Below are 71592 nucleotides of genomic sequence, written 5' to 3'. Positions count from 1 at the left end.
GTTTAAGAAAGATGGAACCCTGTTGGGAAACTTGGTGGTGAGCGCAACGCCACCCCGCGCGATGACACAAAATCAGGGTGTCTGGACTGCGTCCCCTCCGCCACAGCAGGGAGTGCCGGAGTGGATGTGGCAACAGCAATAGATTTTACCATTACTGATACTTCTGTCCATTGCATTCCATCTACATTAAGTGGGCCCCTTGGTCATGGGTTATGTGCTTTGCTATTAGGGTGCTCATCAACATCCAGGACAGGAGTCTTTGTATTACCAGGTGTAGTTGATGCTGATTATACCGGAAACATTGGGATCATGGTGCAGACACATGCACCCCCAGTACACATCCCCAAGGATTCTAAAATAGCTCAATTAGTTCCATTTGAAGCAAAAGTTCCCCAGATGGGGCAAAAAATCAGAGGAAATCAGGCATGGGGATCCACAGGAATCCCACACATTTTGTTTGTGTTGGATATTGCAAAGCACAAACCCGAGGACCAGGTCTCTATACGGGGCCGTGATAATCAAATAATTAAACTGCCTATGCTAATCGACATGGGGGCTGATGTTACTATCATACCATATCGTCAGTGGCCAAAAGCTTGGCCCCTACAAACGGTTGCCACAGGAGTTGTTGGAATCGGAGGAATGCAATCGACAAAAATTAGTGCAGAATTGGTGGATGCCTTTCTATGTGATGGCAGTCATACACGCATCAGACCATATGTCATGCACTCTCCAATTGCATTGCTCGGACGGGATGCTCTTAGTCAAATGGGAATGAAATTGACTACAAAAAAATTTTAATGGCGGCCATTGATGGACGGCCAACCTATAAATTACGATGGCTTACTGAAACACCTGTATGGGTTGATCAATGGCCGCTGACAAAAGAAAAGCTGTCCCATATTCATGAATTGGTCGCTGAACAATTAGAAGCAGGCCATATTGTGTCTTCCACCAGCCCATGGAATACTCCTATATTTACCATCCCCAAGAAAAGCAGAAAATGGCGATTGTTACATGACTTGCAGGCTATAAATGCCGTCATGCAAGACATGGGTGCCTTGCAAGCTGGTTTACCTAGTCCCACTATGATACCTGAAGGATGTGATTTAATAATAATTGATTTAAAAGACTGCTTTTTCACAATTCCTCTGCATCCGAGTGATTGGGAAAAATTTGCTTTCTCTGTCCCAGCAATTAACAAAGGAGAACCAGTAAAAAGATATGAATGGGTTGTGCTGCCTCAAGGTATGAAAAATTCTCCTACTATTTGTCAGCTTTATGTTTCCTGGGCATTACAGCCGATTCGTCAATACTTACAGCACTGTTTAATTTATCACTATATGGATGATATTCTGATTGCAGGGTGGGATTTAAATAAGGACCACCTACTTGGACTATTACAATCAGAGTTGGCAAAGGCAGGTTTGGTCATTGCATCTGAGAAAATCCAGCGCAAAGCCCCGTGGAGATATTTGGGGTGGATTATTTCTGGAACTGAAGCCAGGCCCCAAAAGATTGAGATGACCTCAGATATAAGAACCTTATCTGATGTTCAGAAATTGATGGGAGATATTCAGTGTATCCGTCCCTTATGTGGCATTACTAATGATGATTTGGCTGAACTGATGCCCCTATTGAAGGGCAAGCCGCATGCGGAGGATAAAAGAGCTCTGTCAAAAATCCAGCAGGAAGCATTGGCCCATATAATGGCCAAGGTATATAACTCTTATGCCTCCCGATGGAATCCAGATTTGCCTATAACCTTGTTCGTTATAAACAATGAATATAATCCATTTAGCCTGTTAACACAATGGAACTTGCAGAAGACTGATCCCTTGTGTATATTAGAGTGGATCTTTTTACCTTATCATTTGCGCACTACTGTCACTATGCGATTGGAAGCATTTGCCCTTTTAATCACACGAGGCAGTGCACGTTGCTGGGAAATCCTAGGCAGTGATCCATCACAACTTTGTTTACCTCTTACCAAAATATGGTTGGATTGGGCACGGCAATCTTGCACTGCCTTTCAAATTGCCTTAATTGATTTCTTTGGCCAAATTAGCGTACATTTTCCACCTCACAAATTGTTCACGGTACTAAAGAACAACCGATATGCAGATGCTACCTTTTATACCAGCAAGCCTGTTTCAGGTATAACTGTGTTTACAGATGCTAGTAAAAGCAATCACATGGCTGGATAAGTTCGGCAAGTGGAGGATGGATGGAAGGAACAGAAAATACCGGGCCAATCCACCGATTCACTACAAACGTTGGAACTAAGTGCCGTCGGTGCGGTGTTCCAACGATGGCCTGATACACCACTTAATATCGTCTGCGACTCCTTATATGTTGTAGGAATTGTTCAGCGTCTAGAAAGGGCAATTTTACAAGAGGTTACTAACCGCAGATTATGGACCCTGTTGAAAACTCTGTTACATCTTGTAAATAGTCGTAAATGTGAATATTTTATTATGCATATTCGCAGCCACTCAGGCCTTTCCGGAAGCCTTTGCGACGGGAATGATAAGGCAGATAAATTAGTTGCTCCGGCATGGGCAGGGCCACCAGTAGATATTTTTCAACAAGCCTGGACATCTCATGCCTTCTTCCACCAATCAGCAAAACTGGCGGTTCGACAGTTCGGCCTGTCCTTGACAGATGCCCGAGGCATTGTACAGTCTTGTCCTGACTGTCAGGGCCAAGCAGTGGGCATAGGCCTTGGGGTTAATCCTCAAGGCCTTCAACCTCTTCAGCTTTGGCAGATCATAGAATCATAGAATAGTTAGAGTTGCAAAGGACCTCAAGATCATCTAGTTCCAACCCCCCTGCCATGGGCACGGACACCTCACACTAAACAATATCACCCAAGGCTTCATCCAACCTGGTCCTGAACACTGCCAGGGATGGAGCATTCACAACCTCCCTGGGCAACCCATTCCAGTACCTCACCACCCTAACAGTAAAGAATTTTCTTCCTTATATCAAGTCTAAACCTCTGCTGTTTAAGTTTCAACCCATTACCCCTTGTCCTATCACTACAGTCCCTAATGAATAGTCCCTCTCCAGCATCCCTGTAGGCCCCCTTCAGATACTGGAAGGCTGCTAAGAGGTCTCCACGAAGCCTTCTCTTCTCCAGGCTGAACAGCCCCAACTTTCTCAGCCTGTCTTCATATGGGAGGTGCTCCAGTCCCCTGATCATCCTCATGGCCCTCCTCTGGACTTGTTCTAACAGTACCATGTCCTTTTTATGTTGAGGACACCAGAACTGAACACAATACTCTAAGTGAGGTCTCATGAGAGCAGAGTAGAGGGGCAGGATCACCTCCTTTGACCTGCTGGTCACACTCCTCTTGATGCAGCCCAGGATACGGTTGGCTTTCTGGGCTGGGAGTGCACACTGCTGGCTCATGTTCATTTTCTCATTGACTAATACCCCCAAGTCCTTCTCCGCAGAACTACCATGAATTTCCTTTTTGCCCAACCTGTAGCTGTGCCTGGGATTGCTCCGACCCAGGTGTAGGACCTTGCACTTGGCATGGTTAAACTTCGTGAGGTTGACATCAGCCCACCTCACAAGTGTGTCAAGGTCCCTCTGAATGGCACTCCTTCCCTCTAGCGTATCAACAGAACCACACAGCTTGGTGTCATCAGCAAACTTGCTGAGGGCACACTCAATTCCATTGTCCATGTCAGCGACAAAAATATTAAACAAGACCGGTCCCAACACCGATCCCTGAGGGACACCATTCGTTACTGGTCTCCAGCCAGACATTGAACCGTTGACCACAACTCTTTGAGTGCGACCATACAGCCAGTTCTTTATCCACCGAGTGGTCCACCTATCAAATTGATGACACTCCAATTTAGAGACAAGGATGTCATGTGGGACAGTGTCGAACACTTTGCACAAGTCCAGGTAGATGATGTCAACTGCTCCACCCCTGTCCATCACTTTTGTAGCCCCGTCATAGAAGGCCACCAAATTGGTCAGGCAGGATTTTCCCCTAGTAAAGCCATGCTGGCTGTCACCAAGCACATTTCTCTTTTTCATGTGCCCTAGCATGCCTTCCAAAAGAATCTGCTCCCAGATATTGCCAGGCACAGAGGTGAGACTGACTGGTCTGTAATTGCCCAGGTCATCCATTTTCCCCTTCTTGAAAATGGGGGTTATATTTCCCTTTTTCCAGTCATCAGGAACTTCACCTGTCTGCCATGATTTTTCAAATATGATGGCCAGTGGCTTTGCAACTTCATTCGCCAGCTCCTTCAGGACCCACGGATGGATTTCATCAGGTCCCATGGACTTGTGTACATTCAGGTTCTTAAGATGGTCTCAAACCAGATCCTCATGTACAGTGGGCCCAAGGTCTAGGTTTTCACAGTCCCTGCGTCTGCCTTCCAAGACTCGGGTGCTGCAGTCAGTCTTTGCCAGTGAAGACCGAGGCAAAGAAGCCATTCAGAACCTCAGCCTTCTCCAAGTCCTGTGTAGCCAGTTCTCCCGAAAGTTTCCGGAGGGAGCCTATATTGTCCTTAGTCTGTTTTTTAGCTGCTACATACCTATAAAATCCCTTTCTATTATCTTTAACATCCCTTGCCAAGTTCAGCTCCAATTGGGCCTTAGCTTTCCTAACTTGGTCCTTAACTACCCTGACAACATCCCTGTATTCATCCCAGGCCACCTGTCCTTGTTTCCACCTTTTATAAGCCTCTTTTTTCTTGTGAATTTTTCTCAGCAGCTCCTTATCCATCCAAGGCGGTCTCCTGGCCCTCCTGCTGCACTTTTTTCTGGTTGGGATGCAACACTCCTGAGCTTGTAGCAGGTGATCCTTGAATGTTAACCAAGAGTCTTGGGCCCCCTTGCCCTCTAGGGCTATATCCCATGGAACCTTGCTAAGCAGGTTCCTGAAGAGCCCAAAGTCTGCTCTCTTGAAGTCCAGGGCAGTGAGCTTACTACACACTCTTCTCACTGTCTTGAGGACCTCAAATTCGACCATCTCATGATCACTGCATCCAAGACTTCCCTGAAGTCACATTTCCAACGAGCCCTTCCTTGTTGGTGAGCACGAGGTCAAGCAGGGCACCTCTCCTCGTCGGCTCCTTTATTGCTTGCAGAAAGAAGTTGTCTTCCACACAATCGAGAAACCTCCTGGATTGCTTGTGTCAAACCATACCGTTGCCCCAACAGATGTCAGGGTGGTTGAAGTCCCCCATGAGAACAAGGGCCTGTGAGCGTGAGGCTTTTCCTATTTGTCTGTAGAGTTCTTCATCCACAGGTTCCTCTTGATCAGGCGGTCTGTAACATATCCCCACAGTAATGTGTCCCATCACCGATTTCCCCTTAACCCTGACCCACAAACTTTCTGTTAACTGATCACCTGTCCCCAGGGAGAGTTCCATACTCTCCAGCCTATCCCTAACATAAAGGGCAACTCCCCCTCCCCTCCTACCAGGCCTGTCTTTTCTAAAAAGCCTATAACCCTCCATTCCAACACTCCAGTCAAAGGAGCCATCCCACCATGTTTCTGTGATGCCTATTATATCATAGCCCCATAGATGTGCCCACATCTCTAATTCCTCGTTTATTCCCCATGCTACGGGCATTTGTATAGGGGCATCTGATCCGAGCTCCAAATGAAGCCGGCTCAGTGGCTGGAGCGGCTAGAATATTACTACACTGCTCAGAGTATTTATTACAGGTGCTGGCAACTGACTGGGTGTGTTGAGATGGAATGATGCTCCCCTCCCCCAACACAACTAGTTTAAAGCATCCTTGACAAGTCTGGCAAGCCTCCCAGCAAAGCCACTCTTCCCTTTCTTTATCAGAGCAGTTCCACCAGCCCCCAGTAGGCCTAGCCTACAAATGTGGGCCCCATGTCCAAGACACGCAAACCCTTGACTATGACACCACCTTTTTAACCATTTATTAACCTGTCCAATCCTCCTTGCCTTTGGAAGGTCCTCCCCTGTGTCTTGGAGAATTGTCAAAAAGACTATCTGAGCTCCAGAACCCCTGACCACCTCTCCCAGAGCTCTGTAGTCCTTCTTTATACTCCTCAGGCTACTACTATCTATATCCCTAGCACCCACATGTATCACTAGAAGCAGGTAATAGTTCGTGGGACTTACTAGAGCAGGCAGCCTCTCCGCAACATCCCTGATCCGTGCCCCAGGTAGGCAACACACCTCCCTTGCGACCGGTTCAGGCCAACAGATGAGCGCTTCTGTCCCTTTCAAGGCAGAGTCCCCTACTACTACAACCCGCCGCTTTTTCCTGGCAGCACCAGTAGAGATCTTCTGTATCAGTGCACCAGCCGACTGTTTCTGATGCAAGTACATTTCCTCATCAGCCCCCTGCAGGACAGCAAAGTGGTTCTGGGTGGGTACAGCAGATTTAGGAGGAAGCCCCTTGCTTTTAATTGCTCCCTTCCTCCTTTTGTTGTTTTGTTTTTTGTTTTTTTTTTGTATTAGTTCCCAGCTTCCCTGATCAACAGCCTCCTTCTCTCCTCCATGAGTTAGAGGGGAATCTTGAGGCCCCTGTGCTGTTTGGTCCTGGAGCAAGCAGTCCTGCTTCCTCTCAGCTTCCCTAACATCTTGAAGCTTACTGACAGCATCCCGTAGCTCAGCCACCTGCTGGAGGAGGACCTCCATCAGGGAGCAGCGAGCGCAACCCTGCCCATTCTGCACCTTTCCCTCACAAGACCAGTGCAGGCACTCTCTACACTCCAAGCTCTGCACCGCAACCTCCCCACTTACCGGCTCTGTCTGGGTGCCTACGCTGGCCACACCGGGGCGGCCGGGGCAGAGCTCCCAGACCGGACCCTGGTCGTACGGCGAGGGCTCACCATCCCGTTCGCCTGCCCGCGTGAACTGCCGCGGAAACTGCCTCGACCTGCTCTGTTTACCTCACTCCTAGTTGCCGCGCTCCCTGGGTAGATTTTTAACCACTCACAGTTGGTGCCACTCCTCCTGTCTCCGCCCCCGGTGAGTCACCTCTTCGCAGTAGCTGAGCTCTTTGCAAGCCTGTCAAGGACTTGAGGCTTCCTCCTCAGTGGCTCTTGTCGCTCTGTGGTGAGGTTTCTGGACGCTGATCTCCCCCGGCTCCGCTCCGGTGCCACAGGCGTCCTTTCTCAAGCCACCCCCCTCAGCAAGTCAAATGTGACTTCTTTTGGAAAACTGAAGTATGTCCATGTTACTATTGACAACTTTTCTCACTTTGTGTGGGCCACTCCCCTGGCTGGCGAAACAGCACGCCATGTAATTGTGCATCTACGTGGCTGCTTCGTAGCTATGGGAGTACCTTTACAGCTCAAAACAGACAATGCACCTAGCTATTCTTCTTCAACACTTTCTAAATTTTTGAGCAATTGGGGCGTTTCTCATATTACTGGTATTCCTCATTCTCCTACAGGACAAGCTATCATTGAACGAAGACATCAAACACTGAAACAGTTATTGGAAAAACAAAAAAAAGGGGGAAGAAGGGCTTACGCCAGTAGCAAGAATACAGAAAGCTGTATATGTTATGAATTTCTTGCGACTAACAGGAAACTTTAACGACCCTCCTGCTGTAATACATGGCCAGGCGTTAGGCTCAGGTTATATGAATAAGACTCAGGGTATCCTGGTCCAATACAAGGAAATGGAAACTGGCGTTTGGAAGGGTCCTGTGCAAGTAAAATTAAGTGGTCGAGGATATATGTGTGTAATTACAGACTCCGGCCTGCGGTGGGTGCCAGCTCGGTGGGTGAAGCCCTGGAAAGAGCCAGCAGCACCAAAGGAGAACCAGGATATCCCCCTTGTCAACAGCTGAATGAGTTAACTGGATGGACTCTGAACTTCTTTACTGTAAGAGTGACAGAGCACTGGAACAGGTTGCCCAGGGGGGTTGTGGAGTCTCCTACGTTGGAGATATTCAAGGTCCGCCTGGACAAGTTCCTGTGTGACGTACTCTGGGTTACCCTGCTCTTGCAGGGGGGTTGGACTGAATCTTTCAAGGTCCCTTCCAACCCTTGGGATTCTGTGATTCTGTAATTTGTCCAATACATGGGCCTTGTGAACTGTGGGTCTCTCATGAGTGTTTAAAATATAAATGACGATTATGGGTTAGGTTACGCTTTTGCACAAAGTCGGTCTGTGATGCTTATGAGCTAGAAGTTAGTGAATATAAGTACATCCATGTTTCCAGCGACCTTTGGAGACCTTTATAGATATGGCTGACCACTTCTTCCGACATAGGTTGGCCACCTGTGTCGGAATGAGTGTGCATTTTGGTCAATATAAAAACCCAAGCCTCATGCGATGTGAGGGAGGCAGAGCCTCTGTGGGGACGCCCGCTAAGGTTGAGCCTGCCACCTCGCATTACAATGATGCTTCTCGGAGCTGATTTCCTGATAGTATTCACAAGGTCCTTGTGCCATGCTCTGCATGTGGGACTGTGTAGAGGGAGTAATGATTGTCTGGATTTTGTGTTTCAAATATTGTAGTTGGGTGAAGTGTGCTTGTGGGATCCCAAGCATGTGTGTGTGTGTGATGAGGGCAGACAGTGTTCTGTGTATTTTTTTGTTTTGTTTTGATTTGTTGTTGGGTTCATGTAAAAGTTTTTACACCTATTGAGTAAGAATTTTATGCATGCTAAATAATTAACTCACTCTAGCTGTTATTAATGACTGTAGTTTTGATGTATATTGCTTCAAGCTTGTTTTCCAGACAATATGGTCTGAACCATAGGGGTTAGAAAGTATTGCTTTTGATTCTGCATGTGTGATCAAAAAAAAAAAAAACTGTACAGTTTACTTCTGCAGCTGCTTCACATCCCCTTTGCATCAGAATGCTTCTGCTTTAGGGAATCACTTTAACCTGTCTATTTCTCAAGAACTGATAACCCAGAGGAAGGGGTATATTTCTGTCCTCCTACCTAGAGGTCCACAGCGGCTGCCTGAAAGTTTGTCAAGCCTTGCCATAAGCGGGACAGATGAGTGGAAGAACTCGATGCATCAGCTACAGGAGCTGACCGTGAAAACCCCAAGCAGAATAAGATAGAAATGAATGATTGCAAAACATCACTTGAGGGCAACTGAAAAGTAACAGCTTAAATATGCATGCTTGTAAAGTAGCTATTATTAGAGGTTGTGATTTTGCATATAAAACCACCTGTATTTACTAGCCAGTTGCTAATAAGAAACTATACCTTGTATGGATTTGTCACTTGTAAAAGAGATGTTAGAACATAAAAATTTGCAGCAGCTGCTAGAAAATGCAAGCACATTGGAACAAACTAAGCCCATTGGAACAAACTAAGAGGGTGGGAGAACTCCACTGGTAGGAAGTTTCTTTGGTTAGTCATCCACTGCCATCAGCATCTTCAACATGCTGATGCACTCTGTAATAGTTACTCTGCTAATGTAAATCTGTGTGTGCTTTGCTGTAGTAGTGACTTGTTACTGGATGAAGCAGGTGAAACTCTGCATTGACAACAAGGTGCAAGGACAGAGATTGACCAAATGCCTGCTACCACAGTCAAGAGCAAGACTGGGTTGGCCTCTGTGTCTGCCACCAAGAAGAACCTTTAGCTCCGCTGTTTGCTGCAACCCATCAGGCATAGAGCGGTGGAGACACATGCCATGCCAGACCTTGATGTGAGGGATGGCCTCCGCTGTTATCAGAGAGCCATCCAGGGGAAAAAGGGCAGGCCCAGCTGTGTACAGCTATCAACAGGACCATACTGACTGCCAGCAAAACATATAAAGCCCCAGAACTCAACAACATAAAGAAAAAGCAATGACTGAAATCTTTGTACTATCTCTTTTATTATGTGTGACCATGGGTAATGGACAAGTATACTGAGCACATCTGTTAAATCCCCATTAGTCCATCCTGTTACATGGTGTGTAGGATTCACTGGTATGCCACATGTTACAAAGGTGACTTCAAGTGACTTCAAATCAGACCAATCTTACTGAAATAATGCTACCTAGAGTGGTGGGTTGTTCTGTTACACAAGTCAAGCAGTGACAGAGCAGACATACCAAATTGTAAAAAACTTTTAGTAAAACTAAAAAGGGGAAGATGTGGAGACAGTGTTCTCACAGGAGAATGGATATTTGGTACATGAGCTCTGAATAACTCCGAGGGATACAGCAAGGCCGTGAGAGGCCCGAGGAAGCTTAAGCAAGCAAGATAAGAATAAGCTGTAATTCACTGAGTTATGAGAACTGTGGACTGTTGGCAAGCATTCCAGGTCAAGTTCTCACACCTGTGCTTAACCAATTATATGTTAGTCACTAAGGGTCCTCAAGACAAGTATCCAATCATGATATGCCAAATTGCTGTAGGTGTGTGTAAGCAATAGTATATAAGGTGTTAATGCTTTGCAAAAAATGGCTTTTTGTCTGATCATATTGGTCTCTGACTGAGTACTTTCCGCGGCAGTAATCTTACCTCATCTGCACAGCCTGGCCTAAGGAATCCCATTGTCACAGGATGCCCTCGCTGTCTATAAGGGTTCTTCTCACTGCTATTCCACCCCTCCATTCAAGATGCCACTATTTAATACAGACTGTCTGCCGTGTCCTATTGGAAATGTACTTGGAGATATTTACTCCTAAACTGAGTAAATATAAACAGAGCTTGACAAAGGATGCATTCCAGTTAGAGGCTGACTGAGAAGGCCTCTCCTCCTTACTTCTACTCTCTTCTCCACTCCTCTATTCCTTACTACTCCTCTCCTCTCTTCTGTTCCTTACTTCTCCTCTCCTCACGTCTCCTGTTCTCTCCTCTATTCCTTACTTCACCTCTCCTCTCCTCTATTACAGTACTTCTGTACTTATTTCTCTTCTCCGCTCCTCTCTTCCTTACTTCTGCTCTCCTCTCCTCTATGCATTACTTTTCCTATCGTCTCCTATCTTTTTTACTTCTCCTCTCCACTCTTTCTTGCTACTCCTCTCCTCTCTTCTCCTCTCTTCTGTTCCTTACTTCTGCTGTCCTCTCTTCTAGTCCTTACTTCTCCTCTCTTATCCACTCCTCTCTTCCTTACTTCTCCTCTCCTATCCTTTCCTCCTTACTTCTTCTCCCCTCTCCTCTTCTTTTCTGCTCTCTTCCTTAGTTCTCTCATCTCCTCTCATCTCTTCTCCTATCATCTCTTCCTTATTTCTCCTCTCTTATCTTCTCCTCTCTTCTCTTCATTTCTTCTCCTCTCCTCTCCTCACTTCCTTACTTCTCCTCACCTCTCCTTTCATCTCTTCTGCTCTCTTCTGTTACTTGCTTCTCCTCTCCACTCTTTTAGTCCTTACTTCTCTCTTCTCTGCTCCTCTCTTCCTTAATTGTCCTCTTCACTCTTCTCTTCCTTGTTTTCCCATCCTGTACTCTCTTCTCCTCTCGTCTTTTCCTTACTTTTCCTCTCCTCATCTCTCCTCTCTTCCCTTCCTTGCTTCTCCTCTCCTCTTCTAATCCTTACTACTCCTCTCTTCTCCGCTGCTCTCTTCCTTACAACTCATCTCCTCTCTTCTCTTCCTTACTTCTCCTCTCCTCTCGTCTCCAGCCCCCTCCTCTCTTCTGTTCCTTCCTTCTAGTCTCATCTCCTCTCTTCCTTACTTTTACACTCCTCCTCTATTCCTTATTTCTCCTCTCCTCTCGTCTCCTCTCTTCCTTATTTCTACTCTCGTCTCCTCTCTTTTCTTCATTATTTCTCTTCCACTCTCTTCCTTACTTCTGATCTCCTCTTCTCTAATCTCCTTTCTTACTTGCTTCTCCTCTCCTCTCTTCTCTTTCCTACTTCTCCTCTCCTCTCTTGTCTTCCTTACTTCTCCTCTACTTTCCTCACCTCTCCTCTCTTCTCCCCTCTATTCCTTACTTCTCTCTTATCCTCTCCTCTTTTCCAGTCCTTATTTCTCCTCTCCTCTCGTCTCCTCTCTTCCTTATTTCTACTCTCGTCTCCTCTCTTTTCTTCGTTATTTCTCTTCCACTCTCTTCCTTACTTCTGATCTCCTCTTCTCTAATCTCCTTTCTTACTTGCTTCTCCTCTCCTCTCTTCTCTTTCCTACTTCTCCTCTCCTCTCTTGTCTTCCTTACTTCTCCTCTACTTTCCTCACCTCTCCTCTCTTCTCCCCTCTATTCCTTACTTCTTCTCTCTTATCCTCTCCTCTTTTCCAGTCCTTATTTCTCCTCTCCTCTCTTTCTTGCTTCTCCCATCCTCTCCTCACCTCTCTTCTCCTCTCGTCTTTTCCTTAATTCTCCTGTCCTCATATCTCCTCTCTTCTCTTGCTTGCTTCTCTCCTCGCCTCTCCTGTCTTCTCTTTCATGCTTCTCCTCTCTTCTCTTCCTTACTTCTACTCTCCTCACCTCTCCTTTCTTCTCTTCTCTTCCTTACTTCACCTCTCCTCTTCTCTCCTCTCTTATACTCCTTAACTTTCCTCTCTTCCGTGCTCCTCTCTTCCTTACTTCTATTCACCTCTCCTCTACTCATTACTTCTCTCCTCATTACTTCTCCTCTCCACTCTTTTTTGCTTCTCCACTCCTCTCCTCTTCCTTCGTTCGCCTCTCCTCTCTTCTCTATTCCATTCCTTAATTCTGCTCTCCTCTCCTCTCTTCTAGTCCTTACTTCTCCTCTCTTATCCGCTCCTCTCTTCCTTACTTCTCTCCTCCTTACTTCTCCTCTCCTCCACACTCTTCTTCTCTACTCTGTTCCTTATTTCATCTCTCCTCTCTTCCTTACTTCTCCTCTCCTTTCTGCCATGCTTCTCCTCTCCTCTCTTCTCCTTCTTACTTCTCGTCTCCTCACCTCTCCTCTATTCTCCTCTCTTCTATTCTTTACTTGTCCTCTCCTCTCTTATAGTTCTTCCTTCTCCTTTCTTCTCTGCTCCTCTCTTCCTTACTTCTCCTCTCCTCTCCTGTATTCATTCCTTCTCTTCTCCTCTCCTGTATTCATTCCTTCTCTTCTCCTCTCCTTTCTCCTCTATTCATTACTTCTCCTCTCCTCTCTTCTCTTCCTTACTTCTTCTCCCCTCTCTTATTCTCTTTTTTACGTCTCCTGTCCTCTCCACTCTTCACTTCCTTGCTTCTCGTCTCCTCTCGTCTATTCCTGACTTCTCCTCTCCTTTCCTCTCTTCTAGACCTTACTTCTCTTTTTTTATCCGCTCCACTCTTACTTTCTTCTCTTCTCCTCTCCTCTATTCCTTAGTTCTCCTCTTTTCTCCTATGCTTTCTTCTAGTCCTAACTTCTTTCTTCTCTCCTCCTCTCTTCCTTACTTCTCCTCTCTTCTCCTCAATTCTCTTCCTCATTTCTCCTCTCCTCTCTCCTCTTCCTTGCTTCTCTCCTCTCTATTCATTACTTCCCTTTCATCTCTTCTTTACTTCTCCTGTCCTCTCCACTCTTCTCTTCCTTGCTTCTCCTCTTCCTTGCTTCTCCTCTTCCTTGTTTCTCTCCTCTCTTCTTTTCCTGACTTCTTTCTTCTATTCTTTACTTCTCCTCTCTTCTAGTTCTTCCTTCTCGTCTCTTCTCCCCTCCTCTCTTCCTTACTTCTCCTCTCCTCTCCTCTCCTGTCTTCATTACTTCTCCTCTCCTCTCTTCCTTGCTTCTCCTGTCCTCTACACTCTTCCATGCTTCTTCTCTCCTCTCTTTTTTATTTCTCCTTTCCTCTCCACTCTTCCTTGCTTCCCCTCTCTTCTCTTCCATTCCTGACTTCTCCTCTCCCCTCTTCTTCTCCTTACTTCTCCTCTCTTACTTTCTTCTCCTCCGCTCTCTTTACTACTCCTCTCCTCTCTTCTCCTCTACTCTCTTCCTTAGTTCTCCTTCCTTTTCTCTCCTCTACTCTCTTCTAGTCCTTACTTTTCCTCTCTTCTCTGCTCCTCTCTTCCTTACTTCTCCTCTCATCTCTTCCTTATTTCTCCTCTCCTATTCTCTCTTTTCTTCCTTGCTTCTCCTCTCCTCTCTTCTCTTCCTTACTTCTACTCTCCTCACCTCTCCTCTCTTCTCCTCTCTTCCCTTCCTTACTTCTCCTCTCGTCTCTTCCTTACCTCTCCTCTCATCTTCTCTCCTTTCTTCCTTGCTTCTCCTCTCCTCTCTTCTCTTCCCCACCTCTCCTCTCTTCTCCTCTCTTCTTTTCCTTACTTCTCCTCTCATATCTTTTCTTCTACTCTCTTCCTTATTTCTCCTCTCATCTACTCTCCTATATTCTCTACCTTAGTTCTCCTCTCGTCTCCTCTCTTCTCTTCCTCACCTCTCCTCTCTTCTCCTCTCTTCCTTACTTCACCTCTCCTCTCTTATACTCCTTACTTCTCTATTCTCCGCTACTGTCTTCCTTACTTCTCTCCTCTACTCATTACTTCTCCACTCCTCTCTTCCTTTCTTCTCCTGTCCTCTCCACTCTTCCTTGCCTCTCCTCTCTTGTCTTCCTGACCACTCCTCTCTTCTCCTCTCTTCCTTATTTCTCCTCTCGCCTCCTCTCTTCTCTTCCTTGCTTCTCCTCCCCTCGCTTCCTTATTCTCCTCTCCTCTTCTCTCCTTTCTTCCTTGCTTCTCCTCTCTTCTGTTCCTCACCTCTCCTCTTCTCTCCTTTCTTCCTTGCTTCTCCTCTCCTCTCTTCTCTTCCACACCTCTCCTCTCTTCTCTTCCACACCTCTCCTCTCTTCTCCTCCCTTGCTTCACCTCTCCTCTTCTCTCCTCTCTTATAGCTCTTAATTATCCTCTCTTCTCCACTCCTCACTTCCTTACTTCTCCTCTCCTCTACTCAATACTTGTCCTCTCCTCTCTTTTTTACTTCTCCTCTCCTCTCCACTCTTTCTAGCTTGTCCGCTCCTCTTGTTAGAAAAAGGGTGAAATTTTATGTTAGAAATAATTATATTTGAAAGTTTGCAAATCAATAGTATGCCTTTGATTTTGCTCTTCTGTACCATAGTTAATGGTTTTGTACCTTAGTTGTAACTTTGCTGTTCTGTACCTTAGTTGTAATTTAGGCATGAGTGGATTTAAGAAAGTATTGTAAAACCTTATCCAATCAGAATATGAAGACCAGAGTCAGCCAAGTGAAAAGAATACTGGCATCCACATAATGGTTGGGACCTGTCCAAAGAATGGACGGGTGAAAAGGACAAAGCGAGGAAGACTTCTTACTTCATCTGAGGATGACGCATTACTTCATCAGGACGACCACCAGAGGGGGACTACGCAAGGGCAGAAGAGGCTGATGTCGTAATAGACTGATGAGGCAATCCCTGATGCATATGCATTAGTTAAGGTAGCAATTTAGGTTTAATATGCATTAATTGCAAAACTTGATGTATAAATTGCGAGCGCGATGTGACGGGGTCGAAGCCAGATTTGGGCGAGTGCCCCTGGTTTCCCAGCACTGCAATAAAGCACCTCATATAACCATTCCAGTGCTTATGTGTCTATTATGCTAACACTCTCCTCCCTTTTCTTCCTTTCTTCTCCTCTCCACTCTTCTCCTCTCTTCTATTCCTTAATTCTGCTCTCCTCTCCTCTCTTCTAGTCCTTACTTCTCCTCTCTTATCCGCTTCTCTCTTCCTTATGATTCAGAGAAAACTCCGGGAACAAACTTGCCAACAAAGTTTTCAAGCTGACAAGCAGTTATTCTTTATTGCGGCGCCGGGAGACACGGGGGATAACTCCTCCTAACGTGTGTCTCTCTATTGCTACACAAGCCATCCTTATATAGTCCCTGGGCATACATACATATTCATGAGTCTACGTATGGATTACATCATTTTCCAGAAAGCTCCCCGCATGCGTACAGAATTGTGGTGGTGGTCTCTGAGGGTCGTTTACTTCTTCCAACAATCTTCATCACTTCTGGCAGCCTTTGAAGCATGCGCAGTAGATGCTTATACCAGTTTAATTGGTTCGCTAGCACCAGAGACATAATAATCCCTCTATCCTCCTACTTATCAGTTAGTTTACCCGCAGCCTATCCCGGACACCTGCTATTCCCAGATACTCCTTATCCCTGTGTCCTGTTTTTCTAGACTTTTTTTCTTAAGACCACATCAACTATAACGATTTATCTTGTGCCAGTATGTTCTCTAGCTGTACTCTATTTTTTCTATGTATTATGCACCTCAGTAATTCTCCACTGCTACTGTTACAAAGCCATTGAACTTAACATTGCTTAAAACTAATTCTAAAGGTTTATAAATTCCATTTTGTGATTTTGTGTTCCCCTTGTTTCACTTAGTTCTCCTCTTCTGTAATGTCCTTTCTTTCTTGCTTCTCCTCTCCTCTCTTCTCTTCCTTACTTCTCCTCTCCTCTCTTCTCTTCCTTACTTCTCCTCTCCTCTCTTCTCTTCCTTACTTCTCTCCTCACTGTGAAATATACAGGAATGATTTGTGTCAGGAATTTAGGCGTCCTTGTCGCCATTGCACTTTGTGTGAAACCAGCCCTCTTTTGTGACCGTGATTATCATAAGTGCTCCTGTCAATAAGGAGAAACAAAGGGGATAATCTCTCCTAATCAATCGCATTGTTTTTCAAAGGGGGCTTCCGGTTCACGGTTTGACTGGCCTAAGGAGGTTAGATAACCAAGAGATACATTTTGTTACAGGATGTTGCAAACTTGGGTACTAGGCAAATAACCATATAAGGTATAAAACAAAATGTTAAGACTACGGTTAAGCTTGTAAGCATTTTTCTGTTAATACATTACTAAGAAAATTCAGCAACGTCTTCACCGGAGAAAGACCCCAGCAAACAGAAAAGAACAAAGGAAAGGGGCCACGTCGACATTCGGGTAAAGAGGACAACAGGATTGGCTAAAACCCAAGACTGAGAAGTATAAGAGACTGTACTCCAAAGATCCCGGTGTGCGTTGCTGGTGGAGCGGAGACTCCCCTGCGCACCCAGCGCTGTTTGCTTATTGCCTCTCTTAAATTTCTAATCAATTGTGAATAAAATCAATTGGGACAAAACCCGGTTTGTGGTAAATTTTTTTATAACATCACCTCTCCTCACCTCTGCTCCCTTCTATTCCTTACTTCTCCTCTCCTGTACTCTCCTCGCTTCTATTCCTTACTTCTCTCTTCTCCGCTCCTGTCTTCCTTACTTCTCCTCTCCTGTCTTCTCCTCCCCTCTGTTCCTTACTTCTCCTCTCTTCTAGTCCTTACTTCTCCTCTCTTATCCGCTTCCTTCTTGCCGTGCCAAAGGTGAAAAGTACACTGTGAGGAAGACTGTTTACTTCATCTTGAAGACCCCACTCACATGAGGAAGACTGCTTACTTCATCCTCAAGCCCCCTGCCCACAATTATTGAAGAGCAGTGGGCAGACGCCAAGAGGAGGAGACTTCTGATAATAAATTACTGGACTTAATTATAATGTTCCCTGCCTATATGCAGGGATTATGAATACGTATGTGACTAATGGAATTGTGAAAGTATATAAAGCTGTAGCAAATACTAATAATTTGCGCCTCTGGCTACGGTCATGCACCCAGCGCTATTTGCTTTTGCTTTATTGACTTTGTTCCTTAATAAAACCTTGTTATCTTGTTTAGAGAAGTGAATTCGTATTTCACACGGGGGAGAAAGCGGCTGGGGGCCACTTTCCGGTACTACCGTGGGGACGAAGCCAACCGAAACTGGAGCGGGACTAGGAATGATTGACAGCAGCCGCAGCTAATCAGGGGAGTGGGGGGCGATGTTAAAGCCGACCGGAAGCTGGGCGGGACTAAGAGTGATTGACAAGCGTCGCAGCCAATCAGAGAAGCGGGGGGGCGCCGCCGAAGCAGAGCGTGACCGTACAATGCCGAGTCGAGCCGAGCCGAATAATGGGGGGTAACGGGACTCAGCGGAGGCTAATAGAGGGCAATGGCAGCTGTCAGCTCCACTCGGACCCCATCGAAGTGTTATAAATTGAGACCACAACGGATCATAATCCAATTAGGATTTTATTAATTATAGCAAGTAGAATATGAGCAAAGACAGCGCTGGACGGCAGGGGAGTCTGCGCTCCGCCTACTGCCGTACTAAGCAGTTCAAAAAGCCCTCCCTTATACATCTTTTACTTCCGTGTTCATGACGTAGTTGAGGTACTCTGCGCATGCTTCAGCTGTTGCTAGGGGGTCGACCTCTGCCTCCCGGTGGTCGGTGAGGCCGAAGTAAGAAGTCTTCCTCCTTTGTTCCATAGTTGACCCTTCATTTATGTCCTTATATGGAGTGGTTTGTCTTATTTCTGCCAGTTCCAGGAACATCTTGCAAGCCAGTTTCTGTAACACCTTGTGGTCATCTTATGTTTGCATAAACGGTTTCTGGTTTAATTGGTGTAAGCGATTGTGGTTTATCTTATCTTGCATAAACTGTGTCCGTTAACTGTGTGCATAAGCAATTTCATATCTTTTGTTGTCTAACCTTTATATTGGGCTTAACATATATATATACCTAACATATCTCTTAATAAACAATACCTTATTCTTTAGTTTTTCACAATCCCCCCTTTTCCTTTTTATCCTATTATTGTTTATTAGATGCTGCTTTCATTCTCAGCACTGCAAATAAACCTTTTTCTACAATCCCAACATTTATCAGAACACTCACAGGGTAATACCTCACAATTACAATCAGTGTAGCCCCTACGTGACATAATATATTCACAACAATCTTCATCCTTATCAATAGATACACTCTTATAATTTGCCCCAGACCTCATAGTTAAAATAAGCAGTTTAGCTATGTCAAATCGTTCCCTAATAAAGTGTAAAATATAGCATAATATACAAGGCCCAAATATAAGTCCCAAAATCAACATGATAAGCGGTCCTGCTAAAGTGGACAACAAAGTGGTTAGCCAAGGTGAAACATTAAACCAGTTTTCATACCATGACCTGCCCGCCTCACGATCTTTCTTACGTTGATCTAACCTTTTCCGGAGTTCAGACATGGTGTCCTGGACTACTCCAGTATGGTCAGCAAAAGAACAACATTCTTCATTGAGAGCTACACATAACCCTCCTTCTTTTAAGAACAATAGATCTAATCCTAAACAGCAATCACCAAGATTAAATTTTCCACAGACCACTCCTTCTTGAGCCAACAGGCACTCTAAAACCACACGATTCTGATATATTGCAGTTTTCATTTTAGTATTTTGCTTTGCAATTAATCCTAATACATTTTCTGTTTTATTTACTACTATTTCTACCACAGTTTGTGACCTTATAATTCTATTCAACATACATATAGGAGTTCTGTATCCCCAGGATGCATCTTCTGTCCAAGTTGTCAAATCATTATAGATTATTCATTCAGATGGCCACTCATTGTCTTTCCATTTTTGTAGCTCTCTTTTATATTGTTTTCTCCTTAATAAGAAGAAACTAGATCTGATCATTCCTAATATACATGAACCTGTCCAATTTTGGGGTAAAAATGCAAAGGTTTTTTTTATCACAGATTCAATAATATCCATTTGGAGTAGGCCAACTGTTTGGTATGTTAGTTCCATTAGTTCAGTTACTGAATTGGTGATTTATTTCTATGGGATTTCCCCATCTTCCCCAGTCTTTCTTTGCTCTCCTCCACATATAACCCCCTTCACAAAATAAATTTCCTATTGGTTTTACACCATTTTCTAAATTTTGCCAACAACTTTTTCAGATTATACTAGTTTGCAAGATCCATTTTTGTCTCCTTTTGTTTCCTTTTCGATTTTTCCAGATTGTAGGGTCGCTTATATCACTGTCCATTGCCTCCTAGGCCCATCTCTTTCCCTGGTTAGTTCCCCTACAAACATAGCAGTTAGTTACATTCAATGCTTTAGATATATTTTCAGCAAGATTTACAAGGAGATTTTTAGCAACTGTGAGAATTTCATATTGGACTCCAGTTTTTTTTTTTTGATCTTAATACTAATAATCACAGCTGGGTCTTCCCCAGTTCCATATATTTTAAGTCCAATTTTAGTTACTTGCTTCTGTTTCCAATTTTTTTCAAATCTATGAGAGTTAAATTTATTGGATTGCAGGCACGGGTTGTACAGTTATTGTTTGTTTGCATTCTTGCTATTGAAGCTTGTAAAGTCTTACATTGATAATCACATCCCTAGCCTGCAGTATCCCAGCATACACAAGACCATCCTTTTCTTCCACAGAGGTGTGATGACTGATACCTAGCTGTTTGATTAGGTACATAATCAGGATTTATATGACATTGGTATCCACCTGGGCAAATATATTTTGGTTGGCTACTGTAGTACTGCCTCCACTCTGAACTTCCACTATTAGTATCTAAATCATCATCTATAATATCACATGCATCAAAAATTATTGACAGTGAGGTACTCAAATTGGTTATAACTTCAGAAGGAAGATTAATTGGAATAAGTTATAATGAATTTGTTCTCACTGAGTTTGATTGTATATGCAACTGCCTGTCTTTGTTCCTTTGCATTCATAAAAGGTGTGGTAGACCAGCATTTGAGTGGTTACTCTCCCTTGTCTAGTTGTGGTAATGCATTCACTACAGTTGTTGTGAATGATTTTAGAAGCCACGGCATCTTCCCATATGGTTCCTATCAGAACCGACACCAAAAGAGGTCCGGTCAGGATCATAGTGCTCAGCGGTCACAGCCCCAGGGGTTGCAGCCCTCGGCAGACCTTTTCAGCTGCAGCACCGATTCCCTCCGGTCTTGCCCTCTCTGGTAGGTTAAAGGTATATTCCCCGTCGGCTACTATGGCAGTAGTATTTGACCCACAACAACTGTTCCAACGAAGTGGTAATTTCACACTGAATGCAAAAAGAACTGTAATAGATTTCTCAAAAATTGTTCATGGTCTCTCCTATGAGTAATAATATGCTTCAAACAATTGGGACACTTGGCTCTAATATACAAATTGCAGTGTTTGCATATAGGAGGACATGGACTAATACTGGCCCTTATCCTATGGTTTCTTAAAATAATTTCAACTATATCTTCATTTCTCATATCAGATTTACAGGAGTCAATATGAATTCTCTCAGTTACTTATCCAAGTCCTCTAGAGGGTCAGCTTGGCGTCTCTGGGTTCAGTCACAACTTTCCATTTTTTTTATGGGTCCTTTTACTCGAGACGCGTGTGTCCACCTTTTTTCAGCAGCTCTTATCGCCGTTTCTGTAGTTAAAAGAACAAGAAATGGTCCCTCCCAACGAGGGGATAAACTCTCTTCTTTTCAGCTTTTATGTAATTCTAGTTCTAATTCATTCACTGCAGCCGCCCCATGGCACTCCCCTCGAGGGCAGTCTCACTTCCAGGGTCCAGATTCCTCATAGCACACACACAGATCCGGTTCCACAGAAGAGCCTACTCCCCCACCTCTGTTCAACATTCCTTCTCCACCAGTTTTAAAGCAACCGCTTTCTTTTTATCCACTTTCCATGTTTCCTCCTTTACTCCCAGTCCACATTTATCCAACAACCCTTCAGTCCCATCTATCAACATGTCTGTTTCCATTTGTTTGCCTATCCCGGCACCCATTCCATGCTCAAACACAGGAGCTGCTCGAGCTCTCTCCTTCTAACATCTTAACTTCTTAACATCTTTCCCCAATATCACAATCTGAACAACATTTCTTTAGCTTTTAGTTTTTCCTGTCCTTTTCCAAAGTCAAAATTAAGGCATCAGGAAGAGGTATATTAATTTTGCACTCTGTCACATCTGCATACATTACTTCATTCCATTTTCCTTATCACCTCAAAAACAACATTAATTATAACAATGTATAATAATTCAAAGTTCCATTTTAGGTCATTTTTCCTGATCTTCTAAAGTGTATGAAGGTCAGCATTGGTTACAATATTTTACCAACGTTTTCTTGTTTACAGAGGCCCCAGAAGACCCTCTCAGTTCTTTCCAATGTGCCAAAATGTAACCCAATGGGCTTTTCTTCAGAATTTCCTTGTCTTGACCGGCTCCCATTTCAGCCAATCTTTTCTAGATCTCTATAGCTTCTCATCCCCAGTGCTCTGCAAATGCACTTATAAAAATGAGAGCACCTACACACAAGTTGTATGATATTCTTAAGGGGGTCAGTACAATAATATCTCTGGGTTCTGAAGATCAGCTCCCCTGTTGTTAGATCATAGTTTCGGTTACAGCAAAATTTCCTTTACAATCATGCCTCTTCAAATTTTCTGATACTTTTTTTTTTTTTACAAATATTTTCCCAGTTTTCCTTTTTTACCCTCCCAGAGGATCCTCCAGAACTTTTGTGGCTTTTTCCACAAAATAATCATTTTATTTCTGTTCTCAGAGAATTACCGATTGGGTATCTATAATTTAATGGCTGTACACACACAAGAAGATGCACAGGATAAAAAAAAAGCAGCGAGAGGGGCAGCCGGACACTCCCCCTCCGCCCTTTTCTAAGCTGCTCACAGACAGGACACACACAGGGTTACACAGACAGGATAGCGGGAGGGGCAGCCAGGCCCCCCGCTCACAGACAAGACACACAGGTGCAAAAAAATATAGACGCTTCGTCCGTCTCCGGCCGCTCTCCTCGCGGAGACACGGAACCGCGGATTGGGACTCCACACTCGCTTCGTAGCTATGCTACGTCTCAGTCACACAGAAACACAAAGTTACACATGGGATCCCCCACTCACACTATGGTTCTGCTTACCCTCCTCACGGTTCTCAGAATTTGAGATACAGCAGAAACCTGGTGGGTTCGCTTACTCTTCACCTGCCCCCCTAGCAGGTCGGTCCTGGCTCCCAAAACTTGGGATATAGCGAAAACCTGGGCTCACCCGATCCGCCTATACATATTTATTATCTATCCCCGCTTCGTATTATAATGAGCCAGAAGGTCCTTTGCACTTGCGCAGTGCCCCTTCTAATCACGGGCAGGGGTTTCAGGATGAAGTAAATGAGTCTCCCTCTTCTTAACCTTTACACCTTTTAATCTTCAGACATGGACTCAGGGTTAGTCGGCGCCCAGTCTGCTTCTCCTGCCGCTTATTAATAGGACCAAACATTTGTGCTTTTGTCATGGTCTTAAGGCTTGATCGCCCAGTCTGCCTCTCCCTGGCTTATCAGCAGGACCTTTCATCTGCTTTTGTCAGTAGAATTAGCATCTGCTTCTTCCCCTCCAGCAGTAATCAATGCCTTGGCAAGATGGCAATGGCAGGTATTTAGGACAGACAATACTTTTGTTTAAGCATAGGAATTCTTTTAACTCCCTTATACAATTTCTCTGTATTAACTCCCTGTACATTGGTTACCCGTGTATCAGTTCCCCCTTTTTCTATAAAGTGAGTAAATTCTTTTATTCTATTATTTATGACAGACCTATCCATGTTACCTGGAGAAGGCCTTGGTTAAGTATATCTCTGAACCATCCAGTAACTCCTTATCCAATCCACTTCCAACAATTTTAAGCTTTTGCATATTCTCCTGCAGTTTTCCCAGCTTAGTATGGATTGATTCAGAATGGTCAGATTACTTTCATGCAGCACATACCTTTGAAATCCTCAAAACCTTTTCTGCAGGACACCCACTGTATCTTGCAGGATTCAGACCATCAGATGTCTGCTGCCTAAAAACCAAAACTTTTTCTACGAGACACCCACTGTGTCTTGCAGGATCCTAACTACAAGATGCCCACTGCCTCCTGTGATTGTAAACCATAGGACGCCCGCTGCCTCTTGTGCATAAAACCTTTTTGTACAAGACACCCACTGTGTCTTGCGGACCCAAATATCGGGTCGAATTTTTTTCTTTTGCCCATACAGTAATGGACCATTTTTTTCCTTACTCTTTTTTCCTTCCTGGGACGGCTGAATGTCCCAGTACTTTATCATTAACCCCAGGGGACCGTCCGGTGGTGCATCCGGTGGGCTGCTCCCTGCTTTATTCTTAGGATCTCTCCTTGGATCCTTTCCTGGGTTATAATTACGACTCTTACTCTGACCCATTGTCTTATTCCGGGGACCTCTGCCTGGGCCCCCGGGACTGGGAACTCTACTGGGACCCGTCTTCCCTCCCCATATCTTAGTACAATATTCTATCATTTTTTTGCTTATCTTTCCCTAGGGTTCCAGGGAAATCTCTCCAATTATCTAAGGGGTATTCATGTGAGTCGAAGGCTTGCTGCCCTTCGCCCCCCATCTTCTGGAATATCCACAAATATACGCTCACTCGCTCCCCCTTGTTCCTGGCCCAGTCCCTCGCGGGAGATGGAAAACGCAGTACTTAAGGGTCCACACTCGCTTGGTTCAGTATATCGAACCTCTCATTCGTTATATTCCAGGAAACCCAATCCCGCCCGAACGGTAAACCCGCGAACAATTTCGCCGCGAACAATTCCGCTCTGCGAATTTCGCAATATACTTACGCGTCCTGCGTCTTCGTCCGGACTCCCGTGCACAGAATTTTTATGGGATTTTACCGGTTTTTCCTTTGCTCATTATTCTAGAATTTAGGTTCGTCGGTAAGGTTGAGGTACGCTGTTGGTCAAGGGGCCGCGAAATGTCGCGGGGCGCCTCCCCGGAGGACCAAAGCTCACCGTTCCTTATCCGAGTCACGGCACCAGAAATTGTTATAAATTGAGACCATAACGGATCATAATCCAATTAGCATTTTATTAATTATAGCAAGTAGAATATGAGCAAAGACAGCGCTGGACGACAGGGGAGTCTGCGCTCCGCCTACTGCCGTACTAAGCAGTTCAAAAAGCCCTCCCTTATACATCTTTTACTTCCGTGTTCATGACGTAGTTGAGGTACTCTGCGCATGCTTCAGCTGTTGCTAGGGGGTCGACCTCTGCCTCCCGGTGGTCGGTGAGGCCGAAGTAAGAAGTCTTCCTCCTTTGTTCCATAGTTGACCCTTCATTTATGTCCTTATATGGAGTGGTTTGTCTTATTTCTGCCAGTTCCTGGAACATCTTGCAAGCCAGTTTCTGTAACACCTTGTGGTCATCTTATGTTTGCATAAACGGTTTCTGGTTTAATTGGTGTAAGCGATTGTGGTTTATCTTATCTTGCATAAACTGTGTCCGTTAACTGTGTGCATAAGCAATTTCATATCTTTTGTTGTCTAACCTTTATATTGGGCTTAACATATATATATACCTAACATATATCTTAATAAACAATACCTTATTCTTTAGTTTTTCACAGAAGCCACTCCGGTCCCTTCGGGAGGCTGCCACCACCGTTCGGGCGGCTTCAGCTCCTTTCGGTTGCCTTCGGGCGGCTCCGCCCCTTACGGAGGGTTCGGCTTCGCCTCAGCCAATCAGGAGAGTGGGGTGGTGCTGTAGAAGATGGCCGGGACTGTGAGTGAGTGACGTGCTCCATAGCCAATCAGAGGAACGGTGGGGTGGTGGTGTCCGAGCAGGGCGGGACTAAGAGTGATTGACAGGCCCCGCAGCCAATCATACGGGTGGGTGGTGTTGTCGACGAAGACCGGAAGTGGGGTGGGACGAGGCGTAAGTGAAAGGTGCCTCAGCCAATCAGGGATGTGGGGGGGATGCTGCCGAAGCGGGGCATGACGATACCGTGCCGAGCCGGATAATGGGGGGTAAGGGGACTCAGCCGAGGCTCATTGGGGGGCAATGGCAGCTGTCGGCTCCCCTCGGACACCAAACCATGGTTTCACCATCGTGCTCTAGCCAGCAGCTTCTCTCCTCTCACAGCTCACAAAGCCAGGAGAACACCCATCCTGTTGTTCTATGAGCAGCCAACCGCCATCAGCATCACTGCCATGAAGTGTTTCAGCTAAACAGGTACGAAGAGTGAACAGGCAGTGAGACAATTCCCCACCAGCTGTGTTGTCTGCTGACCATCAACACCAATTATATAGCCCACCACGGAGCCCTTCAGGGCCTAGAGCTCTCTCTTAACACCTCCGTTTCCGTCAATGCAGGGTAAAAGAAGCGAGGCTTTCTTGCCACCAATGTGAGATACCAAGGCCTCAGTTCAGTTGCCTGCCTGAAGCCTGTGCTCAAACAGGAGTGGAGGCTGCAGCCCTGCCACTGGCCCCACTGTGGCCATGTCCAGCTCCATCCCTGCCCCGGGCACCCAACCCATCTTAAGAGGCTATCTCGGAGCACCAGCCTCCACCTGAGGAGGGTTGGGGAGACTCTCTTCAGCCTAGAGAGAGGCTACACTCTGCGCCAAGGTGCTTGGTGCGCCCACCTCCCTGCCCAGAGCTGTGCAAGCACAACTCAATCCAGCACTCGGCTGGAGGGCCCTGCACAGGATGGTCTAATACCAGCTATCACATCTTCCATCTTGCTTAGCTTAGGTTTCAGCACAGCTGCTGAGCACCAGTGCTAGGCACCAAACACACCCGTTTAGGAAGTGCTGAGTGATGAGGTGCTAGACCTCAGTGGAAAGTTCGGCCACCATTTCTTTACCCAGCAGATTGACACTGAAGACCAAATGGGGATAAGATCTCCTAGGCAGGAGGAGGAGGTGCTCGGTACAGGAGTCAGCTCAGTGCCTGTGAGTGCCTAAGACACTTACATATCCTCCAGCAATTGAGTTATTTGTGTGTTTATTGGTCACTGAAGTCTGGTTTTGCATCAAGTGCTCTCACCAACTGACCACAAGGAGGTCTGAGTTGCTTGCAGAGGCAAAGAACTGATTACCCAGGCCTGTTCGGTCATGGTGCTCCTTCCTAGGTCTCTGAAAGCTGTAGGGTTTCACCATTTCAGCCGCCTGTAGGAATGACAAAAAAAACATACTTCGAATTCAAAGGTTAAATTCCTTCCAAAGTGCATTTAGATGCAAGCAGAAATTCAGTGACGTATACACAGAATCAACAGTTCAGAGAACTGTTCCTTCTGCAGGCCACACACAGTCACTGTGCACAGGATGGGTTCTGACAACAGCTGGTTTTTATCAGCCAACGAACTCACACTCTTCACATCACCAGTTCTCTTACAGAACATCCTGCAGCCAGTGTGACACAGACTCAGGAGCTACTGCTTACATCTGATGGACTTTGCAGGGTGGCAGAATGCCTGCCTTGAGCAGGAGCCATCTCACGCAGCCCTTAATGGCAAGTTCCTTGTTTTGCACTGGTGTTCCCTCTTTCAGGTGTGTCTGTCTGCTTTACATCCACAGAATCGAACTCTCTCCTGGAATGCATGGCCTTAAAATCAGGTTAATCCTTCCACCCCCCATTGCCCTCGCAAGGAGTGGACAGCTACATGCCTCACTCACTCAATCACTCAGGGTTTCCAGCATGCCTCTGGGATGTAGGAACTCAAATTCATCTCTCTTCCTCAGCTTTGAGCAGGAGCTCCAGGTTTACAAGGCAACCCAAAGGCTCAGAAACCTGCCCAGTTAGAGCCAGAGCACGAGCATGTCCACCAGGTGACATCTGCAAATTCCCCTCCGGGCCTTCACACTGTTCCTCTGTCTCCCAAGCCAGCAGACCTGCTAGAAGAGCTTTTGCCCATAGGTTGTGCTGGGCTTTAGGTTTGGTTGCTGCAATCCCTGATGAGCTCAGAACTAAGCAAAGGGTAATCTTACCTCATTTGCACAGCCTGGCCTAAGGAATCCCATTGTCACAGGATGCCCTCGCTGTCTATGGGGGTTCTTCTCACTGCTACTCCACCCCTCCATTCAAGATGCCTCTATTTAATGCAGACTGTCTGCCGTGTCCTATTGGAACTGTACTTGGAGATATTTTCTCCTAAACTGAGTAAATATAAACAAAGCTTGACAAAGGATGCATCCCAGTTAGAGGCTGACTGAGAAGGCCAGCTCTGTAGACTCACATTCACATTTGTGATCGGCAAAGTAAATAGCTACTTAAATATCTTATTTGCTACGGGATATGCATTATGAAGAGGTAGGAGGAAAGTCTTACCATGTCTCTTACTATTTCAGGTCTCAGAATATCCCACAACTCTAGATAAAGTCTAGAACTTTATCACCATGTCTGTCTCTTTGAACTTGCTCTGTATAACGTCATTTTCTTCTTTGAAGCTCTGTTTTATGCCCTTGCCCTCTGGGTGTTCCTCTGCAAGATAAAGAAGTGGACAGAAACAAGGGTGTATGTAATCAGCTTAGTCTTTGCAGACTGCTTTGTCATCTGCACCTTGCCTTTCATGGCTTATTTGCTCTGGAATAAGTCAGCCCGGGATGAACTCTGCCAGTTTACAGAGACAAGGTATTTCATCAACATGTTAGTATCTGTGTAATTACATTGACCTCCACTGACCAAAACATTGCCTTAAAACACCCCTTGACAGCCAGGGCCTTCATGTCTCCATCAAAGGGAGCTTCTGGGATAACTGGTGCCACTGTACTGATTTGGCAGAGCCAATCCACCCTCTGTTTCCAGAAGGATACCACCATGCCTGCTGCTCTGAGCCTGCTTTCCATGTTCTTCGTTTTTATGCTTCCATAAACAATCTTGACTTTTTGCTCCACAGAAGCTATCAGGACCCTCAAACGATGCCTGAACACCAATTCACCGGAGGAGAAATGAATCCAGAAAGCTGTTCACATTATTTACACTAATATGTATTTCTAGTATGTTTTCTGCCAGCCCTCTTTGGGTTACTTGCCGGGTTCATAACGGATAGTGTTGGAGCTACCTGTTTCATGCTCAACGTTATTAAGAGCATCTCCTCCATGACAAGGTGTGTTGCCACATCTAACTGCTGCCTGGACAATGTCTGCTATTACTTTGTGACCAAGGAGTTCCATGAAGCCCTTCTACCACCCAAAACCAGCAGTGTAAAAACACATCAAATCCACCCCTTGCAGACACACACTTGCTAAAGGAAAGCCTGGGGTGGAAGGAGGGAGGCAAGAGAGACAAAAAAAAGCAACCCCCCAAAAAAAACCATCTCTGCAACATCAGGATAAGACACCTTCAGTGTTATTGGGATAACTGCTGCTCTTTCTCTCTGGAGAGATCACAGAGCCATAGAACAGTTTGGGTTGGAAAGGACCTTCAAAGCTCATCAAGCCCACCATGCCAGCCACCAGATCAAGTCACGATATAAACAAGGTGGTGCACAGTGTAGGTGTTAAGAGCCACCAGTGCTGCTGAAGGTTTGAGGCAGAGAAAATGGGACCTTCTACAGTACTTGCAATCAACGTAGGTACAGGCGTACCTGCTAAAAAGGGGCAACTCTCTCCAAAGGGTCTGATATTAACTTGAATTTTGTCCTTCTGTCCTCAGTGACTTGACTCCAGCTTTGACTATGGTCTTTGATCACTGTATCGCAGCTTCAAGAGGGAGAGCCGTGTGGGATGGAGAATAGATGCTAAGGCCACTGTTTCCACCATGCACTTATTTGTACATAACATGCAATTAAACACAGGAAACTGAGCACCCACACAGCAGTACACAAATCTACTTCTGCTGCTGCTATATAAATGGCCACTTAAAAACAAGAAAAAACCCATGTACTACAATGCCAAACCTAATACATCTGTGCTGCTCACACCAAACCATACACTGGGAGCTTCCTGCTAGCCTGTACCACTTCAAAGCTTGCAGCTTTTACCATGATATTATGATATTAACTTGAATTTTTGCACTGACTGCTAGGAAAGCAAAAAAAATGAAGCATTCTAAGCAAGTGATAATAAAGCTATTTCATAGTATCATATCTATAAATAAATATGCATTCATCACCATAGTACATCAGAGTCCTCTATAATAGGCAGGAAAGTACCAAGTCCCCAGCTCCCCATCCCCCTCTGAGTATGGACACTCACTGCAGGGGCACCTCTCCAGCTCACAGGGCAATTCTGCTTTCGGAGGCAGCCTCCCGAAAGGATGCAGCTGATACAGGGGTAACCAATGTACAGGGGGGTAACGCAGAGAAAAATGTACAAGGGGGCTAAAAGGATTCCTTTGCTTAGACGGGGGTGTTGTCTCTTGTGAAGTACCTGACATACCGGGGCATTAACTACTGATAAGCCAGGGAGAAGCAGACTGGACGACTGTGGGAATTCTTAAAGAGCCAAGGCCACGTAGTGAGCGATCCCGATACCCTGAGCCTTATTACTCTAAAGTAAGAAGATTCTTGGCAGGCATAAGCAAGGTCAGTTGTCTTGTTATACCTCTGTAATTTTCCACTGAAAACGTGCAGAGAATGATCTCTGCCAAGGTTGTAGTTTCCCACTGTATTTTTAGAGTAAGGTATTTAATCACAATTATAACAAGTTGTAAACATTAGCTCTGTAAACGATAGTAACCTCTAGACTAACCAATTAGAGTTCAGTATCCAAGGCTATTACGTAAGGGCGTAAGGGTATAAGAAGAGCACTGTATCGAATAAAGTGGGACAATAGTTTGATCACGTTGATCGTCTCCGCGTTGTCCGGGACTCCTGCGTCGACAAGTGGCGCCCAAAAAGGGACCCTCAGATCGGTAACCTTCACAGAGGGTTTGAAGTCCGATCAGGAACGAGGGGGTAGGAGCCGGCCGAAATCGGCGCTGCTCCGGCTCTGCGGAAGTCAGCGAGCGGCAAAGTTGGAATCTCACCCTGATCAGGTGAGCGGCCGGGGAGGAGATGGGGCACTCGCTATCCAAAGATGAACAGGCGGTAATGAAGCTCCTCCAACATTTTCTCTCTAAGAGAGGACTAGAATACGATAGTGTCGCCTTACAACGGCTGTTAAAATGGTCCCGAGACCGTGGTCTTCTGCTCACTGTGCAGGCAGCGTTTGAAGTTTCTGAATGGGAACGTATAGGACAGACGCTGTGGGACAAGATCAGTAAGGGTACCGTACTCGGAGGTAGAAGCCTCGGAACGGAGCCTATGCTAAAAAGATTGTTGCTCTGGAGTAAGGAGTTAATTGTGGGAGTCGGCGAAGCCTTTAATCTCGAGACTTGGGAAAAAATTACTAAGGAGGAAGCCTCTGATTTATGGATGTTTTCCGTCCTTCTTAAGGTGAAGGGAACAACCTTTAAAGAGACAGACTTGAAGTTAATACTGAAATGGTTGACGACGCATTACCCAGAGATTGATGAGTCTACCGGACTTGAGATCTCTTTGTGGAATGAGGCCACGAAAGACAAGGACACTGTGAAAAGTTTGTTAGTCATTTGGAGAACTGTTTTAGAGACGTTTAAGTCAAAAAATGAGATCACGGAGACCAGCGCGGCCCCCCTCCTCGAACCTCCGCCGGTTGCCGCTGCGGCAGCGAAGACTGAGGACGGGGATGAAGACAATCATTTCGACCCAGGTCCTGTTGACCCCTACAAGGAGCCTGTGCACGTTCATCAGTTGGCTGTTGCTGCTCCTGAGATTCTGATGCCTGATAATGCCGATGCTGACCTGGATAGTCCTTTTGACCTGGAGCCTATTCATCCGGAAAAGAAGCCTGATTTATATCCCCCAGATGCTCATGATAAATGGGCAGCTGTAAAGGGAGAAGCGAGACGGGTGGGGGATGCAGATGTATTGCACGGTTTCCCGTGGTGTGTGTGCTTCCCACCCGAGATGGGAAGGTCTCTCGTATGCTCTTATCAGGGGTATCGGGCATAATGTGTCAGACCGTAGGCTTGGGACCCCATATACAACTCCTTTGATACAGTCTCTCTGTGATACTCATGTACAAGAAGTTGGTGAATATAAGTATGTCCATGTTTCTATCAACCCTTGGAAACGCTTATAGTTATGGCTTGCCACTTCTTCTAACATAGGCTGGCCACCTGTGTCGGAACGAGTGTGCATTTTGGTCAGTATAAAAGCCCTCATGCGACGTGAGGGAGGCAGAACCTCTGCGGGGACGCCCGCTAAGGCTGAGCCTGCCACCTTGCACTGTGAAGATGCTTCTCGGAGCTGGTTTCCTGATAGTCTTCACGAAGTCCTTGTGCCACATTCTGTATGTGGGACCGTGTAGTGGGAGCAATGATTGTCTGGATTTTGTGTTTCAAATATTGTAGTTGGGTGAAGTGTGCTTGTGGGATCCCAAGCGTGTGTGTAGGTGTGTGATGAGGGCAGACAGTGTTCTGTACATTTTTTGTTGTCGGGTTCATGTAAAAGTTTTTAACGGGTAGCAGTTTAACATTTCGGACAAGAAAGGGTTAATGCAAAAGTGCAGCAGGTTTTTATGGTTGCTGCTGCTGAGAAGGCAGGCAGCTGTAGCTGCCGCCGAGCAGGCTGTGCAAAACAGGGTGAGCGACTTCTGAAAAAAGTTTGGTACCCGTGTTCAGATGAAGCTGTCCTCCAATTCGGCTCCCAGTGCCCCCCCGGTGAAACGGCCGGGATGGACACTGGAGACGAGGAGTGGGAAAAAGAAAAGTATTGGGACAGTTTGTAACCTGGGGGTAAATCCAAGACTTGGAGGAGCAGTTCAGTTGAAACGAGAACTGCTAGCAGAAAAAGCGAGAGGGGTAGTGCAACCACAAGCTTTATTAGCCGTCACCTAAGCAGTTAATTTCTGCAGCTGTTTCACATTCCGTTTACATCAGAATGCTTCTGCTTTAAGGAATCACGGGTTGGAATAAAGATATTATTAAAGGTGTTTTAATGTTACTAACATTTCTAATCCTACTTTGAATGATTATTCCTTGTATCTTACAATGTATACAACGTACTATAGAAAAAGCTGTAAAGGGTATCGGGATCGCTCAAAAACAAAAAGGGGGATTTGTGGGAATTCTTAAAGAGCCAAAGCCACGTAGTGAGGGATCCCGATACCCTGAGCCTTATTATTCTAAAGTAAGAAGATTCTTGGCAGGCATAAGCAAGGTCAGTTGTCTTGTTATGCCTCTGTAATTTTCCACTGAAAACGTGCAGAGAATGATCTCTGCCAAGGTTGTAGTTTCCCACTGTATTTTTAGAGTAAGGTATTTAATCACAATTATAACAAGTTGTAAACATTAGCTCTGTAAACGATAGTAATCTCTAGACTAACCAATTAGAGTTCAGTATCCAAGGCTGTTACATAAGGGTGTAAGGGTATAAGAAGAGCCCTGTATCGAATAAAGTGGGGCAATCGTTTGATCACATTGGTCGTCTCCGTGTTGTCTGGGACTCCTGCGTCGAAATCTTACTACTTCTCTCGTCTTTTCCTTACTTATTCTCTCCTCACCTCTCCTCCCTTCTCTTCTCTTCCTTGCTACTCTCCTCTCGTCTCCTGTCCTCTCTCTTCTCGTCTCCTGTCCTGTCTCCTCATCTCTCCTCCTCTCCTCTCTTCTCCGCTCCTCCCTTAGTTCTCCTCTTCTCCTGAGTTCTCTCGTTCTCTCTTCTACTCTCGTCTTTTCCTTACTTCTCTCTTCTCTTCTCTTCCTTGCTTCTCTCCTCTCCTCTCATCTTCTCTCCTCCCTTACTTCTCTCCTCTCCACCTGGCTTCTCTCGTTCTCTCTTCTATTATCGTCTTTTCCTTACTTCTCCTGTCCTCTCTTCTCTTCCTTGTTTCTCTCCTCTCCTCTCCTCTCTTCCCTTCCTTGCTTCTCCTCTCCTCTCTTCTCTTCCTTACTTCTCCTCTCTTCTCCTTTCTTCCTTAGTTCTCCACTCTTCCTTTTCGCTCATCTCCTCTCCTCTCTTCCTTACTTCTCCTCTTCTCTTCCTTACTTCTCCTCTTCTCTTCCTTACTTCTCCTCTTCTCCCCTCCTCTCTTCCTTACTTGCCCTCTCCTCTCCTGTCTTCCTTATTTCCCCTCTCCTCAACTTTCCTCCATTCCTTACTTCTCCTCTCCTCTCTTCTCTTCCTTGCTTCTCCTCTCCTCTCTTCCTTAATTCTCCTCTCTTCCCTTTTTCTCCTCTCCTCTCCTCTACTCTCTTCTAATCCTTACTTGTCCTCTCTTCTCCGCTCCTCTCTTCCCTTTTTCTCCACTCCTCTCCTCTCCTCTCTTCTCCTCTATTCATTACTTCTCCTGTCATCTCCACTCTTTGTTTCCTTGCTTCTCCTCTTCACTCCTCTCTTCTTTTCCTTACTTCTCCTCTATTCTCCTCTTTTCCCCTATCTTCTATTCCTTACTTCTCCTCTCCTCTCTTCTAGTCCGTCCTTCTCCTCTCTTATCCACTCCTCTCTTCCTTACTCTTCTCTCCTCCTTACTTCTTATCCCCTCTCCTCTCTTCTCTTCTACTCTCTTCCTTAGTTCTCCCCTCCTCTTCTCTCATCTCCTGTCCTATCTTCTCTTCCTTATTCTCGTCTCCCGTCTTTTTTTACTTCTCCTGTCCTCTCCATTCTTCCTTTTTCTACTCTCCTCTCCTCTCTACTCCACTCTTGTGTTCCTTACTTCTCCTCTCTTCTAGTCCTTACTTCTCTTCACTTATCCACTCCTCTCTTCCTTACTTCTCTCCTCCTTATTTCTTCTCCCCTTTCCTCTCTTCTCTACTCTCTTCTTTATTTCTCTCGTCACCTCTCTTTCTTACTTCTCTCCTCTGCTTTCTTCCTTTCTTCTCCTCTCCTCTCTTCTCTTCCTTACTTCTCCTCTCCTCACGTCTCCTTGCTTCTCCGCTCCTCTCGTCCTTACTTCTCCTCTCCTCACCTGTCCTCTCCTTTACTCTGCTCTGTCCATTTTTTCTCCTCTCCTCTCTTCCTTACTTCTCCTGTCCTCTCCACTCTTCACTTCCTTGCTTCTCCTCTCCTCTCTTCTCTTCCTTACTTCTTCTCTATTCTCCTCTTTTCTATTCCTTACTTTGCCTCTTCTCTCCTCTCTTCTCTTCCTTCCTTCGGTCCTCTCCTCTCTTCCTTATTTCTCTTCTCCTCTCTTCTCTTCCTTACTTCTCCTCTCTTCTTTGCTCCTCTCTTCTTTAGTTCTGTCTTCTATTACTTACTTCTCTTATCTTCTTTGCTCCTCTCTTCTCCTCTCCTCTCCTCTATTCCTTACTTCTCCTCTCCTCTCCTCTATTCCTTACTTCTCCTCTCCTCTCCTCTATTCCTTACTTCTCCTCTCCTCTATTCCTTACTTCTCCTCTCTTTGCTCCTCTTTACTTCTCTCCTCTATTCCTTACTTCTTCTCTCCTCTTCTCTCCTCCTTACTTCTTCTCCCCTCACCTCTCTTCTTCTCTACATTCTTCCTTAGTTCTCCTCTCTTCCTTATTTAATCTGTCGTCTCCTCTCTTCCTTAGTTCTCCTCTCGTGTCCTCTCTCTTCCTTACTTCTCTTCTCTTTTCCTTAGTTCTCCTGTCCTCTACTTTCTTCCTTGCTTCTCGTCTGCTCTCTTCTCTTCCTTACTTCTCCTCTCTTCTCTTCCTTACTTCTCCTCTCTTCTCTTCCTTACTTCTCCTCTCTTCTCTTCCTTACTTCTCCTCTCCTCTTCTGTCCTTTCTTCCTTGCTTCTCCATTCAGTGGATGACTGGACTTCGGGGTGTTTGTTTTAGTCAGTGGAGGACTGGACTTTGGGGTGTTATTTTAGTGGGGAACTGGACTTTGGGTTGGAGTTTGTTTCAGAGGAGGATTGGTCTTTGGGGTAGTCTCTGTTTCAGTAGAGGACTGTATTTTGGGGTGTTTGTTTCAGTGGATGACTGGACTTTTGGGTCTGTTTTATTCGAGGACTGGACTTTGGGGTGTTCGTTTCAGTGGATGACTGGAATTTAGGGTGTTAATTTCTTTGGAGGACTAGACTTTGGGTTGGAGTTTGTTTCGGGGGATGATTGGACTTTGAGGTGTTTTTGTGGAGGATTGGACTTTGGGGTGTTTGTTTCAGTGGAGGACTGGACTTTGGGGTGTTTGTTTCTGTGAAGGACTGGACTTTGGAGTGTATGTTTATTTCAGTAGAGGACTGGACTTTATTTTTTGGTTTTCTTTCAGTGTACAACTGGACTTTGGGCAGGTGTTATTTCAGTGGATGTCTGGACTTTGTGGTGCTGGTTTATTTCAGTGAACAATTTAATTTTCAGGTCCTTGTTTATTTTAGTGGAGGACTGGACTTTGGGGTGTTTTTTTCCAGTGGCGGGCTGGACATTGTGGTGTTTATTTAGAGCAGGATTGGACTTCTGGTGTTTGTTTATTACAGTGGAGGACTGGACTTTTTGGTGTTTGGTATTTTCAGGGTATAACTGGACTTTGGGGGGCGTTAGTTTCAGAGGATGACTGGACTTTGTGGTGCTGGTTTATTTCAGTGCACGACTTTACATTATAGTGTTTGTTCATTTCAGTGGGGGTCTGGAATTTGTGTGGTTTTTTCAGTGTAGGACTGGACTTTGGGGTTTTAGTTTCAGTGGAGGACTGGACCTTGGGGTGTTTATTTCAATGGAGAATTGGGCTTTTTGGTGTTTGGTTGTTTCAGTGTATAACTGGATTTTCGGATGTTTGTCTCAGTGTAGGACTGGACTTTGGGGTGTTTGTTTCAGGGGAGGTCTGGACTTTGCTGTGCTTGTTTATTTTAGTGGCAGGCTGGAATTTGCGGAGTTTCTTTCAGTGGAGGACTGGACTTCGGGGTGTTTGTTTCAATGGAGGACTGGAATTTGGGGTGTTAATTTCATGGGAGGACTGATGTTTGGAGTTCGTTTCAGGGAAGGACTGGAATTTGGGGTGTTTCTGTGGAGGATTGGACTTTGGGGGATATTTGTTTCTGTGGAGGACTGGACTTTCTTTTGTGGGTTTGTTTCAGTGTATAACTGGACTTTGGGCAGGTGTTATTTCAGTGGATGTCTGGACATTGTGGTGCTGGTTTATTTCAGTGGAGGACAGGACTTTGGGGTGATTGTTTCCGTGGAGGACCCACGCACTTTAACATTGACTGTGCGGGACTCCCACTAAGGTTGAGCCTGCCACCTTGCCCAGCCCTGATGGTTTTTGGAGCTGGTCTGTTAACGGTCTTTCCAGAGTGTATGGGTTTGGTAAGATAATCAAGCGTGAGAATTATCCTTTACTGTACCCTTATTTTATCTCTCTCGTTTGCTATGTTAATCAAGTAGCTAAGAGTTCTCTTTTTGGCTCTGGTTTTCTGTCACGTGGTCTTGAACTCTGGTACGTATGTGGTGGGTTTTTAGAATCCCAGTGTAGCTCTCTAGTTTTGCTGTTCCTTGTGAATGGACAGAAGAGCTGTGGGAATAAGGTTGTAATTAATGAGCGTGGGCCAGAGCGTCTGCTTTTGAATGGATTTGATAGTCTCTTTAGAGTTTTGAGGCAGAGGGTGTGAGCTTCTGTATTCAGGGAGTGCGTGTGTCCACCTGTGTTTGTGTATGCATGTCAACCTTGATTCGGAGAAAACTCCAGGAACAAACTTGCCACCAACGTTTTTAAGCTGTCAAGCAGGTATTCTTTCTTGCAGCGCCGGGAGACACGGGGGATAACTCCTCCTAACGTGTGTCTCTCTATTGCTACACAAGCCATCCTTATATAGTCCCTGGGCATACATACATATTCATGAGGCTACGTATGGATTACGTTATTTTCCAGAAAGTTCCCCGCATGCATACAAAAACGCGGTGGGGGTTTCTGAGGGTTGTTTACTTCTTCCAACAATTACATCGCTTTGAGGCACGCGCAGTAGATGCTTATACCAGTTTAATTGGTTCGTTAGTACCAGAGATAAAATAATCCTCCTATCGCTCCTACTTATCAGTTAGTTTTGGACCTTTGCCCCTCTGAAAGCTAAGGTAAAAGTCTGGGCTTGGGGAGGGGCCAGAAAGATCTGTTAGTTTGGTGTGGAAGAGAGGTTCTTCAAGAACTGGTCTCTTTGGGCAGGGGAAGGGAGCAGGTTGCTGTTTAGTTGGAGCTTTTCTGACTTTACTAAGCTAAAGTGTAGATGAGGTTTGTGCTCATCCTTTAGGTCAGTTGTCTTTTGGGGCATGGTTCCAGATTGCCTTTGCAGCTCTGTTGTCTGCGTCCGTTTTCCCAGAGCTGACTCTGTGAGCCTCTCTTGCTAATTAATGGCAGAAGTGAGTAGGTGGCTGAAGCAGCAGCTGTATGTGATAAGTCTTGAAGTAGCTGAAGGCACTATTGGTTTGTGTTTTCCCAGTGAGGTTCAGGCCTGTATGCAGCTGACAGAAATGTGGGAGGCCTGGTCATTGAGCAGCTAATGTAGTGAAGCAGGAGCTGGGTATAGCATAAGACAAGCGGCCTCTATGAGCCCTGTCTCGGTATGCAAGTGTTTCCATTTCTTTGACAGGGGTCACGTCCTTCCTGGGATAGGCAAAGCTGCACACTGAAGAGGGCTGCGATAAGCTAAGGTGGTTTTCTGCTGTGATAACTGAAGGTCGTGAAGACACTCTGAGGTTCCTGAGAAGGGCAATGGTCAGCTGGAGTGAAGGTAGTGCCTGAGAGGAGCTGCCGGGATGAAAAGGTGCCATTTGTGGGGCCGTGTCAGGACGAATAAGCAACGATCCGTGGTGAAACACGCAAAGGTCGGACAGTGCCTTTTGTCCTCTTGGACTCCTCCACTGAGAGATCTGCTTTGGCTGCTCCCCGAAAAGTCCAGCTTTGGTTCCTCCCCAACAAGTTGGGCTTTAGAACTCCCTGGAAAAGCCCCGACCCTAAGAGACCTTTCCCAATATTTCGAGCCTTTTCTTGTGACATAGGCTGGCCCCCTGTGTCGCAACAAGCGTTCATTTTTGGGCATCTAAAAGTGCGAGCCTCATGCTATGGGAGGGAGGCAGAAGCTCATCCCAGGCAGGTGAGAGTTGCCTGTGCGGGGAAGCCTGCTAAGGTTGAGCCTGCCTCCTCGCACAGCCGTGATGATTCTCGGAGCTGGTTTGCTGAGGGTCTTCACAGGGTCCTTGGGGTTGGTAAGATAAACAAACGTTAGAGGTATCTTTTAGTGTCTCTAGAGTTTCCCATGTTAAGAAACTAGGTGAGAGGTCTAGGTTTGTCTGTGGTTTTCTGTCACCTGGAATTTTTGAACTCTGGAACGTTTGTGGTGGGGTTTTATGATCACAGGGTAGCTCTCTACTCCTGATGTTCTGTGTGGCAAATAAAATTGGTCATCGCCTATGTTAAAGCAGGGATCGGTGCAGGGACTTTTGTTTGAAAGGCTGGTTGTTTAGGATGTTCCCCGGAAGGTGGTGATCTTTCGTTTATTCCAGCGAGGAGGGGGAGGCACGGCAGGGATGAGCAGAGGCCAAGTTTGGGAACCGTAGCAGGTGTCAGGGTGGTGCCTTTGGCATGCGTGTGTAAGCGTGCATGGGCGGTTGTAGGCTTAGAGCTTGGTTCTATGAGTTCGGTGTGGGTGGTAGGATTAACCTATTTTTCCTTTGCAAATAGAAACTCTAAAGAGACTATCAAATCCATTCAAAAGCAGATGCTCTGGCCCACGCTCATTAATTACAACCTTATTCCCACAGCTCTTCTGTCCATTCACAAGGAACAGCAAAACTAGAGAGCTACACTGGGATTCTAAAAACCCACCACATATATACCAGAGTTCAAGAAGACCACGTGACAGAAAACCAGAGCCAAAAAGAGAACTCTTAGCTACTTGATTAACATAGCAAACGAGAGAGATAAAATAAGGGTACAGTAAAGGATAATTCTCACGCTTGATTATCTTACCAAACCCATACACTCTGGAAAGACCGTTAACAAACCAGCTCCAAAAACCATCAGGGCTGGGCGAGGTGGCAGGCTCAACCTTAGTGGGAGTCCCACACAGTCAATGTTAAAGTGCGTGGGCCCTCCACTGAAACAATCACCCCAAAGTCCTGTCCTCCACTGAAACTAACACCCCAACGTCCAGTCCTCCATTGAAATAAGCAAGGACCCCAAAGTTGAATCGTTCACTGAAATAAACCAGCACCACAAAGTCCAGACATCCACTGAAATAACACCTGCCCAAAGTCCAGTTGTACACTGAAACAAACCCACAAAAGAAAGTCCTGTCCTCCACTGAAACAAATAACCCAAAGTCCAGTTCTTCACTGAAATAAACATACACTCCAAAGTCCAGTCCTCCACAGAAACAGAGACCAAAGTCCAGTCTTCTACTAACACAAACACCCCAAAGTCCAGTCCTACACTGAAACTAACACCCCAAATTCCAGTCCTCCACTGAAACAAACACCCCAAAGTCCAGCTCTCCCTTTAAACTAATATCCAAAAGTCCAGTCCTCCACTGAAAAAACACACCAAAATCAAAAACTCCACTGAAATAAGAAAACAACGCAAAGTTCAGTACTCTATTGAAACAAATACCCAAAATTCCAGTCCTCCACTGAAACCGACACAGAAACAAACACCCCAAAATCCAGTCCTCTTCAAAAATAAACACCCCAAAGTTCAGGCATCCACTGTAACAAACATCCCCCCAAAATCCAGTACTCCACTGAAATAAACATCTCCCCAAAGACCTCTTATCAACCAAAATAAAAAAACCAAAGGTCCAGTTCTGCACTGAAACTACCAAACACCCCGAACTCCAGTCCTCCACTGAAACAAACTTCCCCTCAAAGTCCAGTTATCCACTGAAACAAACTCCCCAAAGTCCAGTAGTGCACTGAAAGAAAAAGCCCAATGTCCAGTCCTCCACTGCAATAAACAACCCAAAGTCCAGGACTCCAATGAAACAAACTCCAACACAAAGACTGTCCTCCAAAGAAACAAACAGACCAAAGTACATTCCTACACTGAAACAAACACCCCAAAGTCTAGTCCTCCACTTAAAATAACACCCCAAATTCCAGTCCTTCACTTATACTAATATGCCAAATCCAGTCCTCCATTGAAGGAAACACCACCCCAATCTCCAGTCCTCCACTGAAATAAACAAAAACCCAAAAAGTAAAGCCCTCCACTGGAATAAACCAGCACCACAATGTCCAGTCCTCCATTGAACCTAACACCCACGCAAAGTCTAGTTATACACTGAAACAAACAAACACCCCAAAGTCCATTCCTCCACTGAAAAAAACACTCCATAGTCAAAGTCCTCCACCAAAACAAACACACACCCCAAACTCCAGTCCTCCACTAAAATAAACACCAACCCAAATTACAATCCTCCACTGAAACACCAAATAAAAAGCCCAAAGTCCAGTCCTCCACTGAAACACAAAATTTCCATACATAAATGACATTGTTCACATTTTACACTTCATATTTGGAAACCCAACAACACTTTACTACTTACATGAGACACTGGGCACGTAGCATGCTTTCTCACATAAGGATCAGCAGATGTCCTTTTACACATGGCAACGCAGCCTTCCATTTGACACGGACCTCTTCCATGCCTCCAACTGAAATCTTTTACATGCCGTGAAACGTCATCCAGAAACAGATAGAGCTCCTCTCGAATCTACAGGTTCTCAACATACTAAAATGCAGGAAAAAAAATTGCTATCTATGTCATTACAACAGGACCTCTAAACATCCTCCCTCCCCTCACTTGGGTTTTTTCTATGTCCGCAAATATAACTATTTGCACCCAACAGACAATTCTCGCTGCACCCAAACATGCTTAACAATCACCAACAGCCATATATGAGGCAGCAACTGAAGGGCTGCCACACCAACTCTCCCGTGCTCTTTCCTAAAACAAAACAACACACCCCGAGCCTGGCTTCGTGAATCCTCAGCAACTAAATTCACTGAAGCCTCAAAATTATCCTGCCCGAAATCCCCATATGTACACAGACCCCCGCTCAAACATAGGTGGTGAAGAATGTCGCCTCGCGGGCGGGCTCAAAGCGGTAAAAAAAACTAAAAAAACAAACCAAACCAAACCTACTGGGGGAGGAAAAAAAATCAAAAAATCCCGTGTGAGATTTTGGTTTCTACCCGTCTCAAGACCTGAAAAGGAAAAATAGGTTAACTCTACAACCCACACCCCACTCATAGAACCAGGCCCTACGCCTAGAACCGCCCATGCACGCTTACACACGCATGCCAAACGCATCTGAAACTAACGCCCCCCAAAGTCCAGTTATACCCTGAAAAAAACAAACACCAAAAAGTCCAGTCCTCCACTGAAATAAACAAACACCCCAAAGTCCAGTCCTGCTCTAAATAAACACCACAATGTCCAGTCCGCCACTGAAAAAAACACCCCAAAGTCCAGTCCTCCACTAAAATAAGCAAGGACCCGAAAGTTAAATCGTTCACTGAAATAAACCAGCACCACAAAGTCCAGACATCCACTGAAATAACACCTGCCCAAAGTCCAGTTGTACACTGAAAGAAAACAAAAAAAAAAAGTCCAGTCCTCCACTGAAATAAACATACACTCCAAAGTCCAGTCCTTCACAGAAACAAACACCCCAAAGTCCAGTCCTCCACTGAAACAAACACCCCAAAGTCCAATCCTCCACAAAAACACCTCAAAGTCCAATCATCCCCCGAAACAAACTCCAACCCAAAGTCCAGTCCTCCCAAGAAATTAACACCCCAAATTCCAGTCCTCCACTGAAACGAACACCCCAAAGTCCAGTCCTCGAATAAAACAAAGACCCAAAAGTCCAGTCATCCACTGAAACAAAGTCCAATACTCCACCAAAAACACACCAAACACCAGTCCTCCCCTGAAACAAACTCCCACCAAAGGCCATACCTCTACTGAAACAATCACCCACAAGTCCAGGTATCCAGTGAAAAAAACACCCCAAAATACAGTCCTCTACTGAAACACAGACGACCCCACAATCCACTGAGGGATGAGAAATAAGGAAGAGAAGAGAGGAGAAAAGAGGAGAGGAGAAGTAAGGAAGACAGGAGCGGAGAAGAGAGGAGAAGTAAGGAATAGAAGGGATCAGAAGAGAGGAGGGGTGAGGAGAAGTAAGGAAGAGAAGAGATGAGAAGTAAGGAATAGAAGAGAGGAGAGGAGAAGGAAGAAAGAAAGGACATTAGAGGAGAAGTAAGGAAGAGAGGAGTGGATAAGAGAGGAGAAGTAAGGACTAGAAAAGAGGAGATCAGAATTAAGGAATAGAAGAGAAAAGAGGAGAGGAGAAGAAAGGAAGAGAGGAGTGGATAAGCAAGAAAGAGTGGAGAGGAGAGGAGAAGTAAAAAAGAGAGGAGAAATAAGGAGAGCAGAAGTAAGGAAGAGAAGAGAGGATAAAAGCAGAGAGGTGAGGAAGAGAAGGGAGGAGAGGAGAAGCAAGGAAGAAAGGAGAGGAGAAGTAAGGAAGCGACAAAAGGAGAGGTGAGGAGAGTAAAATAAGGAAGAGAGGAGAGAAGAGCAGAAGTAAGGAAGAGAGGAGAGAAGCAAGGAAGAAAGGAGAAGAGAGAACTAAGGAACAGAGGAGAAGTAAGGAAGAGAGAGGACACGAGAGGAGAAATAAGGAAGAGAGGAGACGAGAGGTGAAATACAGAAGAGAAGAGAAGAGAAGAGAAGAGAAGAGAAGAGAAGAGAAGAGAAGAGAAAGAAGAGAAGAGAAGAAGAGAAGAGAAGAGAAGAGAAGAGAAGAGAAGAGAAGAGAAGAGAAGAGAAGAGAAGAGAAGAGAAGAGAAGAAGAGAAGAGAGGTGAGGAAGTCAAGAGAGTAGAAGCAAGGAAGAGTGGAGAGGAGTGGAGAAGTAAGGAAGAGAGGAGTGGAGAAGTAATGAATAGAGGAGAGGAGGTGTCAGGAAGACAGGGGCGGAGAAGAGATGAGAAGTAAGGACTATAAGAGAGGAGAGGTGAAGTAAGGAAGAGAAGAGAGGAGAGTAGAAGCAAGAAAGAAAGGAGATTATATGAATGGGGAAGTAAGGAAGAGAAGATAGGAGAAGTAAGGAAGAGAAGAGATGAGACAAGAGGAGAGATGAGGAAGAGAGGAGATGAGAGAAGAAATAAGGAAGAAAATATAGGAGAGGAGAGGAGAGTCCTCCACTCATCCACTCTCCTCCACTGAAATAAACATGCACTCCAAAGTCCAGTCCTTCACAGAAACAAACACCCCAAAGTCCAGTCCTCCACTGAAACAAACACCCCAAAGTCCAATCCTCCACAAAAACACCTCAAAGTCCAATCATCCCCCGAAACAAACTCCAACCCAAAGTCCAGTCCTCCAAAGAAATTAACACCCCAAATTCCAGTCATCCACTGAAACAAACACCCCAAAGTCCAGTCCTCGAATAAAACAGACCCAAAAGTCCAGTCATCCACTGAAACAAACACCCCAAAATACAGTCCTCTACTGAAACAGAGACCACCCCAAAGACCAATCCTCCACTGAAACAAACTCCAACCCAAAGTCCAGTTCCCCACTAAAATAACACCCCAAAGTCCAGTCCCCCACTGACTAAAACAAACACCCCAATGTCCAGTCATCCACTGAAAGAAACCAGCACCAAAGTCCAGTCCTCCACTGAGAGAGAAGTAAGGACTAGAAGAGAGGCAAGGAGAAGTGTTGGGGGTCGAGCATGGGCGCTTGAACAGGCTTACAGCAAGCTGTGAGAAAGTGAACTTATGACCCCAGGTTAAAAGAAGAAGTGTCAAGATCAGCAAAACAGGAATGCAATAACAAGATGCCAGTAATTGCAAAAGCATGATGTAACACTAAGCTGAAGCGAAGGTGTGAAACCAATCAGGAGAGGTAAAGGGGAGCGTGTATCTCTCGTGGGCAAAGTGAAGCAGCCAATCAAGTAATGCGTGATCGCGTGTAAGACAGTATATGAAGAGCAGCCTTGTAATCAATAAACGGAGCATTTTGTGAACCTACATCGTATCGGTGTTTTCTCCCCTCCACCTGGCCGCGGCAGAGAAGTAAGGACTAGAAGAGAGGAGAGGAGAAGTGAGGACTAGAAGAGAGGAGAGGAGAAAAGAAGAGAGGAGAAGTAAGGAAGACAGGAGCGGAGAAGAGAGGAGAAGTAAGGAATAGAAGAGAGCAGAAAAGAGGAGAGGTGAGGAGAGAAGTAAGGAAGAGAGGAGAAGTAAGGCAGAGAAGAGAGGAGAGGAGAAGCAAGAAAAAAAGGACATTAGAGGAGAAGTAAAGAAGAGGGGACAGGACAAGTAAGGAAGACAGGAGCGGATAAGAGAGGAGAAGTAAGGACAAGAAGAGAGGAGAGCAGAATTAAGGAATAGAAGAGAGAAGAAGAGAGGAGAGGAGGAGAAAGGAAGAGACGACTGGATAAGCAAGAAAGAGTGGAGAGGAGGGTAGAAGTAAAAAGCAGAGGAGAGGAGAAGTAATGAGGAGAAGAGAGGAGAGCAGAAGTAAGGAAGAGATGAGCAGAGAAGAGAGGAGAATTAAGGACTATAAGAGAGGAGAGGAGAGGTGAAGTAAGGAAGAGAGGAGAAGAGCGGAGAGGTCAGGAAGAGAAGAGAGGAGAGGAGAAGCAAGGAAGAAAGGAGAGAAGAGGAGAGGAGAAGTAAGGAAGAGAGGAGATGTGAGGAGAGTAGAAATAAGGAAGAAAGGTGATGAGAGTTGAAGTAAGGAAGAGAGGAGAGGAGAAGTAAGGAAGAAAGGAGAAGAGAGAAGAACTAAGGAAGGGTGAGAAGTAAGGAAGAGAGAAGACACGAGAAGAGAAATAAGGAAGAGATGAGACGAGAGGAGAGGTGAGGAAGACAAAATAGGAGAAGAAAGGAAGAGTGGAGAGGACAGGAGAAGTAAGGAAGAAAGGAGTGGATAAGTAATGAATAGAGGAGGGGAGAAGTAAGGAAGTCAGGAGCGGAGAAGAGATGAGAAGTAAGGACTATAAGAGAGGAGAGGTGAAGTAAGGAAGAGAAGAGGGGAGAAGAGAGGAGAGGTGAGGAGAGGAGAAGTAAGGAAGAGAAGAGAGGAGAGTAGAAGCAAGAAAGAAAGGAGATTAGATAAGAGGGGAAGTAAGGAAGAGAGGAGAGGAGAAGTACGGAAGAAAGGAGAAGAGAGAAGAACTAAGGGAGGAGAAGTAAGGAAGGGAGAAGACACGTGGGGAGAAATAAGGAAGAGAGGAGACGAGAGGAGAGGTGAGGAAGACAAGAGAGGAGAAGCAAGGAAGAGTGGAGAGGACAGGAGAAGTAAGGAAGAAAGCAGTGGATAAGTAATTAATAGAGGAGAGGAGAGGAGAAGTAAGGAAGACAGGAGCGGAGAAGAGATGAGAAGTAAGGACTATAAGAGAGGAGAGGAGAGGTGAAGTAAGGAAGAGAAGAGAGGAGAAGAAAGGAGAGGTGAAGAGAGGAGAAGTAAGGAAGAGAGGAGAGTAGAAGCAAGAAAGAAAGGAGATTAGAGGAGAGGGGAAGTAAGGAAGAGAAGAGAGGATACGAGAGGAGAAATAAGGAAGAGACAATAGGAGAGGAGATAAGAGGAGAAATAAGTAATAGAGTAGAGGAGAAGAGAGGAGAGGAGAAGTAAGGAAGAGAGGTGAGGGCAAGTAAGGAAGAGAAGAGAGGAGAGGAGAAGTAAGGAAGAAAGGAGAAAAGAGGAGAGGGGAACTAAGGGAGAGTGGATAAGTGAGGATTAGAAGAGAGGAGACTAGAGGAGAGGAGGGTAAAAGTAAGGAATAGAGGAGAGGAGGGTAAAAGTAAGGAATAGAGGAGAGGAGACTAGAAGTAAGGCATAGAAGAGAGGAGGGGGCAGGAGACGAGAGGAGAGGAGAAGTAAGGAAGAGAGGTGTAGTAAGGAAGAGAGGAGCGATGAAGAGAGGAGAAGTAAAGATTACAAGAGAGGAGTGGAGAAGCAAGGAAGGGAAGAGAGGAGAGAAGAAAGGAATAGAAGAGAGGAGAGATGAGGGGAGGGAAAGTTAGGAAAATACGAGAGGAGAAGATAGAAGAAGATACGATGGGAGAGGCAAGGAAGAGAGAAGAAGACAATTAAGAGAGTAGCAGAGAAGAGAGGAGAAGTAAGGACTAAAAGAGTGGAGATGAGAGGATAAGTAAGGAATAGAAGAGAGCAGAAGAGAGGAGTGGTGAGGAGAGGAGAAGTAAGGAAGAGGAGTGGTGAGGAGAGGAGAAGTAAGGAAGAGAAGAGAGGAGAGGAGAAGCTAGGAAAGGAAGAGAGGAGAGGAGAAGCTAGGAAAGGAAGAGAGGAGAGGAGAAGCAAGAAAGAAAGGAGATTAGATGATAGAAGTAAGGAAGAGAAGAGAGGAGACGAGAGGAGAAATAAGGAAGAGAGGACAGGAGATGAGAGAAGAGGAGAGGAGAACTAAGGAAGAGAGTAGAAGAGAAGAGAGTAGTGGGGAGAAGAAGTAAGGAGGAGAGGACAGGAGAAGTAAGAAAGAGAGGAGCGGATAAGAGCAGAGAAGTAAGTTTTTTCTTGATTTCAGTAAGGCATTTGATACTGTCTCCCACAGCATTCTCATAGATAAGCTAAGAAAGTGTGTACTTGACGATCAGGTAGTGAGGAGCATCAAGAACTGGTTGAAAGGAAGAAGGCAGAGAGTTGTGGTCAATGGCACAGAATCTAGCTGGAGGTCTGTGACTACTGGAGTCCCTCAGGGGTCGGTGCTGGGACCAGTGCTGTTTAATATTTTCATCAACGACCTGGATGAGGGAACTGAGTGTACCCTCAGCAAGTTCGCTGATGACACTAAATTGGGAGGAGTGGCTGACACACCAGAAAGTTGTGTTGCCATTCAGCGAGACCTGGACAGGCTGGAAAGTTGGGCAGGGAGAAACTTGATGAAATTCAACAAGGGCAAGTGTAGAGTCTTGCATCTGGGGAAGAACAACCCCATGTACCAGTACAGGTTGGGGGTTGTCCTGCTGGAAAGTAGTGAAGGGGAAAGGGACCTGGGGGTCCTGGTGGATGGGAGGATGACCATGAGCCAGCAATGTGCCCTTGTGGCCAAGAAGGCAAATGGCATCCTAGGGTGCATTAGAAAGGGTGTGGTTAGTAGGGCAAGAGAGGCTCTCCTCCCCCTCTACTCTGCCTTGGTGAGGCCGCATCTGGAATACTGCGTCCAGTTCTGGGCCCCTCAGTTCAAGAAGGACAGGGAATTGCTTGAAAGAGTCCAGCGCAGAGCCACAAAGATGATGAAGGGAGTGGAACACCTCCCTTATGTGGAGAGGCTAGGGAGCTGAGTCTCATTAGCTTGGAGAAGAGGAGACTGAGGGGTGACCTCATCAGTGTTTAAAATATGTAAAGGGTGGGTGTCAGGATGATGGAGCTAGGCTTTTTACAGTGATATCCAGTGATAGGACAAGGGACAATGGGTGTAAACTGGAGCATAGGAGGTTCCACGTTAACATCAGAAGAACTTCTTTACTGTAAGAGTGACAGAGCACTGGAACAGGTTACACAGGGAGGTTGTGGAGTCTCCTACGTTGGAGATATTCAAGGCCCGCCTGGACAAGTTCCTGTGTGATGTACTCTAGGTTACCCTGCTCTTGCAGGGGGGTTGGACTAGATGATCTTTTGAGGTCCCTTCCAACCCTCGGGATTCTGTGATTCTGTGACTAGAACAGAGGAGAGCAGAAGTAAGGAATAGAAGAGAGGAGAAGAGAGGAGAAGCAAGAAAGAGTGGAGAGTAGAGGAGAAGTAAAAAAGAGAGGAGAAGTAATGAGTAGAGGAGAGGAGACGAGAGGAGAGCAGAAGTAAGGAAGAGGGAGCGGAGAAGAGAGGAGAAGTCAGGAAGAGAAGAGACGAGAGGAGAAGCAAGGAAGAAAGGACAGAAGAGGAGAGGAGAAGTAAGGAAGAGAAGAGAGAAGTAAGGAAGAGAAGAGAGGAGAAGAGATGAGAGGTGAGGAGAGTAGAAATAAGGAAGAGAAAAGAGGAGAGGAGAAGTAAGGAAGAGAAGAGAGGAGAAATGAAGTAAGGAAGAGAGGAGAAGAGAGGAGAGGTCAGGAAGAGAAGAGAGGAGAGGAGAAGCAAGAAAGAAAGGAGAGAAGAAGAGAGGAGAAGTAAGGAAGGGAAGAGAGGAGAAGAGAGGAGTGGTGAGGAGAGTGGAAATAAGGAAAAGAGGAGAGGAGAACTAAGGAAGAGAGGAGAAGTAAGGAAGAGAGAGGACACGAGAGGAGAACTAAGGAAGATAGGAGACGACAGGTGAAATAAGGAAGAGAAAGAGGAGAACTAAGGAAGAATGTAGAGAAGAAGAGAGGTGAGGGGAGAAGAAGTAAGGAGGAGAGAAGAAGTAAGGAATAGAGGAGAGAAGTAGAGAGGAGCAAAGAAGAGAGGAGAAGTAAGGAATAGAGGAGAGGAGAGGAGAAGTAAGGAATAGAGGAGAGAAGTAAAGAAAAGAGGAGCAAAGAAGAGAAGAGAAGTAAGGAATAGAGGACAGAAGTAAAGAAGAGAGGAGCAAAGAAGAGAGGAGGAGTAAGGAAGAGAGGAGAAGAGAAAGAAGGAAGAGAAGAGAGGAGAGAAGAGGCGAAGTAAGGAATAGAAAAGAGGAGAATAGAGAAGAAGTAAGGAAGAGAAGAGAGGAGAGGAGAAGCAAGGAAGTGAAGAGTGGAGAGGACAGGAGAAGTAAGGAAGAGAGGAGAGGAGAAAAAATGGACAGAGCAGAGTAAAGGAGAGGACAGGTGAGGAGAGGAGAAGTAAGGACGAGTGGAGCGGAGAAGTAAGGACTAGAAGAGAGGAGAGGAGAAGTAAGGAACACAAGAGTGGAGTAGAGAGGAGAGGAGAGTAGAAAAAGGAAGAATGGAGAGGACAGGAGAAGTAAAAAAAGACGGGAGACGAGAATAAGGAAGAGAAGATAGGACAGGAGATGAGAGAAGAGGAGGGGAGAACTAAGGAAGAGAGTAGAAGAGAAGAGAGGAGAGGGGATAAGAAGTAAGGAGGAGAGAAGAGTAAGGAAGAGAGGAGTGGATAAGAGAGGAGAAGGACGGACTAGAAGAGAGGAGAGGAGAAGTAAGGAATAGAAGATAGGGGAAAAGAGGAGAATAGAGGAGAAGTAAGGAAAAGAAGAGAGGAGTGAAGAGGAGAAGCAAGGAAACAAAGAGTGGAGATGACAGGAGAAGTAATGAATAGAGGAGAAGAGAGGAGAGGAGAGGAGTGGAGAAAAAGGGAAGAGAGGAGCGGAGAAGAGAGGACAAGTAAGGATTAGAAGAGAGTAGAGGAGAGGAGAGGAGAAAAAGGGAAGAGAGGAGAATTAAGGAAGAGAGGAGAGGAGAAGCAAGGAAGAGAAGAGAGGAGAGGAGAAGTAAGGAATGGAGGAAAGTTGAGGAGAGGGGAAATAAGGAAGACAGGAGAGGAGAGGGCAAGTAAGGAAGAGAGGAGGGGAGAAGAGGAGAAGTAAGGAAGAGAAGAGGAGAAGTAAGGAAGAGAAGAGGAGAAGTAAGGAAGAGAGGAGAGGAGATGAGCGAAAAGGAAGAGTGGAGAACTAAGGAAGAAAGGAGAAGAGAGGAGAAGTAAGGAAGAGAAGAGAGGAGAGGAGAAGCAAGGAAGGGAAGAGAGGAGAGGAGAGGAGAGAAACAAGGAAGAGAAGAGAGGACAGGAGAAGTAAGGAAAAGACGATAATAGAAGAGAGAACGAGAGAAGCCAGGTGGAGAGGAGAGAAGTAAGGGAGGAGAGAAGATGAGAGGAGAGGAGAGAAGCAAGGAAGAGAAGAGAAGAGAGAAGTAAGGAAAAGACGAGAGTAGAAGAGAGAACGAGAGAACTCAGGAGAAGAGGAGAACTAAGGGAGGAGCGGAGAAGAGAGGAGAGGAGGAGAGATGAGGAGACAGGACAGGAGACGAGAAGAGAGAGGACAGGAGACGAGAAGAGAGAGGACAGGAGACGAGAGGAGAGTAGCAAGGAAGAGAAGAGAAGGGAGGAGAGGTGAGGAGAGAATAAGTAAGGAAAAGACGAGAGAAGTAGTAAGATTTCGACGCAGGAGTCCCAGACAACACGGAGACGACCAATGTGATCAAACGATTGCCCCACTTTATTCGATACAGGGCTCTTCTTATACCCTTACACCCTTATGTAACAGCCTTGGATACTGAACTCTAATTGGTTAGTCTAGAGATTACTATCGTTTACAGAGCTAATGTTTACAACTTGTTATAATTGTGATTAAATACCTTACTCTAAAAATACAGTGGGAAACTACAACCTTGGCAGAGATCATTCTCTGCACGTTTTCAGTGGAAAATTACAGAGGCATAACAAGACAACTGACCTTGCTTATGCCTGCCAAGAATCTTCTTACTTTAGAATAATAAGGCTCAGGGTATCGGGATCCCTCACTACGTGGCTTTGGCTCTTTAAGAATTCCCACAAATCCCCCTTTTTGTTTTTGAGCGATCCCGATACCCTTTACAGCTTTTTCTATAGTACGTTGTATACATTGTAAGATACAAGGAATAATCATTCAAAGTAGGATTAGAAATGTTAGTAACATTAAAACACCTTTAATAATATCTTTATTCCAACCCGTGATTCCTTAAAGCAGAAGCATTCTGATGTAAACGGAATGTGAAACAGCTGCAGAAATTAACTGCTTAGGTGACGGCTAATAAAGCTTGTGGTTGCACTACCCCTCTCGCTTTTTCTGCTAGCAGTTCTCGTTTCAACTGAACTGCTCCTCCAAGTCTTGGATTTACCCCCAGGTTACAAACTGTCCCAATACTTTTCTTTTTCCCACTCCTCGTCTCCAGTGTCCATCCCGGCCGTTTCACCGGGGGGGCACTGGGAGCCGAATTGGAGGACAGCTTCATCTGAACACGGGTACCAAACTTTTTTCAGAAGTCGCTCACCCTGTTTTGCACAGCCTGCTCGGCGGCAGCTACAGCTGCCTGCCTTCTCAGCAGCAGCAACCATAAAAACCTGCTGCACTTTTGCATTAACCCTTTCTTGTCCGAAATGTTAAACTGCTACCCGTTAAAAACTTTTACATGAACCCGACAACAAAAAATGTACAGAACACTGTCTGCCCTCATCACACACCTACACACACGCTTGGGATCCCACAAGCACACTTCACCCAACTACAATATTTGAAACACAAAATCCAGACAATCATTGCTCCCACTACACGGTCCCACATACAGAATGTGGCACAAGGACTTCGTGAAGACTATCAGGAAACCAGCTCCGAGAAGCATCTTCACAGTGCAAGGTGGCAGGCTCAGCCTTAGCGGGCGTCCCCGCAGAGGTTCTGCCTCCCTCACGTCGCATGAGGGCTTTTATACTGACCAAAATGCACACTCGTTCCGACACAGGTGGCCAGCCTATGTTAGAAGAAGTGGCAAGCCATAACTATAAGCGTTTCCAAGGGTTGATAGAAACATGGACATACTTATATTCACCAACTTCTTGTACATGAGTATCACAGAGAGACTGTATCAAAGGAGTTGTATATGGGGTCCCAAGCCTACGGTCTGACACATTATGCCCGATACCCCTGATAAGAGCATACGAGAGACCTTCCCATCTCGGGTGGGAAGCACACACACCACGGGAAACCGTGCAATACATCTGCATCCCCCACCCGTCTCGCTTCTCCCTTTACAGCTGCCCATTTATCATGAGCATCTGGGGGATATAAATCAGGCTTCTTTTCCGGATGAATAGGCTCCAGGTCAAAAGGACTATCCAGGTCAGCATCGGCATTATCAGGCATCAGAATCTCAGGAGCAGCAACAGCCAACTGATGAACGTGCACAGGCTCCTTGTAGGGGTCAACAGGACCTGGGTCGAAATGATTGTCTTCATCCCCGTCCTCAGTCTTCGCTGCCGCAGCGGCAACCGGCGGAGGTTCGAGGAGGGGGGCCGCGCTGGTCTCCGTGATCTCATTTTTTGACTTAAACGTCTCTAAAACAGTTCTCCAAATGACTAACAAACTTTTCACAGTGTCCTTGTCTTTCGTGGCCTCATTCCACAAAGAGATCTCAAGTCCGGTAGACTCATCAATCTCTGGGTAATGCGTCGTCAACCATTTCAGTATTAACTTCAAGTCTGTCTCTTTAAAGGTTGTTCCCTTCACCTTAAGAAGGACGGAAAACATCCATAAATCAGAGGCTTCCTCCTTAGTAATTTTTTCCCAAGTCTCGAGATTAAAGGCTTCGCCGACTCCCACAATTAACTCCTTACTCCAGAGCAACAATCTTTTTAGCATAGGCTCCGTTCCGAGGCTTCTACCTCCGAGTACGGTACCCTTACTGATCTTGTCCCACAGCGTCTGTCCTATACGTTCCCATTCAGAAACTTCAAACGCTGCCTGCACAGTGAGCAGAAGACCACGGTCTCGGGACCATTTTAACAGCCGTTGTAAGGCGACACTATCGTATTCTAGTCCTCTCTTAGAGAGAAAATGTTGGAGGAGCTTCATTACCGCCTGTTCATCTTTGGATAGCGAGTGCCCCATCTCCTCCCCGGCCGCTCACCTGATCAGGGTGAGATTCCAACTTTGCCGCTCGCTGACTTCCGCAGAGCCGGAGCAGCGCCGATTTCGGCCGGCTCCTACCCCCTCGTTCCTGATCGGACTTCAAACCCTCTGTGAAGGTTACCGATCTGAGGGTCCCTTTTTGGGCGCCACTTGTCGACGCAGGAGTCCCGGACAACGCGGAGACGATCAACGTGATCAAACTATTGTCCCACTTTATTCGATACAGTGCTCTTCTTATACCCTTACGCCCTTACGTAATAGCCTTGGATACTGAACTCTAATTGGTTAGTCTAGAGGTTACTATCGTTTACAGAGCTAATGTTTACAACTTGTTATAATTGTGATTAAATACCTTACTCTAAAAATACAGTGGGAAACTACAACCTTGGCAGAGATCATTCTCTGCACGTTTTCAGTGGAAAATTACAGAGGTATAACAAGACAACTGACCTTGCTTATGCCTGCCAAGAATCTTCTTACTTTAGAGTAATAAGGCTCAGGGTATCGGGATCGCTCACTACGTGGCCTTGGCTCTTTAAGAATTCCCACAGTCGTCCAGTCTGCTTCTCCCTGGCTTATCAGTAGTTAATGCCCCGGTATGTCAGGTACTTCACAAGAGACAACACCCCCGTCTAAGCAAAGGAATCCTTTTAGCCCCCTTGTACATTTTTCTCTGCGTTACCCCCCTGTACATTGGTTACCCCTGTATCAGCTGCATCCTTTCGGGAGGCTGCCTCCGAAAGCAGAATTGCCCTGTGAGCTGGAGAGGTGCCCCTGCAGTGAGTGTCCATACTCAGAGGGGGATGGGGAGCTGGGGACTTGGTACTTTCCTGCCTATTATAGAGGACTCTGATGTACTATGGTGATGAATGCATATTTATTTATAGATATGATACTATGAAATAGCTTTATTATCACTTGCTTAGAATGCTTCATTTTTTTTGCTTTCCTAGCAGTCAGTGCAAAAATTCAAGTTAATATCATAATATCATGGTAAAAGCTGCAAGCTTTGAAGTGGTACAGGCTAGCAGGAAGCTCCCAGTGTATGGTTTGGTGTGAGCAGCACAGATGTATTAGGTTTGGCATTGTAGTACATGGGTTTTTTCTTGTTTTTAAGTGGCCATTTATATAGCAGCAGCAGAAGTAGATTTGTGTACTGCTGTGTGGGTGCTCAGTTTCCTGTGTTTAATTGCATGTTATGTACAAATAAGTGCATGGTGGAAACAGTGGCCTTAGCATCTATTCTCCATCCCACACGGCTCTCCCTCTTGAAGCTGCGATACAGTGATCAAAGACCATAGTCAAAGCTGGAGTCAAGTCACTGAGGACAGAAGGACAAAATTCAAGTTAATATCAGACCCTTTGGAGAGAGTTGCCCCTTTTTAGCAGGTACGCCTGTACCTACGTTGATTGCAAGTACTGTAGAAGGTCCCATTTTCTCTGCCTCAAACCTTCAGCAGCACTGGTGGCTCTTAACACCTACACTGTGCACCACCTTGTTTATATCGTGACTTGATCTGGTGGCTGGCATGGTGGGCTTGATGAGCTTTGAAGGTCCTTTCCAACCCAAACTGTTCTATGGCTCTGTGATCTCTCCAGAGAGAAAGAGCAGCAGTTATCCCAATAACACTGAAGGTGTCTTATCCTGATGTTGCAGAGATGGTTTTTTTTGGGGGGTTGCTTTTTTTTGTCTCTCTTGCCTCCCTCCTTCCACCCCAGGCTTTCCTTTAGCAAGTGTGTGTCTGCAAGGGGTGGATTTGATGTGTTTTTACACTGCTGGTTTTGGGTGGTAGAAGGGCTTCATGGAACTCCTTGGTCACAAAGTAATAGCAGACATTGTCCAGGCAGCAGTTAGATGTGGCAACACACCTTGTCATGGAGGAGATGCTCTTAATAACGTTGAGCATGAAACAGGTAGCTCCAACACTATCCGTTATGAACCCGGCAAGTAACCCAAAGAGGGCTGGCAGAAAACATACTAGAAATACATATTAGTGTAAATAATGTGAACAGCTTTCTGGATTCATTTCTCCTCCGGTGAATTGGTGTTCAGGCATCGTTTGAGGGTCCTGATAGCTTCTGTGGAGCAAAAAGTCAAGATTGTTTATGGAAGCATAAAAACGAAGAACATGGAAAGCAGGCTCAGAGCAGCAGGCATGGTGGTATCCTTCTGGAAACAGAGGGTGGATTGGCTCTGCCAAATCAGTACAGTGGCACCAGTTATCCCAGAAGCTCCCTTTGATGGAGACATGAAGGCCCTGGCTGTCAAGGGGTGTTTTAAGGCAATGTTTTGGTCAGTGGAGGTCAATGTAATTACACAGATACTCACTAACATGTTGATGAAATACCTTGTCTCTGTAAACTGGCAGAGTTCATCCCGGGCTGACTTATTCCAGAGCAAATAAGCCATGAAAGGCAAGGTGCAGATGACAAAGCAGTCTGCAAAGACTAAGCTGATTACATACACCCTTGTTTCTGTCCACTTCTTTATCTTGCAGAGGAACACCCAGAGGGCAAGGGCATAAAACAGAGCTTCAAAGAAGAAAATGACGTTATACAGAGCAAGTTCAAAGAGACAGACATGGTGATAAAGTTCTAGACTTTATCTAGAGTTGTGGGATATTCTGAGACCTGAAATAGTAAGAGACATGGTAAGACTTTCCTCCTACCTCTTCATAATGCATATCCCGTAGCAAATAAGATATTTAAGTAGCTATTTACTTTGCCGATCACAAATGTGAATGTGAGTCTACAGAGCTGGCCTTCTCAGTCAGCCTCTAACTGGGATGCATCCTTTGTCAAGCTTTGTTTATATTTACTCAGTTTAGGAGAAAATATCTCCAAGTACAGTTCCAATAGGACACGGCAGACAGTCTGCATTAAATAGAGGCATCTTGAATGGAGGGGTGGAGTAGCAGTGAGAAGAACCCCCATAGACAGCGAGGGCATCCTGTGACAATGGGATTCCTTAGGCCAGGCTGTGCAAATGAGGTAAGATTACCCTTTGCTTAGTTCTGAGCTCATCAGGGATTGCAGCAACCAAACCTAAAGCCCAGCACAACCTATGGGCAAAAGCTCTTCTAGCAGGTCTGCTGGCTTGGGAGACAGAGGAACAGTGTGAAGGCCCGGAGGGGAATTTGCAGATGTCACCTGGTGGACATGCTCGTGCTCTGGCTCTAACTGGGCAGGTTTCTGAGCCTTTGGGTTGCCTTGTAAACCTGGAGCTCCTGCTCAAAGCTGAGGAAGAGAGATGAATTTGAGTTCCTACATCCCAGAGGCATGCTGGAAACCCTGAGTGATTGAGTGAGTGAGGCATGTAGCTGTCCACTCCTTGCGAGGGCAATGGGGGGTGGAAGGATTAACCTGATTTTAAGGCCATGCATTCCAGGAGAGAGTTCGATTCTGTGGATGTAAAGCAGACAGACACACCTGAAAGAGGGAACACCAGTGCAAAACAAGGAACTTGCCATTAAGGGCTGCGTGAGATGGCTCCTGCTCAAGGCAGGCATTCTGCCACCCTGCAAAGTCCATCAGATGTAAGCAGTAGCTCCTGAGTCTGTGTCACACTGGCTGCAGGATGTTCTGTAAGAGAACTGGTGATGTGAAGAGTGTGAGTTCGTTGGCTGATAAAAACCAGCTGTTGTCAGAACCCATCCTGTGCACAGTGACTGTGTGTGGCCTGCAGAAGGAACAGTTCTCTGAACTGTTGATTCTGTGTATACGTCACTGAATTTCTGCTTGCATCTAAATGCACTTTGGAAGGAATTTAACCTTTGAATTCGAAGTATGTTTTTTTTGTCATTCCTACAGGCGGCTGAAATGGTGAAACCCTACAGCTTTCAGAGACCTAGGAAGGAGCACCATGACCGAACAGGCCTGGGTAATCAGTTCTTTGCCTCTGCAAGCAACTCAGACCTCCTTGTGGTCAGTTGGTGAGAGCACTTGATGCAAAACCAGACTTCAGTGACCAATAAACACACAAATAACTCAATTGCTGGAGGATATGTAAGTGTCTTAGGCACTCACAGGCACTGAGCTGACTCCTGTACCGAGCACCTCCTCCTCCTGCCTAGGAGATCTTATCCCCATTTGGTCTTCAGTGTCAATCTGCTGGGTAAAGAAATGGTGGCCGAACTTTCCACTGAGGTCTAGCACCTCATCACTCAGCACTTCCTAAACGGGTGTGTTTGGTGCCTAGCACTGGTGCTCAGCAGCTGTGCTGAAACCTAAGCTAAGCAAGATGGAAGATGTGATAGCTGGTATTAGACCATCCTGTGCAGGGCCCTCCAGCCGAGTGCTGGATTGAGTTGTGCTTGCACAGCTCTGGGCAGGGAGGTGGGCGCACCAAGCACCTTGGCGCAGAGTGTAGCCTCTCTCTAGGCTGAAGAGAGTCTCCCCAACCCTCCTCAGGTGGAGGCTGGTGCTCCGAGATAGCCTCTTAAGATGGGTTGGGTGCCCGGGGCAGGGATGGAGCTGGACATGGCCACAGTGGGGCCAGTGGCAGGGCTGCAGCCTCCACTCCTGTTTGAGCACAGGCTTCAGGCAGGCAACTGAACTGAGGCCTTGGTATCTCACATTGGTGGCAAGAAAGCCTCGCTTCTTTTACCCTGCATTGACGGAAACGGAGGTGTTAAGAGAGAGCTCTAGGCCCTGAAGGGCTCCGTGGTGGGCTATATAATTGGTGTTGATGGTCAGCAGACAACACAGCTGGTGGGGAATTGTCTCACTGCCTGTTCACATCTTCGTACCTGTTTAGCTGAAACACTTCATGGCAGTGATGCTGATGGCGGTTGGCTGCTCATAGAACAACAGGATGGGTGTTCTCCTGGCTTTGTGAGCTGTGAGAGGAGAGAAGCTGCTGGCTAGAGCACGATGGTGAAACCATGGTTTGGTGTCCGAGGGGAGCCGACAGCTGCCATTGCCCCCCAATGAGCCTCGGCTGAGTCCCCTTACCCCCCATTATCCGGCTCGGCACGGTATCGTCATGCCCCGCTTCGGCAGCATCCCCCCCACATCCCTGATTGGCTGAGGCACCTTTCACTTACGCCTCGTCCCACCCCACTTCCGGTCTTCGTCGACAACACCACCCACCCGTATGATTGGCTGCGGGGCCTGTCAATCACTCTTAGTCCCGCCCTGCTCGGACACCACCACCCCACCGTTCCTCTGATTGGCTATGGAGCACGTCACTCACTCACAGTCCCGGCCATCTTCTACAGCACCACCCCACTCTCCTGATTGGCTGAGGCGAAGCCGAACCCTCCGTAAGGGGCGGAGCCGCCCGAAGGCAACCGAAAGGAGCTGAAGCCGCCCGAACGGTGGTGGCAGCCTCCCGAAGGGACCGGAGTGGCTTCTGTGAAAAACTAAAGAATAAGGTATTGTTTATTAAGATATATGTTAGGTATATATATATGTTAAGCCCAATATAAAGGTTAGACAACAAAAGATATGAAATTGCTTATGCACACAGTTAACGGACACAGTTTATGCAAGATAAGATAAACCACAATCGCTTACACCAATTAAACCAGAAACCGTTTATGCAAACATAAGATGACCACAAGGTGTTACAGAAACTGGCTTGCAAGATGTTCCAGGAACTGGCAGAAATAAGACAAACCACTCCATATAAGGACATAAATGAAGGGTCAACTATGGAACAAAGGAGGAAGACTTCTTACTTCGGCCTCACCGACCACCGGGAGGCAGAGGTCGACCCCCTAGCAACAGCTGAAGCATGCGCAGAGTACCTCAACTACGTCATGAACACGGAAGTAAAAGATGTATAAGGGAGGGCTTTTTGAACTGCTTAGTACGGCAGTAGGCGGAGCGCAGACTCCCCTGTCGTCCAGCGCTGTCTTTGCTCATATTCTACTTGCTATAATTAATAAAATGCTAATTGGATTATGATCCGTTATGGTCTCAATTTATAACAATTTCTGGTGCCGTGACTCGGATAAGGAACGGTGAGCTTTGGTCCTCCGGGGAGGCGCCCCGCGACATTTCGCGGCCCCTTGACCAACAGCGTACCTCAACCTTACCGACGAACCTAAATTCTAGAATAATGAGCAAAGGAAAAACCGGTAAAATCCCATAAAAATTCTGTGCACGGGAGTCCGGACGAAGACGCAGGACGCGTAAGTATATTGCGAAATTCGCAGAGCGGAATTGTTCGCGGCGAAATTGTTCGCGGGTTTACCGTTCGGGCGGGATTGGGTTTCCTGGAATATAACGAATGAGAGGTTCGATATACTGAACCAAGCGAGTGTGGACCCTTAAGTACTGCGTTTTCCATCTCCCGCGAGGGACTGGGCCAGGAACAAGGGGGAGCGAGTGAGCGTATATTTGTGGATATTCCAGAAGATGGGGGGCGAAGGGCAGCAAGCCTTCGACTCACATGAATACCCCTTAGATAATTGGAGAGATTTCCCTGGAACCCTAGGGAAAGATAAGCAAAAAAATGATAGAATATTGTACTAAGATATGGGGAGGGAAGACGGGTCCCAGTAGAGTTCCCAGTCCCGGGGGCCCAGGCAGAGGTCCCCGGAATAAGACAATGGGTCAGAGTAAGAGTCGTAATTATAACCCAGGAAAGGATCCAAGGAGAGATCCTAAGAATAAAGCAGGGAGCAGCCCACCGGATGCACCACCGGACGGTCCCCTGGGGTTAATGATAAAGTACTGGGACATTCAGCCGTCCCAGGAAGGAAAAAAGAGTAAGGAAAAAAATGGTCCATTACTGTATGGGCAAAAGAAAAAAATTCGACCCGATATTTGGGTCCGCAAGACACAGTGGGTGTCTTGTACAAAAAGGTTTTATGCACAAGAGGCAGCGGGCGTCCTATGGTTTACAATCACAGGAGGCAGTGGGCATCTTGTAGTTAGGATCCTGCAAGACACAGTGGGTGTCTCGTAGAAAAAGTTTTGGTTTTTAGGCAGCAGACATCTGATGGTCTGAATCCTGCAAGATACAGTGGGTGTCCTGCAGAAAAGGTTTTGAGGATTTCAAAGGTATGTGCTGCATGAAAGTAATCTGACCATTCTGAATCAATCCATACTAAGCTGGGAAAACTGCAGGAGAATATGCAAAAGCTTAAAATTGTTGGAAGTGGATTGGATAAGGAGTTACTGGATGGTTCAGAGATATACTTAACCAAGGCCTTCTCCAGGTAACATGGATAGGTCTGTCATAAATAATAGAATAAAAGAATTTACTCACTTTATAGAAAAAGGGGGAACTGATACACGGGTAACCAATGTACAGGGAGTTAATACAGAGAAATTGTATAAGGGAGTTAAAAGAATTCCTATGCTTAAACAAAAGTATTGTCTGTCCTAAATACCTGCCATTGCCATCTTGCCAAGGCATTGATTACTGCTGGAGGGGAAGAAGCAGATGCTAATTCTACTGACAAAAGCAGATGAAAGGTCCTGCTGATAAGCCAGGGAGAGGCAGACTGGGCGATCAAGCCTTAAGACCATGACAAAAGCACAAATGTTTGGTCCTATTAATAAGCGGCAGGAGAAGCAGACTGGGCGCCGACTAACCCTGAGTCCATGTCTGAAGATTAAAAGGTGTAAAGGTTAAGAAGAGGGAGACTCATTTACTTCATCCTGAAACCCCTGCCCGTGATTAGAAGGGGCACTGCGCAAGTGCAAAGGACCTTCTGGCTCATTATAATACGAAGCGGGGATAGATAATAAATATGTATAGGCGGATCGGGTGAGCCCAGGTTTTCGCTATATCCCAAGTTTTGGGAGCCAGGACCGACCTGCTAGGGGGGCAGGTGAAGAGTAAGCGAACCCACCAGGTTTCTGCTGTATCTCAAATTCTGAGAACCGTGAGGAGGGTAAGCAGAACCATAGTGTGAGTGGGGGATCCCATGTGTAACTTTGTGTTTCTGTGTGACTGAGACGTAGCATAGCTACGAAGCGAGTGTGGAGTCCCAATCCGCGGTTCCGTGTCTCCGCGAGGAGAGCGGCCGGAGACGGACGAAGCGTCTATATTTTTTTGCACCTGTGTGTCTTGTCTGTGAGCGGGGGGCCTGGCTGCCCCTCCCGCTATCCTGTCTGTGTAACCCTGTGTGTGTCCTGTCTGTGAGCAGCTTAGAAAAGGGCGGAGGGGGAGTGTCCGGCTGCCCCTCTCGCTGCTTTTTTTTTATCCTGTGCATCTTCTTGTGTGTGTACAGCCATTAAATTATAGATACCCAATCGGTAATTCTCTGAGAACAGAAATAAAATGATTATTTTGTGGAAAAAGCCACAAAAGTTCTGGAGGATCCTCTGGGAGGGTAAAAAAGGAAAACTGGGAAAATATTTGTAAAAAAAAAAAAAAGTATCAGAAAATTTGAAGAGGCATGATTGTAAAGGAAATTTTGCTGTAACCGAAACTATGATCTAACAACAGGGGAGCTGATCTTCAGAACCCAGAGATATTATTGTACTGACCCCCTTAAGAATATCATACAACTTGTGTGTAGGTGCTCTCATTTTTATAAGTGCATTTGCAGAGCACTGGGGATGAGAAGCTATAGAGATCTAGAAAAGATTGGCTGAAATGGGAGCCGGTCAAGACAAGGAAATTCTGAAGAAAAGCCCATTGGGTTACATTTTGGCACATTGGAAAGAACTGAGAGGGTCTTCTGGGGCCTCTGTAAACAAGAAAACGTTGGTAAAATATTGTAACCAATGCTGACCTTCATACACTTTAGAAGATCAGGAAAAATGACCTAAAATGGAACTTTGAATTATTATACATTGTTATAATTAATGTTGTTTTTGAGGTGATAAGGAAAATGGAATGAAGTAATGTATGCAGATGTGACAGAGTGCAAAATTAATATACCTCTTCCTGATGCCTTAATTTTGACTTTGGAAAAGGACAGGAAAAACTAAAAGCTAAAGAAATGTTGTTCAGATTGTGATATTGGGGAAAGATGTTAAGAAGTTAAGATGTTAGAAGGAGAGAGCTCGAGCAGCTCCTGTGTTTGAGCATGGAATGGGTGCCGGGATAGGCAAACAAATGGAAACAGACATGTTGATAGATGGGACTGAAGGGTTGTTGGATAAATGTGGACTGGGAGTAAAGGAGGAAACATGGAAAGTGGATAAAAAGAAAGCGGTTGCTTTAAAACTGGTGGAGAAGGAATGTTGAACAGAGGTGGGGGAGTAGGCTCTTCTGTGGAACCGGATCTGTGTGTGTGCTATGAGGAATCTGGACCCTGGAAGTGAGACTGCCCTCGAGGGGAGTGCCATGGGGCGGCTGCAGTGAATGAATTAGAACTAGAATTACATAAAAGCTGAAAAGAAGAGAGTTTATCCCCTCGTTGGGAGGGACCATTTCTTGTTCTTTTAACTACAGAAACGGCGATAAGAGCTGCTGAAAAAAGGTGGACACACGCGTCTCGAGTAAAAGGACCCATAAAAAAAAATGGAAAGTTGTGACTGAACCCAGAGACGCCAAGCTGACCCTCTAGAGGACTTGGATAAGTAACTGAGAGAATTCATATTGACTCCTGTAAATCTGATATGAGAAATGAAGATATAGTTGAAATTATTTTAAGAAACCATAGGATAAGGGCCAGTATTAGTCCATGTCCTCCTATATGCAAACACTGCAATTTGTATATTAGAGCCAAGTGTCCCAATTGTTTGAAGCATATTATTACTCATAGGAGAGACCATGAACAATTTTTGAGAAATCTATTACAGTTCTTTTTGCATTCAGTGTGAAATTACCACTTCGTTGGAACAGTTGTTGTGGGTCAAATACTACTGCCATAGTAGCCGACGGGGAATATACCTTTAACCTACCAGAGAGGGCAAGACCGGAGGGAATCGGTGCTGCAGCTGAAAAGGTCTGCCGAGGGCTGCAACCCCTGGGGCTGTGACCGCTGAGCACTATGATCCTGACCGGACCTCTTTTGGTGTCGGTTCTGATAGGAACCATATGGGAAGATGCCGTGGCTTCTAAAATCATTCACAACAACTGTAGTGAATGCATTACCACAACTAGACAAGGGAGAGTAACCACTCAAATGCTGGTCTACCACACCTTTTATGAATGCAAAGGAACAAAGACAGGCAGTTGCATATACAATCAAACTCAGTGAGAACAAATTCATTATAACTTATTCCAATTAATCTTCCTTCTGAAGTTATAACCAATTTGAGTACCTCACTGTCAATAATTTTTGATGCATGTGATATTATAGATGATGATTTAGATACTAATAGTGGAAGTTCAGAGTGGAGGCAGTACTACAGTAGCCAACCAAAATATATTTGCCCAGGTGGATACCAATGTCATATAAATCCTGATTATGTACCTAATCAAACAGCTAGGTATCAGTCATCACACCTCTGTGGAAGAAAAGGATGGTCTTGTGTATGCTGGGATACTGCAGGCTAGGGATGTGATTATCAATGTAAGACTTTACAAGCTTCAATAGCAAGAATGCAAACAAACAATAACTGTACAACCCGTGCCTGCAATCCAATAAATTTAACTCTCATAGATTTGAAAAAAATTGGAAACAGAAGCAAGTAACTAAAACTGGACTTAAAATATATGGAACTGGGGAAGACCCAGCTGTGATTATTAGTATTAAGATCAAAAAAAAAAAACTGGAGTCCAATATGAAATTCTCACAGTTGCTAAAAATCTCCTTGTAAATCTTGCTGAAAATATATCTAAAGCATTGAATGTAACTAACTGCTATGTTTGTAGGGGAACTAACCAGGGAAAGAGATGGGCCTAGGAGGCAATGGACAGTGATATAAGCGACCCTACAATCTGGAAAAATCGAAAAGGAAACAAAAGGAGACAAAAATGGATCTTGCAAACTAGTATAATCTGAAAAAGTTGTTGGCAAAATTTAGAAAATGGTGTAAAACCAATAGGAAATTTATTTTGTGAAGGGGGTTATATGTGGAGGAGAGCAAAGAAAGACTGGGGAAGATGGGGAAATCCCATAGAAATAAATCACCAATTCAGTAGCTGAACTAATGGAACTAACATACCAAACAGTTGGCCTACTCCAAATGGATATTATTGAATCTGTGATAAAAAAAACCTTTGCATTTTTACCCCAAAATTGGACAGGTTCATGTATATTAGGAATGATCAGATCTAGTTTCTTCTTATTAAGGAGAAAACAATATAAAAGAGAGCTACAAAAATGGAAAGACAATGAGTGGCCATCTGAATGAATAATCTATAATGATTTGACAACTTGGACAGAAGATGCATCCTGGGGATACAGAACTCCTATATGTATGTTGAATAGAATTATAAGGTCACAAACTGTGGTAGAAATAGTAGTAAATAAAACAGAAAATGTATTAGGATTAATTGCAAAGCAAAATACTAAAATGAAAACTGCAATATATCAGAATCGTGTGGTTTTAGAGTGCCTGTTGGCTCAAGAAGGAGTGGTCTGTGGAAAATTTAATCTTGGTGATTGCTGTTTAGGATTAGATCTATTGTTCTTAAAAGAAGGAGGGTTATGTGTAGCTCTCAATGAAGAATGTTGTTCTTTTGCTGACCATACTGGAGTAGTCCAGGACACCATGTCTGAACTCCGGAAAAGGTTAGATCAACGTAAGAAAGATCGTGAGGCGGGCAGGTCATGGTATGAAAACTGGTTTAATGTTTCACCTTGGCTAACCACTTTGTTGTCCACTTTAGCAGGACCGCTTATCATGTTGATTTTGGGACTTATATTTGGGCCTTGTATATTATGCTATATTTTACACTTTATTAGGGAATGATTTGACATAGCTAAACTGCTTATTTTAACTATGAGGTCTGGGGCAAATTATAAGAGTGTATCTATTGATAAGGATGAAGATTGTTGTGAATATATTATGTCACGTAGGGGCTACACTGATTGTAATTGTGAGGTATTACCCTGTGAGTGTTCTGATAAATGTTGGGATTGTAGAAAAAGGTTTATTTGCAGTGCTGAGAATGAAAGCAGCATCTAATAAACAATAATAGGATAAAAAGGAAAAGGGGGGATTGTGAAAAACTAAAGAATAAGGTATTGTTTATTAAGAGATATGTTAGGTATATATATATGTTAAGCCCAATATAAAGGTTAGACAACAAAAGATATGAAATTGCTTATGCACACAGTTAACGGACACAGTTTATGCAAGATAAGATAAACCACAATCGCTTACACCAATTAAACCAGAAACCGTTTATGCAAACATAAGATGACCACAAGGTGTTACAGAAACTGGCTTGCAAGATGTTCCTGGAACTGGCAGAAATAAGACAAACCACTCCATATAAGGACATAAATGAAGGGTCAACTATGGAACAAAGGAGGAAGACTTCTTACTTCGGCCTCACCGACCACCGGGAGGCAGAGGTCGACCCCCTAGCAACAGCTGAAGCATGCGCAGAGTACCTCAACTACGTCATGAACACGGAAGTAAAAGATGTATAAGGGAGGGCTTTTTGAACTGCTTAGTACGGCAGTAGGCGGAGCGCAGACTCCCCTGCCGTCCAGCGCTGTCTTTGCTCATATTCTACTTGCTATAATTAATAAAATCCTAATTGGATTATGATCCGTTGTGGTCTCAATTTATAACACTTCGATGGGGTCCGAGTGGAGCTGACAGCTGCCATTGCCCTCTATTAGCCTCCGCTGAGTCCCGTTACCCCCCATTATTCGGCTCGGCTCGACTCGGCATTGTACGGTCACGCTCTGCTTCGGCGGCGCCCCCCCGCTTCTCTGATTGGCTGCGACGCTTGTCAATCACTCTTAGTCCCGCCCAGCTTCCGGTCGGCTTTAACATCGCCCCCCACTCCCCTGATTAGCTGCGGCTGCTGTCAATCATTCCTAGTCCCGCTCCAGTTTCGGTTGGCTTCGTCCCCACGGTAGTACCGGAAAGTGGCCCCCAGCCGCTTTCTCCCCCGTGTGAAATACGAATTCACTTCTCTAAACAAGATAACAAGGTTTTATTAAGGAACAAAGTCAATAAAGCAAAAGCAAATAGCGCTGGGTGCATGACCGTAGCCAGAGGCGCAAATTATTAGTATTTGCTACAGCTTTATATACTTTCACAATTCCATTAGTCACATACGTATTCATAATCCCTGCATATAGGCAGGGAACATTATAATTAAGTCCAGTAATTTATTATCAGAAGTCTCCTCCTCTTGGCGTCTGCCCACTGCTCTTCAATAATTGTGGGCAGGGGGCTTGAGGATGAAGTAAGCAGTCTTCCTCATGTGAGTGGGGTCTTCAAGATGAAGTAAACAGTCTTCCTCACAGTGTACTTTTCACCTTTGGCACGGCAAGAAGGAAGCGGATAAGAGAGGAGAAGTAAGGACTAGAAGAGAGGAGAAGTAAGGAACAGAGGGGAGGAGAAGACAGGAGAGGAGAAGTAAGGAAGACAGGAGCGGAGAAGAGAGAAGTAAGGAATAGAAGCGAGGAGAGTACAGGAGAGGAGAAGTAAGGAATAGAAGGGAGCAGAGGTGAGGAGAGGTGATGTTATAAAAAAATTTACCACAAACCGGGTTTTGTCCCAATTGATTTTATTCACAATTGATTAGAAATTTAAGAGAGGCAATAAGCAAACAGCGCTGGGTGCGCAGGGGAGTCTCCGCTCCACCAGCAACGCACACCGGGATCTTTGGAGTACAGTCTCTTATACTTCTCAGTCTTGGGTTTTAGCCAATCCTGTTGTCCTCTTTACCCGAATGTCGACGTGGCCCCTTTCCTTTGTTCTTTTCTTGTTTGCTGGGGTCTTTCTCCGGTGAAGACGTTGCTGAATTTTCTTAGTAATGTATTAACAGAAAAATGCTTACAAGCTTAACCGTAGTCTTAACATTTTGTTTTATACCTTATATGGTTATTTGCCTAGTACCCAAGTTTGCAACATCCTGTAACAAAATGTATCTCTTGGTTATCTAACCTCCTTAGGCCAGTCAAACCGTGAACCGGAAGCCCCCTTTGAAAAACAATGCGATTGATTAGGAGAGATTATCCCCTTTGTTTCTCCTTATTGACAGGAGCACTTATGATAATCACGGTCACAAAAGAGGGCTGGTTTCACACAAAGTGCAATGGCGACAAGGACGCCTAAATTCCTGACACAAATCATTCCTGTATATTTCACAGTGAGGAGAGAAGTAAGGAAGAGAAGAGAGGAGAGGAGAAGTAAGGAAGAGAAGAGAGGAGAGGAGAAGTAAGGAAGAGAAGAGAGGAGAGGAGAAGCAAGAAAGAAAGGACATTACAGAAGAGGAGAACTAAGTGAAACAAGGGGAACACAAAATCACAAAATGGAATTTATAAACCTTTAGAATTAGTTTTAAGCAATGTTAAGTTCAATGGCTTTGTAACAGTAGCAGTGGAGAATTACTGAGGTGCATAATACATAGAAAAAATAGAGTACAGCTAGAGAACATACTGGCACAAGATAAATCGTTATAGTTGATGTGGTCTTAAGAAAAAAAGTCTAGAAAAACAGGACACAGGGATAAGGAGTATCTGGGAATAGCAGGTGTCCGGGATAGGCTGCGGGTAAACTAACTGATAAGTAGGAGGATAGAGGGATTATTATGTCTCTGGTGCTAGCGAACCAATTAAACTGGTATAAGCATCTACTGCGCGTGCTTCAAAGGCTGCCAGAAGTGATGAAGATTGTTGGAAGAAGTAAACGACCCTCAGAGACCACCACCACAATTCTGTACGCATGCGGGGAGCTTTCTGGAAAATGATGTAATCCATACGTAGACTCATGAATATGTATGTATGCCCAGGGACTATATAAGGATGGCTTGTGTAGCAATAGAGAGACACACGTTAGGAGGAGTTATCCCCCGTGTCTCCCGGCGCCGCAATAAAGAATAACTGCTTGTCAGCTTGAAAACTTTGTTGGCAAGTTTGTTCCCGGAGTTTTCTCTGAATCATAAGGAAGAGAGAAGCGGATAAGAGAGGAGAAGTAAGGACTAGAAGAGAGGAGAGGAGAGCAGAATTAAGGAATAGAAGAGAGGAGAAGAGTGGAGAGGAGAAGAAAGGAAGAAAAGGGAGGAGAGTGTTAGCATAATAGACACATAAGCACTGGAATGGTTATATGAGGTGCTTTATTGCAGTGCTGGGAAACCAGGGGCACTCGCCCAAATCTGGCTTCGACCCCGTCACATCGCGCTCGCAATTTATACATCAAGTTTTGCAATTAATGCATATTAAACCTAAATTGCTACCTTAACTAATGCATATGCATCAGGGATTGCCTCATCAGTCTATTACGACATCAGCCTCTTCTGCCCTTGCGTAGTCCCCCTCTGGTGGTCGTCCTGATGAAGTAATGCGTCATCCTCAGATGAAGTAAGAAGTCTTCCTCGCTTTGTCCTTTTCACCCGTCCATTCTTTGGACAGGTCCCAACCATTATGTGGATGCCAGTATTCTTTTCACTTGGCTGACTCTGGTCTTCATATTCTGATTGGATAAGGTTTTACAATACTTTCTTAAATCCACTCATGCCTAAATTACAACTAAGGTACAGAACAGCAAAGTTACAACTAAGGTACAAAACCATTAACTATGGTACAGAAGAGCAAAATCAAAGGCATACTATTGATTTGCAAACTTTCAAATATAATTATTTCTAACATAAAATTTCACCCTTTTTCTAACAAGAGGAGCGGACAAGCTAGAAAGAGTGGAGAGGAGAGGAGAAGTAAAAAAGAGAGGAGAGGACAAGTATTGAGTAGAGGAGAGGAGAGCAGAAGTAAGGAAGTGAGGAGTGGAGAAGAGAGGATAATTAAGAGCTATAAGAGAGGAGAGAAGAGGAGAGGTGAAGCAAGGGAGGAGAAGAGAGGAGAGGTGTGGAAGAGAAGAGAGGAGAGGTGTGGAAGAGAAGAGAGGAGAGGAGAAGCAAGGAAGAAAGGAGAGAAGAGGAGAGGTGAGGAACAGAAGAGAGGAGAAGCAAGGAAGAAAGGAGAGAAGAGGAGAGGAGAAATAAGGAAGCGAGGGGAGGAGAAGCAAGGAAGAGAAGAGAGGAGGCGAGAGGAGAAATAAGGAAGAGAGGAGAAGAGAGGAGTGGTCAGGAAGACAAGAGAGGAGAGGCAAGGAAGAGTGGAGAGGACAGGAGAAGAAAGGAAGAGAGGAGTGGAGAAGTAATGAGTAGAGGAGAGAAGTAAGGAAGACAGTAGCGGAGAATAGAGAAGTAAGGAGTATAAGAGAGGAGAGGTGAAGTAAGGAAGAGAGGAGAAGAGAGGAGAGGTGAGGAAGAGAAGAGAGGAGACGAGAGGAGAACTAAGGTAGAGAATATAGGAGAGTAGATGAGAGGAGAAATAAGGAAGAGAGTAGAAGAAAAGATATGAGAGGAGAAGTAAGGAAAAGAAGAGAGGAGAAGAGAGGAGAGGTGGGGAAGAGAAGAGAGGAGAGGAGAAGCAAGGAAGAAAGGAGAGAAGATGAGAGGAGAGGTAAGGAAGAGACGAGAGGAGAAGTAAGGAAGGGAAGAGAGGAGAAGAGAGGAGAGGTGAGGAGAGTAGAAGTAAGGAAGAGAAGAGAGGAGAGGAGAAGCAAGGAAGAAAAGAGAGAATAGGAGAGGAGAAATAAGGAAGAGATGAGAGGAGAAGTAAGGAAGAGAGGAGCAGAGAAGAGAGGAAAAGTAAGGACTAGAAGAGAGTAGAGGAGAGAAAAGGAAGGAGAACTAAGGAAGAGAGTAGAGGAGAAGAGAGGAGAGGAGTAGTAAAGAGAGCGGAGGAGAAGAAAGTAAGAGAGGAGAAGTAAGGAGAAGAAGAGGGGAGAGGAGAAGTCAGGAATGGAAGAGAAGAGAGGGGAAGCAAGGAAGAGTGGAGAGGAAAGGAGAAATAAAAAAGAGAGGAGAGAAGAAGCATGGAAGAGTGTAGAGGACAGGAGAAGCAAGGAAGAGAGGAGAGGAGAAGTAATGAAGACAGGAGAGGAGAGGAGAGGAGAAGTAAGGAAGAGAGGAGGGGAGAAGAGACGAGAAGGAAGAACTAGAAGAGAGGAGAAGTAAAGAATAGAAGAGAGAAGTCAGGAAAAGAAGAGAGGAGAGAAACAAGGAAGAGGAGAAGCAAGGAAGAGGAGAAGCAAGGAAGAGAAGAGTGGAGAGGACAGGAGAAGTAAAGAAGAGATGAAAGGGAAGTAATGAATAGAGAGGAGAGAAGCAAGGAAGAGGAGAGAGGAGAGGAGAAATGAGGAAGAGAATTGAGGAGAAGAGAGGAGAAGTAAGGAAGAGAGGAGGAGAGAAGAAAGAAGTTAGGACTAGAAGAAAGCATAGGAGAAAAGAGGAGAACTAAGGAATAGAGGAGAGGAGAAGAGAAGAAAGTAAGAGTGGAGCGGATAAAAAAAGAGAAGTAAGGTCTAGAAGAGAGGAAAGGAGAGGAGAAGTCAGGAATAGACGAGAGGAGACGAGAAGCAAGGAAGTGAAGAGTGGAGAGGACAGGAGACGTAAAAAAGAGAATAAGAGAGGGGAGAAGAAGTAAGGAAGAGAAGAGAGGAGAGGAGAAGTAATGAATAGAGGAGAAAGGAGAGGAGAAGAGAAGGAATGAATACAGGAGAGGAGAAGAGAAGGAATGAATACAGGAGAGGAGAGGAGAAGTAAGGAAGAGAGGAGCAGAGAAGAAAGGAGAAGGAAGAACTATAAGAGAGGAGAGGACAAGTAAAGAATAGAAGAGAGGAGAATAGAGGAGAGGTGAGGAGACGAGAAGTAAGAAGGAGAAGAGAGGAGAGGAGAAGCATGGCAGAAAGGAGAGGAGAAGTAAGGAAGAGAGGAGAGATGAAATAAGGAACAGAGTAGAGAAGAAGAGTGTGGAGGAGAGGAGAAGTAAGGAGGAGAGAAGTAAGGAAGAGAGGAGCGGATAAGAGAGGAGAAGTAAGGACTAGAAGAGAGGAGAGGAGAGCAGAATTAAGGAATGGAATAGAGAAGAGAGGAGAGGCGAACGAAGGAAGAGGAGAGGAGTGGAGAAGCAAAAAAGAGTGGAGAGGAGAAGTAATGAGGAGAGAAGTAATGAGTAGAGGAGAGGTGAATAGAAGTAAGGAAGAGAGGAGCACGGAAGAGAGGAAAGTTAAGGAGTATAAGAGAGGAGAGAAGAGGAGAGGTGAAGTAAGGAAGAGAAGAGAAGAAAGGAGAGGTGAGGAGAGTAGAAGTAAGGAAGAGAAGAGAGGAGAAGCATGAAAGAGAAGACAGGAGAGGCGAGGAGAGAAGCAAGCAAGAGAAGAGAGGAGATATGAGGACAGGAGAATTAAGGAAAAGACGAGAGGAGAAGAGAGGTGAGGAGAGGATGGGAGAAGCAAGAAAGAGAGGAGAGGAGAAATAAGGACTGGAAAAGAGGAGAGGATAAGAGAGAAGAAGTAAGGAATAGAGGGGAGAAGAGAGGAGAGGTGAGGAAAGTAGAGGAGAAGTAAGGAAGACAAGAGAGGAGAGGAGAAGTAGGAAAGAGAAGAGAGGAGAGGAGAAGCAAGTAAGAAAGGAGATTAGAGAAGAGGAGATCAGAAGTAAGGAAGAGAGTGGAAGAGAAATAACGAAGAAAAGAGAGGAGACGAGAGTAGAAATAAGGAAGAGAGGAGACGAGAGGAGAGGAGAAATAAGGACTGGAAAAGAGGAGAGGATAAGAGAGAAGAAGTAAGGAATAGAGGGGAGAAGAGAGGAGAGGTGAGGAAAGTAGAGGAGAAGT

The 71592-nt window shown here is 45.4% G+C and overlaps 2 pseudogenes; one reads left to right on the top strand and one right to left on the bottom strand.

Moving 5' to 3' along the window:
• The first annotated feature begins 27852 nt into the window (after positions 1-27852).
• On the top strand, positions 27853-29507 carry LOC117438223 (G-protein coupled receptor 35-like; annotated as a pseudogene).
• A 24363-nt stretch (positions 29508-53870) lies between these two features.
• LOC117438206 (G-protein coupled receptor 35-like) lies at positions 53871-55529 on the bottom strand (annotated as a pseudogene).
• Positions 55530-71592: the final 16063 nt, after the last annotated feature.

This window comes from Melopsittacus undulatus (genome assembly GCF_012275295.1).
Source record: "Melopsittacus undulatus isolate bMelUnd1 chromosome W unlocalized genomic scaffold, bMelUnd1.mat.Z SUPER_W_unloc_2, whole genome shotgun sequence".
Classification (NCBI taxonomy): domain Eukaryota; kingdom Metazoa; phylum Chordata; class Aves; order Psittaciformes; family Psittaculidae; genus Melopsittacus; species Melopsittacus undulatus.
The sequence above is the reverse complement of the archived record's forward strand: the minus strand, read 5'-3'. Positions and strand labels throughout refer to the sequence as shown.